Below are 72089 nucleotides of genomic sequence, written 5' to 3'. Positions count from 1 at the left end.
AAAAAACACTACCCACTCTCTGGAGAGGAAGAGAATGGATGCAACGGATCGATCGATGACGACCGATTTAAACGAAATTAATTAGCACCAAATTTTGGTTCTAGATCATCGTAGCTAGTGAAACAAAAGAGATTTAACAAAAATACAAAAGGATAATTGAAATTTTATGATTATTTTGATTAGAAGGATTATTTTTTCTATAAAACTCACACATATTTATATATTTGAATTTACAGAGAATATTTTGTACTGTCCTACTGTGACATCAAAATTAACAATAAAAAAAAATGCATAAAATATTAATTATTGCCAGAAGTAGTGTTTCAGAAGTTTGGCAAGAAGATGCATGCATGAGACATTAAATTCCGGTTTATATTGAAACGGCCGGGACCAATTAAATTCCGGTTTTGTTTGCTATATATATATATATCTGATAATCTGATATGATATCCCTGATCTCTTCCCTTTTTCCAACCCCACCCTGAGCGTGCGCATCTATTAATTATATATATATATATATATATTTAATCTGTTTTCTTTTCTGGTTGGAAAAGAATTAATATATAATTAAGAAAATAATTATAGCGAAAAAGGTAAATTGACTTGTATGGATCGAAATTTCAGTAACATTTCAATGAATGAATTGCAACGTACCAAATCGACAGTAAATTTCTTGGTCTGACAACCAACCAATAACGTTAACAAATTAATTAAGGAGACAATCCTTGTGAGTTGTGAGGAGTGAGGACCAATTAATAAAGAAATAAATGAAGTACACGAATTAAATTAAAGATTAATTTAAAAAGCAAAACCCAAGGCACTTCCACTAAGCTTGTGTGACCCGAGACGATCGAGGAAACGCTAGCTAGCAGCTAGCAGAGCTCATGCTCATCCCCTCCACAAATGATTCCATACAAATACAAATACAAAGCAAAGGAGGAATCAAGGCACCTTGGTTTCGGGAATTCCCCACCCTAGCTAGCTAATTAAATTGCATTGCAATTTCATTTCTAATTTATAACTGCAAATCTTAATTAGCTTGCACCCAGTTTAGTTCATATATATATAGTTCATACCTAGCTATTGTCGCTTCATGACTCAAACATACAAATTAATATATATTCACTACTACTTAATTGTGTTCTAAACTTTACTTTTAGCTACATTAATTGATACAAGTACACGCCATTTTAATGTAATTAATACATGATCGATTTAATTAGCTATACATATATATATAATTAAATTTTATATGTATCACTAACTAACGGGGGTTCTAACGGGGGCTACATTACAAAAACCTTGGTTTAAAAATTTGAGCAGCATAGCCGAGGAGAGAGAGAGCTTGGTCTTAAGTTGGAATATTGCTTTAAAAGGATGCGAAGCACTAGAAACAGCATCCACGTTCTCCTCACCTCTTCTCTCTTTTTTTTTTCGTTTTTTTTTGTCCTCTCTCTTGCTCTTCCAAACCAATGTTTTCTATCTTTGCAAAATTTTAGACTTTTTGTTAGCTTTATGAGCCTATATATAATCTAGTAGTTAAATGAACCTCTGACTTGTAGCAAGTAGCAACCCTCTCCATAAATACACTCCAACAGAGCGCTCTATCTTTCTCTCTTCCTCTTTGCAATTAATATCAGAGTTGAATTGCTATTATCATGGTAAGAATCATTTCTCTTTTTACCTGATCTAGTACTTAGGTTACCTTTTTCTCTGAGTCTGAGTTGATATGTTACTGTGCTAGCTATCTATAGCTGCATACCAGTTCAATTATATATCTGCATCTCTCTAATTAACTATATATATTAATTAATTACCAGCAATTGCACCAATCTCAGTATCTCACTAGCTAGCTGTGACATAATTAAAAACCTCTCTTAATTAATTTCTTCTTTATGCTTAATGAGATGTTGAGCAAAATATGTTGATTAATTTTCTTATATTAATTAATTATCTTGTTGATGATAGGCGGAATGGAAGCCAACATGGTTAGAGGCCCTAAACACGCAGAGATTTTTCATACCTTGCTCTTATCATGAGAATTCAAGAAAAAATGAGAAAAACATTTGCTGCATAGATTGTTGCACCAGTATTTGCCCACACTGCGTTACTTCACACCGAACCCATCGTCTTCTTCAGGTGCGACGATATGTCTACCATGATGTTGTCAGACTTGAAGATCTCGAAAAACTCATTAACTGCTCCAATGTTCAGGTCAGTGAAAGCATATATATATATATCACTGTATTTTTTGCACCTCCTATATATATATTTAGCATAAGTTGTAGCTATACAAACATCAAACAATATTCAGGCCTGTTACTTTCGTCAATGAAAATTTTGGCTAGCTCTGCTAATATATATATAGTTTCATCTAGTTAATTATATATATATATCCAATAATTGAGTAAAATGAACTCATAATAAAAAAAATTGAGTGCCTTACTTTAATTAATTCTGGAAACAGATAATTTTCATTAACTAGCTAGCCTAATATTAATTAATTTAAATTTCTTGTAGTCATACACAATAAATAGCTCGAAGGTAGTATTTCTAAAGAAGAGGCCCCAAAATAGGCAATTCAAGGGGTCCGGCAACATATGCACCTCATGTGATAGGTGCCTTCAAGAGCCTTATATCCATTGCTCCCTTGGTTGTAAGGTACGTCGTAATTCATTAATGAATGCCATACATGCATATATGCAACTTCAAAATTCAAACTGCATGTAGGTAGATTATATATTATATATGTTTCTGACCATGCATGCATTTAATTTTGATGTTTATATATAGGTAGATTATATTCTGCGGTATCAGAAAGACCTGTCGCCGTATTTAAAACCATGCAAGACACTTCAATTGAGCCCTGATTTCTTCATCCCTCATGACAGTACCGATGAAGAAGCATATGAAACCACCCATTCCACACTCATTGAAGGTGAAGGTGAAGGTGAAGGTGAAGGTGAAGGTGAAGGTGAAGGTGAAGGTGAAGAGTCGATGACCTCGTCAGACTCAGATAACCTTAGCATGCCACCTATGGAATTTGCAAAAAAGAAAAGGAGCGGTCTATACATTTGCGGGAGGTCAGCTAGTAGCCGATTCTCCCATGAAGTCGACATAATGAGTTCAACCATGAGCAAAAGGAAAGGCACCCCTAGAAGATCTCCCCTCTGCTAAATTTCAACTTTAATTAATTTCCCTCCAAGAGCTAGCTTCTAGCTTTTGATCGATCATGATTAATTTATTAATTAATTAGGAGTTCCTCGATCATGTACGTATATCTATAATTAAAGGATTTTACTATTAGCAATCCGTCTTAATTGATGTGGCATGAAGTTTTAATTAATTAGATGCTTTTAATTAGTTGTATTATATATCTAATAAAAATTCTTCAGTCGATCCAACCTTAAACTAAATACATAAATAAATAAATAGTCTATTATATTATAATGTTATCATGCATGATAGAATAATAGATATATAATTAAGAACGTCATGTGTAATGGACGCCACTATCAAAGTTTTTGGAGCATCAATTAATATTACATGCTTTCAACCAAGGCAAGGACCAAATTAAGTTTTTCATAAATTAATTAGCTAGCTAGTTAGTGTCATCAAAAACTAGGTCGAGAGTTAGTATAATATTAATTGTACAGACACAGAAGACTCAAAATTGATTATAAGGGGCTATGAAACATCTTGAGCATCAAAATCAATTAATATAATTTTTTTTTCTTTGTTTTTACATAAGTTTCCTATCTCTAGTCTTAAACCATTATATAAAGTAACAAGACTGGGTACAGATAATACATTGTTTTTTTCCCTTTTGAAAGGAATTATGTATCATACCTGAATGTTGTATTTTGTATTCCTAGATAAGACTCAAATTAGAAACAATATTGTTTCTAATAAACTGAATTTAGGTTATTAATAACCTGAATTCTCATGGAAATAAATTAAATCGAAGGGCTTTATGACTGACACTACAACAAAGTAGACACTTTTTGCGAGAAAAAAAGCGCATTTATGACGGTTATCCGTCGAAAAAAGAAAAAGCTGAACAATGAGAGTAGTCTGTCGCAAAAAATCACTTTTTTATCCTCGCAAAAAGTGTCTCATTCTTGTTGTGTGACCTCGGATTCAAATTGGGGCCAATTTTTAATAATGTTAAATTATGAAGCGTCATATATATATATACAGCATTAGTTTTTTTTTTTGAAGGTTAGCGACTTTAATGCCTACTAACTATTCGATTGATAAAAAACGTATTTACAACGAGTCAAGCAACTCTAATTCTTGATAAGCCGAAATTGTATCTATTGAAACCTAGAGTTTGTTATGTAAATTAAGCCAAGTTTTGATTAAATTAGGTTTGATTAGGTTAGAAATGTCCAAAAGTTCAAGTTACTTCCCTAGTTATGTTTATTTTGCAGGTAATTAAGTGCTTGGAGCTTAACGGAGCAAAACGGGTGATCTGTAGCAAGTCAACACGAAATTTGGAGCATCTTTCACATTTATTGCGGACCAAAATAAAGTTATTGCGGGTCGCAACATTATCAGACAGAGCCAGCTTCCAGACAGCATTTTCTGAACTTTTATTGCGGCCCACAAGGACTTTTATTGCGGCCCGCAAGGACCTTTATTGCGGCCCACAATGACCTCTCCAGATTTTTCTGCGCAGTCTGTTAACTGCCTCCATTCATTGCGGCCCGCAATGAATGTATTGCGGCCCGCAATAAGGCGGTTCAGAGCCCGAATGTACTATTTTTAGTTAGTTATTTCTAGGTTTTAGAGAGGGGTATAAAAGGGGACCTGTAGAACAGATTAATGACGGTTTTTTAGGCAGAGTTTCTAGTTTTGAACAAGGAAAAGCAAGGAAAAGCAAGAGAGAAGAAGGAAGGAGAGAACATCATTGATCAACCGGTTTTATTAATTTATTTTCTTTGGAACTCTTTTATTATTTTGATTTCATTTGTGCTTTAGTCATGACTGGCTAAAGGCTTTTCTAAGGTTGATTAGGGTTGTACTTGAAACTTTTGTTATGATTTAGTTGGTTTTATTTTATATATTCTTGTTCTTTGTTATGATCTATTCTTTATTTTAATTGATTGTGAAGACTTAATCGAAATCACATGAAACCCTAGGATTTGGTATTTGTAATTGAGAAATTGAATATTAGGTCCAGACTATAAGGAATAGAGTATTTGATAGGCTAAGTACCGAGAGGTGACGCTTGTCTTATATGGGCTTTACCTAATAGTTTAGAAAATTGTGCCAAGTACCGAGAGGTGAAAGATAGTTTTCTAGATCAATTGGGACAGTAAGAACTTAATGACTTTAGATTAGAGTAGCCAAGTACCGAGAGGTGACGTTTATTCTAATTGAAAAATGGTATTAATATAGAGATATCACTTTGTACCTACAACATCCAACTGTGCCTTCATAAATATAAGAACAAAATCTATAAACCAATTAGTCATGACATTAGTGGAGAGGAACCCTAAGAAACCCTAATTTCTCATTCTTGTTAAAAACCGAATTTCGCCTTAAGACTTTAGTTTAGTTTAGTTTGATCACTATCAAACAAACCACTTGAACAAACACATAACCTTTTTATTTCGCTTTTACTAAATTAAATTGTTAGGTTAGAGTTAATATTCCAACTTGTCCCTGTGGAGACGATCCCTAAGTACTACTTGACAATGTTGTACACTTGCAACCGAATTGAGTATCAACTAGGATTTATTACTTGTATTGTAATAATCACATCAATTCCTAAATCTATTCCTTTATTCTCACGAAATCCTCCAAATTACTTAAAATTACTCAAAATTACTCTAATCGCCCTGAATCACCCTCTAAATTCTTATATCTACTTTTTAATTAGATCTACTATTCTAATCTTACATATATAGACTCATGAATTGAAATCTGCTGCAATCCTTGGCTCGTGAACAATATTTCTGAAATCCCTGAAATTCTAAATCCACCTGTTCAATTTTTCCTCTGCACATATCTCAAAAGAGCTAAATTTTCTATGCACGCATCTCAAAATAGTTTAACGGCTGGATTCGAAAAAATAGAGATTTCAAGAACACTGTTCACAGGCCAGAATTTCAACAGATTTGTTTTCATACACTCATAATCACTCTAATACCTTAATTTTCATCTCGCTCCACGACCGGATCCACTCCGACAAGTGGATCTACTCATCATCGTGCTCCGATCTAGATGAGACTCTACGTGTTGAGCTCCGATGATACAGCACTTTCGGCTCCACTCGGCTTCAATTCCTCCCCTCTCTCTCATTCTCCTCTCTGCTCGAGAAGATAGTATCGAGAAAGAGGGAAGGTGTTGTATTGAGAATGAAGTCTATAAGGAATGAAAATGATGAAGTTAAAAGGAGTTGAGAAGAGAGAAAACAGAGCGGCTGGCTGTCAAACCCTAAGTTTGTGGATCGCCCAAAATTTCTCTCTCTACAGCATTAGTTGCATTATATATCTTAATTTGTTATCCTTTATCTAATAATAGAGGGCCGTTATCTGTTTGAATTTCATAGCACGTTATAAATCTAATTAGGTTAATTACATCAGTTTGTAAGTACGTCTATATATACCAATAGTAGTATGTTTAGAACCTTATCCACCTCTGCCACTTCAAACTAAATTAAGGCATAAAATAAACTACATCAGGTAGATGATAAATAAATAAATAATAATGATAGCAATAACCACAAAAAGAAAATTAAAAAATAATAAATACTAATATAAAAAGATTGATCAGGTGGTGTCTAGCTAGAGATATAAAATACATTTCTTCAACAGAGGTACCATGCATCAAATTAACATGGTTTTGACAAAACTTAACCTTTGTAAATTAGCTGTAGCAAATTAAAAACTTCTGAAGAATTTGGCTATTAATAACTTGATAATTTCGTAAAAAGAACTAAAGTTAATTACTTAAGTCATGTGTTGATCAGCTTAAATTTGAAATATATATATTTTGTCCACGTACAATGCAATTAATGTTAAAATAAAAAATCCCATCACAAATTAATAAATGAGTTCATCGATCAGCTTAATTTCCTTCTACAAACATGGATCACTTATATATATTTTGACGTCAACCTTTAAGTAATTTGATGAAAACTTACAACTGAATAATCAGAAAGTTGAAGGACTGAAATGAAAATTGCAAAGTCGATCCGGTAACAAGAGCTAGCAGTGAAAATATATATATAATGCTTAGCAAAACAAGTGTGAATTGAATTAAGTCCTTGGAAGATTCAAAAACAAAGCCCTAGGAGAGACCAATGAAATATTAATCAAAAGAGGTCTTGTTGGTTTTTGTCTGACTTGATCATGCAGCAATGCAAGGGGAAGCGTAAAGTGTAGCTAGTGAATTAAGGCCTCACACCTCTACTGGCCAGTTTAAAACAAAAATAATTAATACTACTTAATTAATGACACAGATCTAGAGAGCATTAGATTATGCCATCCATGTTATATATTCTAGTTTAATTTGATTGATAAAATTGCTCTGAGTTAATTAGCTACCTATTCTGACATTAATTAATTATGATCCCTCTAAAATTAAAAACAGACAGGCTTAATTAATATCTTAATTAATCATGAGTAATTATATATACTTTAGAATCCATATATAATCTACTGTTAATTAACTGAAAAATATCTCAAATAAATCATTTATCTCATTCTAGCTAGCTAATCGACTATTTAGCTAGCTAGATTAAAGACAATTATACAATTGGAATATTAATTGGGTAGGGATAAATGAGAACATTGCATAATAAGGGCAATTAAACAGCTAGCTAGTGGTGCATGCTTTACAAATTAAACTATAATTTAATTTAATAGGGTTAATTAAGAACAACTCTGCACTTGGAAGTAGAATTTTGTAATAATTAATTAATGGAGACTCGCAACCATTGGTAATTGTGTGACATCTCAGACCAGATGTGTAATTAATATTTTCATAAGAGAGATCGATTGTAATTTGTGAGTGATCTAGCTGAGTGGAGATTGCCAAAAAAAAATTGTTGTTTAATTAATTAGTCTCGACTCGAGATCTGGTTTCAATAAAAAAATTCTAGTAAGTTCCTCAAATGAACTTTAGATCATATAATTTAATTTACTTAATTACAGGTCGATCGGTATATATGATTAACCTTTGATACCAAGTTTCTACTATGAGGCCAAAATTAAGCTTCAATTTTAAAAGTAGCTACCTATATATATATATATATATAGGTTGATCATCAATTTATGTATGCAACTAATATTTTTTCCCACTTTGAGTAAAATATATCCTTAATTTGATTCAACTGATAGATAACACAAAATACATAACAAATAAATTAAATTTTACACTAGCTAGCATCCCCTACGTACCTAGCTAATTTAAATTGCAGATTTCATTGTTTCAGATAATGAACACTATATATTGGGGGGAAAAAAAGTACATGCATTTTTTAGTTCAGTTGTATAATTTGTAGGCGAACGATACAATTAAAGAATCTTTTAAATGCAAGGGTCTCTTTGCTATAGCACGGTCTAAGTAACTTAATTTTAAAAAAAAAAATAACCTTCACAATTGAAACATTATGGCTTTATATATATATATATAATCTAATAAATTACATTGCAATTGATAACTATATATGCAAGGGTTTTAGGTTTGTGATTTCCATACTAGCTAGAAGAATTAATATATATATAATATATGGAGTTGTCCAAACATTTTAGAGTTCCTAGCTAGCCAATAACCATATATACCCAGCCTAACTCTATATATATATATATATAACGTTCTTATTCATTAATTCTCATATATATAAGATATTTTATATGCATTAATTAGACTTCTTGACTGCAAGTTAATTGATTAAAAATTACCATATATGCTTATAATTTAAGCAAATTAATAAACATAACAATTAATTAATTATAAAATTATGATTTAGAGTTGGGACCACATGCACAAGTATCCTATATATACAGAATTAATTATTATATTAATTATATTGGTGCATATATCTCATATATGGTAATATATATATAGAATATACATATACCTTAATTTCACTGATCGATGTTTTATTATTGGTGGCTTTATGCCTATTAATTAGAATCCAAGTTTTATCTCATATATATAATATATATTTACCATATGCAATAAAATATTACATAATTAATAATAAAGTAATATATATATATATAGAATATACATAACATTTAAGTTTAATTTTACCCTTGCGCTAGCTGCGTTTCTAGCTAGCTAGTCACTCCGAAATGATCAATTGATGCAAATAATGGCCAGTTTTCAGTTTTCAGTAGTTACACTGATTTCACCAAATTTCTGTACAATAGTATAGTACTCGTTCAATTAATCTGATTTAATATATCTTCATACTATGTTTTAATATATCTTAATTTTCAAAGTATAAACAATCAATATGAACTGTTTAACATAATCTCGATCTATATGAAAATGTATTTGTAGATCATATATATATATATATTAGATTTTCTTTTTTTTACTACTTGTTTAATAGGTAGAAAATCAGTTGATCGAAAAATTATAGACCATTAAAAAAAAATAAACTTTTACCTATCTAAGAAGATACTAAAAAGGTACTTAAAAACTATAAAATTTAGTTTGCAAGTACATTTTCATATGAGTTTATGTTAAATGGTTCATATTGACTATTTAAAGTTTGAAAACAAAACAGACAGGTTCATAATATAGACCAATATACAAGCTTTGCATAGTACCATAACCTCACTCCATATATTTACTTCTCTCTTGTAAAACTTAAATCTATATTTATAGGTGCAAAGGAGATGCTGATACAATTAATTTAACCATTATTTGACACGGTGGTTTAGAAAAAGTGAGATCCAATTAAACAAGTATATATATATGTTACTATGAAGGTGCAAATCTACGAGAAAATTTTTAGACTAAACTGCGCAGTATATATATATAGAGAGAGATGGGCTATGGTGCATTGCAATGCATGAACCCCCTTATGCATTGCACTATAATCATGGATTTAAAGTCCAAACGACCGATCCGAACCGTTAGATGTTTAATCCATATTGAAATGTGCTTGGAGACCAAATTTTGCATTTTTTGGAATTTTTTTACTATTTATTAAGCATTTTTGAAAATTGCTGTTTTGCTGTGAACAGTAAAAAACAGTAAAATTTTCTGAACCATCAGATCAGCGACTTTCAAAATTGCTTAATAAATAGTAAAAAAATTCCAAAAAATGTAAAATTTGGTCCCCAAGTACATATTAATATGAAGAACAAGATAAACGGTTCGGATTGGTCGTTTGGACTTTAAATCCATAATTAATAGTGCAATGCATAAGAGGGTTCATGCATTGCAATGCACCATAGCCCATCTCTATATATATATATATATATATAGTTTTATATTTTAAACTTTACAAGTCCAATAATTATGCTAAAGACCTTAATTTGCAAAACCATGTGTAGATCTAAAGGTTTAATAAAACCCGGGTCGGGTATACCCGACCATACCCGCCCGTGCCCGCCGCCCGGGGTACCCGTGCCCAAGCCCGGGTATGGGTCGGGTACTCGGGTACGGGCAAAAAATGGACCAGACGGGGTTTTTTGGACCCATACCCGACCATACCCTACCCGACCATACCCGTACCCGACCTTACCCGTACCCAACTTTACCCTACCCGGATACCCGTCTACCCTTACCCGTACCCGTACCCTTATACCTGACCCACTTTAATTCAAATTCAAACCCAAAATTTGATTTTCCCCCCACCCGGTTAAAAAAAAAAATAAAAAATACAGAAAAAAAAGAAAAAAAAATAACAGAAAAAAAAATAACAGAAAAAAAAACAGAAAAAAAAAAGAAAAAAAAAAAAAACAGGAAAAAAAAAATAAAATACTCATACCCGCCCTACCCGTACCCGTACCCGCCTTACCCGTCAAGGGTACACGGGTACGGGTATAGGACGGGTAGGGTATGGTTTTTGAAAAATATACCCGTCATACCCGTACCCGTATACCCTTGTACCCGTCCTACCCGTACCCGAGACGTACCCGTACCCGTCCCGGGTATACCCGGGGTACCCGTACCCGCCCTTGTATTAATACCCTATGTAGATCTGGTGAGATGATTCGGGTCGGGTCGGGGAATAGCTGGATAGCTCGGGAAGAGCACTCGTGCGGGTCATAGGCTAAGATTTTAATTAATTAATTAATTATATGTTAGGCGTAATCCTTAGCTGTAGGCTGTGTGTATTAAACTCTTAAATAAATCTTTGTCACCCTCCCATGATCCCACATTTATTATTTGGGATTAATTAGCTACCCTTTTAACTTTGACTGGAACCAGCTCCGTTTTTTTTTTCTTTTTTCTTTTTTTCTTTCCGCGTGATAGCCATTTGATTTGTGATAAAATGAACAACTTTTGACTGTTAAAGTAGGCTTTCTAACTACTTATTAATACGGTTTTTATTGCTTCCGTATAATTGACTTGTCTTGTATACATTTTTTGATGTAGTATATTGTAAACGTATCTTTTTTGTATATGTCTGTACATATTGTTCTATTTATTTATTTTTTGGATAATTTCATCTGTAACTTTCAAAAATCTCAAAATTACATATGTTTTCTTTCTAAAATTTATAATATTATATTTTCTCTTTTAAATTTCAAAACTCGCAAATTGTAATCAATTTATTGTCTTTCATGTTAAATTCATTTTAAAATTTTATAAGGTTTCATTTTACTCTTTATTAAATATATATATATATATATATATATATATATATAGAGAGAGAGAGAGAGAGAGAGAGAGAGAGAGAGATGGACTTGGGTGAGACGCAGAGCACCACACGTTTGTACTTCACGCTATATTTTCATTTTGAAAGTTCAAACAACCGATCCGAACCGTTAGATGTGATCTCCATATTGAAATGTGCTTGGAGACCAAATTTTTACATTTTTTGGAATTTTTTTACTATTTATTAAGCCACTTTGAAAATCTGAAAATCCGGATGAACAGTAAAAACAGTAAAAATTTCTGGACCACCAGATCAGCAATTTTCAAAGTGGCTTAATAAATAGTAAAAAAATTTCAAAAAATATAAAATTTGGTCTCCAAGCACATTTCAATATGGAGATCGTGTTGAGCGGTTCGGATCGGTTGTTTGGATTTTCAAAATGGCTAAAATGTACCATGGAGCACCAAACGCGTATACTCCGCGTCTCACCCAAGCCCATCTCTCTCTCTCTCTCTCTCTCTCTCTCTCTCTCTATTTATATATATATAGGTTTGCTAAGCTCAAAACGGTTTTTCATTTCTCTACTAATGGCGCTCACTAATGTATGTCTAAATGACTAAATGTCACTGTGTATGTGTCGCAAGAAGAAAAATTAATCATTTATTCTCACAAACTTGTCAATTAGAAAATTGAATATTTCTCCTACACAAGCTTTATATTTTTATTTTTTAACAAAGGGTAAAATAATAAGTTTATAAATTTAAAATGAGTTTTAATAGAAATAGCAATAAATTGGTTAAAATTATGAGTTTTTTAAATTTAGAATGTTAAATATGATATTATGAATTTTCGAATGAGAAATCGTAATTTCAAATTTTCTGAAGGATATATATGAAATTCTAGTGTATCCATTCGATGTTAGATGTGGAATATTTAGTATTAACCTTTTATGTAGCTATGTACAAAGTAGCGAAAATATGGATATCTAGCCAAATCAGCACATTTAGATTTGCTAGAGCTGAAATGGTACCAAAAATTTAAAATGGCAAATCTCTGGTACAAACTAGGTTTTCAGAAATCCAGCTTGCAACTAATTAAGTCACCTAAATGAGATGAGCTCCTTTTTAACTGTACAAGATTCACTAATGACCCTAGCTAGGCAGATCTTAGTCATCTATATATGGTAGTTATTGGCATCTTCTATTAAATAAAACTTAATTGCACAAACATTTAAAAGATTAACAACTCAAGGGTTTTACCACAATTAACTTTTTGTTGGATTTCAACATCTCAAAAAATAAAAAAATAAAAAATAAAAAAACAAACGACTGGAGTTCTCAAAGTTACACCAACATTATTTTCTTTCTTTTGTTTCATGTGTGCCCCCTGAAATCTAACTTTATATCAGGATATGCCAGAGAATTCAAATTTGGCATTTCATATTTTTCAGACAAAATTACATTGATAAAATATTTCTCAAATTATATTTAACCAATTAAATTAATTTCATAGTATATAGTGGAGTGGTCCTGTTGTTAGACATCACATGAATATGGTATAGGTTCCCCTCCCATTAATTTACAAGTAGGTAAAATGGTACATATGAAAATTTCATTTTCAGAATTATAATCAACATCTGTAATACATCGATCTCTACAGATGTCTTTCACTGTTTTAATTTTCTAACTATTAGGGAAAATATGACAAAGGAATAGTGGATTTGGGATGCTACTGGAATTTGCTCGAGACGAACATGTACTGTAGGAATAGTCAATCAACCATGTTCAGACAATGGTAAAAGAAGAAATATCTTATTAGAAACATGTAGAATGCTAATACTTTGATTGTGTAATTGAGGTAATTACTTGCAGATGTTCTGACATACCAGAGATCCACAGACACATTTTGAATGAACTGAATTAGTGAGAGGAACTGATTTCGTGAAAGGCTGGGTCACTAGTTGCCAGTAGCCACATAACTTGAACAATGATGTCATGTATTTACCGGTTTTTGTTTTATTTCAATATCTGATGTATTAGATCTGTTACCAGCCCTAATTAATAGTCATTTCATTCAGATCATAAAATGCACTAACATTCATTTGACTTTTTGTTTCCAAACCAAAATGTATCAATTTAAGTTTGTATATAACAAATGTTAAGTGTCAAAATACATTTTTTTAAATTATATGTTAGTATATTAATAAAAATTATTGGCATCTTAAACCTTACAAGAAAAACTAAACTGTGCAAATTCATCACAAAAGAATAGCTTTGCGGGCTCAGGCTTTTGCCTTAAATAAAAGAATAGCTTTGTGAACCCATTCAACCTTTATCATTTCTTAACAGCCGAGTCAGTGGATCTTTATTTCTTTTTCATTACAACCAATTGCTGCTTTGATTTCAAGAATTTCTCGTAAAGAGAAAGTCAACCAGATAGTCAGCTACTTGCCTGAGATGTGAATACCGATGTTTAAAATGTTCTTTTTCAATCATGTAAAGTCAAAGCTTATTAACAAATGAGAGGGAAGAAGTGGAATTTATACTACAAGAACCATTATTTCTATAAAGCAAATATTATTTGTATAAACATAATAAATGCAATAACTACATTACAGCTAATGCTGTTGAAATAAACTCAGATTTTGTTTGTACATATGAGTAAAAGGCTTTAGTAGGCCTACTAAAGGGCTTGTGAGCAGAGAACATGATGAAGGCCTGTTGAACTTTACTCGAATAATTGATTAAACCGCATGATTTGCATAGATCCTCTATCTCTGCTCCATATCACACCAGGCCCAGGGGCTGGGGGGCTACCGACCTACGTACCGTAAATAAAAGGCAATTAGAGTTGTACAATTTGAGCTGACCAATTTGAGCTGAGGGCTGAGGGACCTGCCCAGATCAGGCACGATCAATCTAACCAACAAATTTTGATATATCAATCAACCCAAAATCCAATCCAACAAAACCCGACTAAAAACCAATTGAACTAAGAGGAACTTGTGGTCTACTGGTCTACTGGTCTACTGGTCTACTGGTCTGGTCCTCAACTTTTGTTACTATGTTTAATTATATAGTGATATTTTCTTACTTTTTAGCAATTCGTTAACAAATTTTATCCGGCAACAAACTTTTAATTAAATAAATTGCTCATAATTATTCAATTTGTAAAAACACATTAAAGCAGTTTTGACAATAATAAAATGAAAGTAATAAATATTAATAATACATCTAAAGCGGCCATTTTTATTAATATCCTTAAAAAAAATCAAAATTTTAAAAATGCCTTGACCGCCTGGGCCCAGGGCGGCCCATAGCACAAGTGAGGCGCCAGCCCCCAGGGCGCCTCATGTGTGTGTGTGTGTTTTTTTTTTTTTTTTTTTTTAGAGAAATCTTAGTATTTTGATTTGAATAATTTTGTGAAAAAAGTTTAGGGTTTATGTATACATGTATGTGTATGTGTATGTCAAAAAATAAAATATTATGTGTATGGCTACCGGAAGCATTTCGGCCGAGGTGCTTCCGGGGTTATATTTTAGTGTGTATCAAACAACAAATCTAAACCGTTAGATGTTCAATCTATTATAAAATATGCTTGGAGACCAAATTTTACATTTTTTGGAATTTTTTTACTATTTATTAAGATGGTTTGAAAATCGCTGTTTTTATTAAAATTCTGCACCATTAAAGCTTATATTCAACATAATGCGCGCCAATGTAATACAGCAGTCCCATAGTAAAAATACTACAGTCAGAAATATATTACAATAAACAAAAAAGTTCACACAAGCAAAATAGCAAGTTTATCTGCCCCTACCCGAATTGTCATAACCTGAAGGTCCGGCCCTCGTTCGGGGAACCCTCTTCGAATATATGTCCATTACCGGGACCCCACAAGCTACAAATTGAGTATACACAACTCTCCACAAATTGGCATATGTTATTGGAAACTTAACAAAGTAAGGTCTACCCCCCCCCCCGCGCGTGAGTTGTCAATCCGTGTAGCTAATTCTATTTCATACCTGTTGGGGTTTACAGATGTCTTTTCGTATATTAGCTGCTTCAGTTCCTCAAATGTGGTATTTTCATTAATCTCGAAGCCAAATGCGACTTCTTTCGTGTAATGCACGCCATCTTCATCCCTTTCTAGCTTGCCGCCGACATACAGTGCAACTAACATCTCTTCTTTAACAAACTACATTTAAAAAAAAAATTTACAAGTATTACATGACATAATAATGGGTACAGTAATAAATGACTAACTGAAAAATAATTAAAAAAAAATTTAAAAAAATTACAATTTTGCTACAGTACGATACAGTAATTACAACAGTCAGATACAGTAAATGTACAGTGCGCTACAGTAAATGTACAGTGCGCTACAGTAAATGTACGATACGCTACAGTAAATGTACAGTACGCTGCAGTAATTACAACAGTCAAAATTAACTACAGTAATGACTAATTATTATAATTAAAAAACATACCTATTCACTCAGTTTCTCGCCTCGAGCGAAATTCTCAAATCGGGAAGTGACAGAGGCAGAAAACGAAGGGTTTAAATCAGATTAAATATGGGGCGCCCGGCTGTGTGGCGCCTCACTTGGCTTATGGGCCGCCCCAAGGGCTGGCGCCTCACATGGTTTTTGGGCCGCCCTGGGCCCAAGCGGTCAGGGCATTTTTAAAAAAAAAATGAGAAACAGGGTTATTTTTAAAATTTCTATTTTTTTTAGGGATATTAATAAAAATGGCCGCATCTAAAGCGAGTATTTCTCATCTTAAATTATACGCTTGTTTATGCCTATAAGAATATGGTCAGTTTATTCCACAATAAATAAAATATAAAAAAAAAATCATAAAATTTTATAGGTTTTAATTTGCAATATCATTCTTTTCCAATCATTGTATTGTGAAGTACAAAATTTAATGGAGAAGCTAATAAATATATTAGCTGATGTCAAAATAATTAGAAATTATAATTTTCAGTTTACCATTTTCCGAAAGAGAACAAAATGCATGTAAAAATTGAAAACAATACAAAGACTATTTATTCGTTTAGCGTTACGTGGGCTTGTTACGACAACAAAACAAACAAACAAAAAAATCGCAGTTATAACCGGATTCTTTGACGAATCCAGCAGGATTCCCTCTTCCCCATCCTTTTATTTTGTTCTTGTAGTTCGATTCGGATTACCTCCAAGGGTGGGAAATCGAAAGCGAACTATGGAGCTGTACACAATCTTTCGACCAACCACTTCAGATTCGTCTCGCCTTCTGTTACCTATAAGATGTAGGTATCATCGATCTTCAATTGTATCAAGGGATAAACAGTCAAGGTTGTTTCGAGTTTTAAATGCAGCTTCTGGAGCCGTTTCTGTTTCCCCAAAAAAATTAATTCCATTGGAAAAGAGAGGCAAAAACACATCAAATGGATCTTCCAGTAGTGCACTGGAACAGCTCGACATTGAACGTGGCGTTTGTATCCCGTTTCGGAAGTATAGCCCCCAGATGGTAATATTTCACTTCTTTTCTTTTAAGGATAACTTTTGTCATACATAAAGATAATATATTTTACTTTGTTATGAGACTTTGAGAAAAATGATATCGTGTTAGTTATCAACCAGTTGTTTTATCAATCCAAATATAAAATTACAAGTTATAACAGCTAAAGATGATTCTAATGTTTACTGTAAAGGTGTAAATGATATAAGTGGTTATGACAGTCTTTGTCGCGATATGGTTTACCAGTAATGGAATCATACTTGCTCATTTCTTTTAATTATGAATTATGATTATGATTAGGTGAGGAACAAAGTGCTGGAGTCAAGAGGGTCAATACTGGGCCTTATGGGTCGAGGAGTGGAGATTATTTGGAAGTTGGGACTTTATTGGTCAGCTCTTATGTACGATTGTTTGGTTGGGAGAGATAAAGAGGTGGTACCTTATCGAGCCCGCCAGCTCCGAAACCTTTTATGTGATTTGGGACCATCCTTTATAAAGGCTGGTCAGGTTAGTAGTTAGCACTCATCACTGGTCCTTTTTATATATGACGAATTTAGGATAGTAATATCAATCATACTCTTGCAAAATGAGAAAGATATAATTTGCATGTTCAATCATGTAATGATGAAAATATCACCTATCCCATATCCTAATTTCTCTAAATGCCAAACTTTACCCTTCTCCTCATTATGTGTAGATACTAGATAGTAATGGAGGGGGTGAATTGGGCATCTTCTAAAGTAAATGGGGATCTATGGATATGGACAATAGCAACAGAGGATATCTTCTCATGATTGTTGGGGCATTGTGATAACTGTTTATATTAGTATCTATCATGTTTCTTATTTCCGAGGGTTATACATCATATTTTGACAGTTTTCAGGGGTACACCTGGAATTGCCACTTTTTTCTAATATACTAGTGCAAAATTTATTAATTTTGTGAAGCTATCATCTGCATTCTCCTGAATGAGTTCTATTGCTTACTTTGCAAATATATAAATTCAAAAGAGGAAAGGGAATAATCATATTTCATTTCTCTAAAGAAACTTGGTTCTACTTTTTTTTTTTTTTTTTTGGCTTTTAAGGTTTTAGCAAATAGACCTGACATAATCAGAGAAGACTACATGAATGAGCTATGTATTCTCCAAGACGATGTTCCTTCTTTTCCTAATAAGGTGTTTACTGGTAAACTAATAACTAATTACCAAAAATGATCTTCCTTCAAAAAGATTATTGCAAAGAGTTTATATGCACTGTGCATCTTGTTTACTTGACCTGCTTTCTCTTTTAGGTGGCATTTGCAATAATGGAAGATGAACTTGGGCAACCTCTGGAGCAGGTATTCAGTAGAATTTCATCACAAACAATAGCTGCTGCTAGTCTAGGCCAGGTGTACTGTGCCACTTTGAGGGACACTGGAGAGGATGTTGCCATAAAGGTGTTCATCAACTAGTTTTGATGCAATTTTCTTTTTTATTGCTCAATTTGTAGTCAGCTAATTAAATTTTGTGACTATGAATCAAATTTTAATGGAATTCAGTAGTATGAATTATGAGATCTCCAAGTTTCTAGTGAATATGGCATAAAAATCATGAACAGTCCCCCAAATTGATTTTCTAAAGATAAAATTAATTTTTCACATTTTTGACTATTCTTGAGAACTTAAATGAAAACTACCAAATTTAGGTATGTTGTGCTTCTTGCTTTGACCGGCAAATTCAATATTTTGTTGTCTTTTTTTATACTCTTTGATGAATGCTGATTTGTGCAGGTACTAAGACCAGGAATAGAGCCAATAATATACCGAGATCTATTCCTTTTTCGTACCTTGGCATCATTTCTAAATGGAATCAGCTTACAAAAATTGGGATGCAATGCTGAACTTATTGTTGATGAATTTGGTGAGAAGCTCTTGGAGGAGCTGGATTACACTCTTGTAAGCCTTCTCAATTTTTCCTTTTATTTAATTTCGGGCATTCTGGATAACCAAAAAGGTGTATTTAACCCTTATCTTAAATTGAACTTTGTGTTACATCCTGAAATTTTACACTTACTGACACAGCATTTCTGTAAATGTACCTGAATCATTGGAACTTTTTTTTTTTGTTTTTAAATACTAAACACTCTTCCTAGCTTAAATTGTTAACTTTATAACTTCTGGAGTAATGTTGAGATCTTTCGTATTTCAATGATAAAGGAAAACTAGTTATCTAATTGATTGCTCATGGAAGCTAAAGTATCAGTCATCTCAATTAAATTATATTCTTACTCAACATTCAAGGACAACGGAAGAACTTTATTCCTTGTTTACTCACTTTTAGTTAACCCATGAAAAAACTGGCAGGAAGCTCGAAATATTGAGGACTTCTTGGAAAATTTCAAGGATGATCCAACTGTGAAAATTCCAAGAGTTTATAAGAAATTATCGGGTTCACGGGTTCTTGCTATGGAATGGATTGATGGAATCAGGTGCACTGATCCTCAGGTTAGCAACTTTATGGTATACTTGTATAAGATCATAAATAATTATATTTTATATGATTCAGAAGTAGCATAAATCAAACTAAAATAATGTAAACAAAGGTAACAAGGTAGATCTGCAGAATGGAACCCCTGCCATTTATTGTATAGATCTTGATTGATAGATTTCTTAGGCAGGCCATAAAAGATGCTGGAATTGATGTAAATGGTTTTCTGACGGTTGGTGTAAGTGCTGCCTTGCGACAGCTGCTTGAATTTGGGTTATTTCATGGGGACCCGCATCCTGGAAATATTTTTGCCATGCGAGATGGCCGTATTGCTTATGTTGACTTTGGAAATGTAGCTGTTCTAAGCCAGGTACTTTCTTTTGGATTTGTTGATGCATGTCTCCCTAATGTTTGATATATGCTTAGTACTCTAATGAATTACATCTCCAATAGGGATCTATGATTTTGGTTAGATTATGATATCAGGCTATTGCTAGCTTATTCTTTCTTTTTTTTGAGGGAAGTAGTATAATATTGTTTGCTTACTCTTGAACTTTGTCGAAAATTAAGACAAAAGTTATATTCCAATCTGCAACTAATCAATTTCAAGTTCAATGTACAACACACATTATGTTACGGAGTCCCTCAGCATAGTTCATAAGATTTCTGGGTTGTTTGAGATGACCAGTTTGAGTTAATGCTTTCATACCTGAATGACTCACGCCTTTTTTTTTTTTTTTTTAAAAATAAAAAAAGAAGTTGAACATGTTGCTCTTTGTAGAATTTGGTCTGGTAAAGGTTTGGATTTTATTTTCCTGTATCTGATTTCTGACTACTTGTCGTTAATGATTTTTTCTTTGAGAGCCGTGCAGGAGCTGCACAGTGATTGTCGTTAATGATTTTAATGCTGAGTTTACTGCTTTCGATGAACTTTTTTTTGTTTTGGGAATTTCAGCAAAATAAGCAGATCTTGATTGATGCTGTGGTGCATGCTGTAAATGAAGATTATGCTGAGATGGCAAATGACTTCACAAGACTTGGCTTTCTGGCAAGTGACACCGACGTTGCTCCTATAATTCCTGCTTTAGAAGCTATTTGGCAGAATTCAGCTGGAAAAGGACTGGCAGACTTCAATTTCCGAAGTGTTACTGGTAAGTCTTGCCGACTAATTTTTCTATAGCATTGGTTGTGCCTTGTGCCCATTTCAATATATTCTGTTTATTTTATTTTATTGGCTGCTCTCATTTTGTGCTTAATTGCACACCTGGAGATAAACAAGGTGATATTTGCACAGTTTAGGGGTAGTTGTTTAGTAATGCAATTGGGGATTTACTTGCAAATTTGAATCTTAACTGCAGCCAAAACAAATTATGCCTTGTTAGTTTGCGTATTATCTTTCTTATTTATTTCCGGGTATTATCTTTCTTATTTATTTCTGGGTTAATTTTCGGACAAAATGTGACAATGCATTGAAAGAACGAAAATTGCATGCTTTACTCATGCATGTTGCCATTTGAAGCATACTGAAACATGTTTCATTTCCGAACTTTCTTATCCATTTCATAATATGCCTTATTGAAATTATGTAACAGGGAAGTTTAACCAGCTTGTGTACAACTTCCCGATTCGCATCCCCGAGAGGTTCTCTCTTGTCATCCGATCTTTATTGACTCAAGAAGGAATTTGCTTTACACTTGAGCCAGACTTCAAGTTTCTTGAGGTTTGACTATATTAGAAAATTGCTACTTGCAGCCTTTCTTGTAGGGGTGCAAACAGGCTGGATATTATCCATCCGTATCTGATCTGTATCCAAGAATTAGATACGGAATATCCGTACGGATATGGATATGGTTTTGAATTTTAATTATCTGTATCTGAATAGTAAATATATACCATATAGTTTAATATAATTATGAAAATATTTATGTATATATCTTCGGATATCCGATATCGGATCCGCATCCGTATCCGATCCGTTTGCACCCCTACTTTCTCGACTTTACTTTTGTTGAATAAGTTTGTAATGTTTTCTGAGTTATCTCCAATATCTCCTTTTCGTTCCTTTTTCAGGTTGCTTATCCTTATATAGCTAAGCGACTTCTGACAGACCCAAATCCTGCCCTGCGTGAACGCTTAATTCAGGTAAGTACTTTTGTTGAGATGCCATGGAACTTGTAGCTATTCAAAAATAATGTATACAAAACAGGTGGGGCAGTGGTTAGATGGCCTCTGAATATTAGCACACCAATGTAATGTAGTGAAAACAAATGACACTAATAGTTTCTTGTTGTGTAGGTGCTCTTTAAAGATGGAGTGTTCCAGTGGAAGAGGCTTGAGAACCTAATTATTCTTGCGAAGGAAAATGTGAATAAAATGAGCCAAAATCCTGCATTGCAAGTAAAAAACACGTAAGCTATTTTACAACTTGTTGATTTTAAACTACCAATTGCACTTATCCATTAATCAGTGTAATAAAAAATCAAAACCTAGTAGCTGGCAAATTCTGACTTTTATCCAAAATGTAATCCTGCCCAAATTTTAGTACAAAAAGCCAATGATCTGAGGCTGAAACTTAAAATGCATAATTTGTGGTTAGTGGGATTTGAACCGTAGACTCCACAATCACGAAATAGAGTTATAACCACTAGACTACATGACATCTAGCATTTCATGAGGGGGGCTGAACTATATAAAAAACTTATAAAAATGAAATATCCAATTAAATCATGGGGTGGCTTATCCACCCCTGGGCAAAGTGTAGATCTGGCCCTGATCCTTAACTAGATTTCTGTAGATTGCTGCTGGTGCTGTCTGCTTGTGAGATTAGACTGTCATAGGAATATTGGGCTAAGAGGGCTATAATGAATGCTCCTTTAGATGCTTATAATTGTTCCTACGTGAAAACAGGCAAACTGATAGAAACCGGCAGTTTGAGAAGAAACTAGATCTGACAGAGACAATAAAGGATGGGGCCCGCACGTTTCTGATTGATGCAGGTATCAGAAGACAGCTTATCATGGCCTTAACAGAAGATTCCAAGCTTCATATTGAAGAGGTATGTAACAATTAAAAATCAATAAATTAATTATCTGATTCTTATTGATCTAATATTTATGAAAATTTTCAACTTTGCAGCTGCTAGATGTATATAGGTTGATCGAAGATCAAATAGACATGCCATCAGTTGCTTTTGAGGTCCTACAAGGTGAGTACAATACCTTTCTATAGTCTTTGTATTTTTCATAGTCTTAGAAATTAATGCATTGCCTTTGATGGCCGTTAGGCACAAATAAGGCTGAGTGACCTCATATATTTGCAAAATGTTGCAAAATAGTGAGGCAGCAATGAGACCTTATCCTCAGAGGAATTTCTATATTTTGGAGTTTTTTTCTTTGATAGCTCTATATCGTTATCTCGTAAAGAGCGTAGGTGTTTTGTTTCATGTTTATTGTTTAATGAATCAGGTAGCTATATAGCTACTTTTTCTCAAAAAAAAGTAGCTATATAGCTACTTTTCGATAAAGATTATTGCAAAGTAGCATTGGAGAGTTAACCACCGTGGGGCCTTATTCACATGGCCTATCAGAAAAACATTGCTTTCATCTATATCTAATAAGAATAATCTTCCTTCCAATGCAGATCTACCTTCAGTTACTCGAGATTTTATGCTTTCGTGGAGTGAGTCTGTACTATCTGATCGCCGATAACTTTTAGGGCTAATATAAGTAACACAGTAACATAGGCAATTTTTGTATACGTTAGTTAAGCATGTATAGCGTGAAAGTAATACAAAACAAATTTTGTAAATTCCCACTCATTTGAAACTATTATATGTAAATTGTACATCTACAAGATTTAAAAATGAGCATTTTAATACTAGTCGCTTTTTGATGCTTAAGTTTATGTCAGGTTTTTCTTTTGTTTTTTTTAAAATATCTGTTAGGTTGTCCAAGATTAAAGTTCAGACTTTTAAAGCTTCATAAATGATGTGTACGGAGGTTATGAAAGTAAAGCAGGAGAAAAAAAATTGTACATTGACATGGCTTGCCTAAGAAGTAAGAAGTAAGAAGTAAGAATAGAAGAATAACTTGTGCCAGGGCGGTAAATTGATAGCTAATTGGACCTGTTCCTAACTTCTTTCTGTAGAGTCGATTTGTCCTTTTTTTTTGTCACCCATATATTTAACTGTGAAGAAAATTATGGTATTGGTATTTCCAAGCAAAAGGTGAGTACCGATTTATAGGGCGTTTCATTTTAATACAGAGTGTTAATTATATATTATTCACATTTATTAAAAATTAGAAAAATAGTTGCATAGTTGTATAAAACAAAAAAATTGGAGAAGAAATTCTCAGAAACATTTATATATTGAGGAACAATATCAATTGATCAATAAAATGTGTGCTAGGATCTAATTTAGAACAACAAGAGAGAAGACAATCGAATAGCACTTTTCTTCAATTTAGCTACAAAAATCTAGTAAAACTTTTACAAAATTTAGATTTAGATATCCACTCAATCAACGGCCTGAGATAGGAACGAGTCATAATCAAACAGCAGGAAGCGCTGCCACGTGGCTACCGAGTCGGCTACTAACCGTATAGAGCAGGACACGGCGGAGGGGCAATGCGGAGAGAGAATCGACGGAGCACGGTGTGGATCTCGTGTGTACGGCGGTCAGAGCGTGAGGGAGATGGGGGCGGTAGTGGTCACCTTAATCTCCTCCGCTATCTGAGAGAGACCAATAAATTTTTTTTTTTAGATTTCTTTTTGTAGATTAATTCATTGAAGAAGAGACTGATCAGTTTTGTAAATTATTTTTATTTATTTTTAAATAAAAAGTTAGTTTGAGAGAACAGTTAAAAGTAGTTTGAAAAGCAAACTAGATAAGATTATGGACAAAATATGTACAGTAGATCGTGGATAAAAATCTTTTCTCAAATATTAATAATAAGATACATGATAATTTATTAGTATAAAGTTTTATCATATAATAATTAAAATCATGTGTATCAAAATGGGGGATATAGCTCAAATGCTCGCTTTGCATGCGAGAGGCATGGGGTTCGATCCCCCGCATCTCCACGTTTTATAAGGGCCTTTTATGTTTTCTCTTCTCCCGATCTTCTTGTAACCAAACGAAAACATGTGGCTGGAAGTTAATTGAAAAGTAAAATTTATTCTTTACAAGAAATTGTTTATCTTTTTTTTTTGGAAAACTTTCGCAAAAGCTGCGAAGTCATGAAAAGAAATCGAACTCTCGACTTTTGGGTACAACAACTCTATGACTTTTTCCTAACCAATTGTGTTACTTCCCCTTTCTCCAAGAAATTGTTTATCAGCAACCCAAATACCCAATCAGGTAAATGGCGGTCTCGATAAATCTTCCTCCCTCCCAACCTCATTTTCCTTCAGTCTGTTTTTTTTTTTTGAGAAAGATATTGCCAGTGGCTACCATTTTCCTTCAGTAAACACTACAGTGACCTAGTGTTTTGCAAACAGACAGGGCTGGTCGGGGCGGGCAAAATCTGGGGCGGGCCACGGGTAGAACGGGCACGGGGGAAATGGGTACACAGGTATTACGGGTCAGGTATTACGGGTTTAATTTTGAAAACCCTTGTCCTGCCCATTTCAAACCCGTGGGTAGCTCGGGTTCGGGGGCAGGGTGGTCCGGGTAGGGGGCGATCCGGTCCGGTCCAAGTTCACGGGTAGGCCGGGTTTTTTTTTTCTTTGTAAACCAATAAATTATAAATTAAAATTCATTTGACATGGTTGATTAATTTTAAGTGATCAAAATTTATTTATTTTAAGTGATCACTTTCCAGTTTGATTAATTATCCTTGCTCGTATCTTTTTATTTTTTTTATGAACATAAATACTTCACAATTTTCAATATTAATTTTCAAATAATAATATTTTCTTATTTCATATTTTTTTTGTAGTTCATTTACGTTTAAATTTAAAAATAGTTATATCCATTTTAATTGCTTATGTAATTATATTTTTTCTATAAAAATAAATAATACATATATACAAAACGAAATAAGAAAATCAAAAGATAAAAATTTCATTTGTTGTGAATTAAAGTCATAAATGTCCAATTTTTGAAAGTAAAAAACTAATTGAGATAAATGAAGGGAAAATAACATTGAAGTAAAGGAAATTACAACTAGCAACTGATAGCTCGCGTTTGAAAGTAAAAATAATACAACGTCGAGATAATCCTAATCGGAATAAGAGTTCCACTGCATCTTTCGTTTTCCCTTTTGCCTGCTTCGCTTAGGTGCAGGATGGGCATATAAAATGCTTGAACCTTATATCCTCCCTTGTGCGTGCCGGGTAGGCGCTAATGCAAGAAGGGTGGAAAGCTTGCAAACATTCCTCGCAACAGAACATCTCACTCCTCTTCCCATATTGGTGACAGTGATTGCAAAATTTCACATTTTCTTTGTTTGTACGTTGTTGGAACTTTTCATGAAGGTTCTCGGGGTTTTCTTCTTTCATAAGTTCCTCGAGATGTCTTGAGCAGAAATAGGGGAGGGCTCGAGTATGAGATTCCGCTGAGGGCTCGCATACGAGATTCCGCTATGTTGGCACTCATTCTTAATAGAATAAATTCGATTAGAATTAATTAATGAATAAACTAATGAATATAAATTCGGTTAGAATTAATAATGTTAATAGGTCTGTTTGCATAAATCTGAATTCTTCTTTAAAATGAATATTTATATTAGCAATTCTTCATTAGTAATTCTTCTTTAAAATGAATATTTTTTGGAAAATCCATGGCCATTCCAATACATCACCAAAACAATTTCAGTATAGACTCTTTTGTACGTGCATCTCTTGGGTCGGTCTTCTGATACCAACTGTTTTGGTTGTTGTACTAAGGGGCACCTCTAATTGCTCAAAAACTGAAATTTAAATAGCAATTGAAAGTAAAGAGAAGAGTTTAGAGAAATTTGACACGCGGGATGTTAACGGAGTTCGGCAAAACAAAGGCCTACGTCTCCGGGGCTTCGCAACCTTGAGTGGTGCGCCTTTCTATTACCCAATACGAAAGGATTATAACTTGTGAACCGTTGAGCCCTTACACACCAAGCGGGAAGTCAAACGGCCAACTCAAAGAGATGAGAACAAGGTCTCTTAGTTCAAGCTACTCAAGAGAAACACTCAATAGATCACTCTAACCTAATCTAAGTTGAGATTAGTGAAGTGGGTTTGAGGTTGTTTGAGGGATTTTGAAGTTTTAAGCTCTCACAACAATGGAGTTGGCTAAGCTCTCAGAAAATCAATTTTGAATTAATTAGGGTCGGCTCAGATGAGTGAGAAAGAAACCTCACTGTTCTATTTATAGAGACAGCTCAAAACTGAGCAAATTGAGCTAAAACGTTACAACATTTTCCAAAAACGTTACAACGTTTTAGCTTATAATGCGATTTTAGGTTTACACTTTTCTGACAGCTCAGCTAACTTATCCAAAACGTTACAACGTTTATAAAACGTTACATAACGTTTTGCTCTGTAAAATCTTGATCAAAAACAGGAATTGTTTGAAGCTCAGATTTAATTAAAACATTACAACGTTTTAACTTTAATATTGATATAGACAATCATAAAACGTTATAACGTTTTGTAAAAACGTTACAACGTTTTAGGTTGTTCAGTAAGCCTGTGCTTTAGCATGTTTACCATTCCTAAAACGTTATAACGTTTTAGGTTATTTTTGAGTTTGATCAACCTTTTACTTCAGCGTTTTTGACAGATTTAAAATGTTACAAACGTTTTACTTCTGTAACAACAGCCTCAAACTTACTTTACCAAGCTTCTGATTTTACAATTTATAGTCTTGATAAAGGTCTTCATGATTTCTTCTGTCCAAACATATTACATTGCAATTCCAACTCTTCTTGAACCTACATAATCTTAAAATAGAAGAAATCGTAAAATTCAATAATTGTATGTTTTTGCAAATTAGTCAAATAGACGAAAATGATTATTGTACGAACAACATTGGTGATGTACCAGAATTGCCGTGGATTCTCTTTGCCGAGTAGGCACCGTAGACTATCTTGAGCTGTTTATGTTGCCCTCCAAATCTACAAGGATATGTTTAATTAGTTTGAGAATAGGCTATTTAAAAATAAATCTAACATTTTCAAAAATAAATCTAACATATCCAAAAATAAATCTAACATTTTTAAAATAAATATAACTTATTAAAAACTGAATCTAACATTTAAAATCAAAATAAATCCGAATTTAAAAATAAATCTAACATATTCAAAAATAAATACCAATTTTAAAAATAAAATCTAACATATTCAAAAATAAATCCGAATCTGAAAAATAAAATCTAACCTATTCAAAAATAAATGTAGTTACTTAACATATTCAAAAAATAAATCTAACCTATTTATTTAACCTATTCAAAATAAATCCGAATTTAAAAAATAAAATCTAACATATTAAAAAATAAATCTAATTAACATATTCAAAAAATAAATCTAACATTTTTAGCAATTCACTAACATTTAATTAATCTAACATAAACTAAATCTAGCATTCAATTTAAATTCTCCTCGCTAGCTCATGTTGATCAGCAGTGGCGGAGCCACAGTGTTCCAGGGGTAGGCAGCTGCCTACCCCTAGAATTTTTTTTTCTTTTTTTGACTAGATTTTTCAATGGGTTTTGTTTACTTCTGAATTTGATTTTGTCTATCTCTGAATTCAATTCGGAGTAGCAATTGTCAGTTCAGACTTCAGAGATGGTTTGTGAGTCGTTTAATCTAACTAAAAAAGAAAGATATTTTTAAATCTTGGTTCAATTCGGAGTAGTGATTTCCCTCCGCTCAATTAATACCAATTGTTTTATAAATTACAAGTAATTGTTTTAGTAGTTTTGGTATTTTATTTTTTTTGAGAAAGTGGATGAATACCCACCGATTTTATTACGAAACCAACATGTTCAAATACTGAGTAGCTCCAAACAACTAGAGCTTTTCAGCATATGCAAAAGATACTAGCAAAAAACCAGCATCAGCATAGCCAAAAGAAAGTATATAAGAAGAGCAAGCCTAAAACAGATAAGGCAGATAATAAGTCAACAATAGCATGCAAGAAAAACTAAAAAACTATCTTATTACATCCAAAGCAACTATTAAGCTAAGTAGGCGGGGTTGACCCAAGTATAAGGGTTGTATCGGGCTGTCCCAGTGGGGTAGATACCCCTACCTCTTCTTGGACCCCTTCCTCCTCTATTGTAATTCCCTCTTCCTCTGATAGTAAAGGAATCAATTCCTGAGTATGCAAATCATTAGTATCTAAAGGTAAGATTAAAGATAAATGAAGCAAAGAACCAGAGAGTAGAGTTTTGCACCAAAAACTAACAAGAGAGATGATCTTGGAGCCCACAGATTTTAAAGATGGAACACAAGTGTTTTGAAAACACATCTTGTTTCTTTCCAACCAAACACACCAGAGAAACAGCTCCTCTAACTACTTCAACTAAAGGAGCATTTTTTAGAGGTATAGAAGCATTAAGAAACCATATGTCATCCATACAAGAGCCTTGAAAAGTAAAATTATTTATGTAAAGCTGTCCATTGCCAAATAGAATTTATGAAACTGCATTGTACAAATAAGTGATCAGTAGTTTCAAATCCCCCACAAAAATGACAAGATGTATCTCCTTGCCAGCCTTTCTTTAAAAGATTACTTTTAGTCAATAATTTATTTCTTTTCAGAAGATAGAGGAAAATTTTGATCTTAAGGGGCATTTTAGACAACCAAATAGTAGTATAAGTAGAATTTTTTATGCCTCCATATTCTAACCATAAATAGAAAGAATGGACTGAAAATGTTCCAATATTAGACCATCTCCATGAAAGGGTATCAGAAATAGAAGGATTAGGGGTACAATTAATCAGCTTAGTGTGGAGAGAATGCCACTCAGTGAGCAAAATGCCTGTTAACTGTCTTGTAAAATGCAATTGTAAAGAAGAATGCTCAAAAGCTTCTACAACTAACAGATCAGGGTCAGAGGAATGTTGAAAGAGATTTGGGTATAAGAGAGACAAAGGATGTTCCGAACACCATCGATATGTCCAAAACTTAATTGTAGAACCATTACCAAGGTGTCTAGTAAGACCCAACTCAACTACAGCTGTACCTTTAAGGATACCAGCCCAAAATGAGGAACAAGTAGAAGAATAGCCGGACTGACCATATTTGGCTAAAAGGATGGTTTTCCACATGCCAGAAATGGATGGATCTTGAAACCTAATCCACCATTTGGCTAATAAGGCTTGGTTAAGCCTTTTAAGATCAATAATCCCTAATCCACCTTGAGATTTAGATTTACAAACAGTTTCCCAAAAAACTTAATAGTATTTTTTCTTTACTGCATGTCCTCCATACCAAAGGAATCGTTTTCTCAATTGGTCAATTATGTGCCTCACTTTAGAAGGCATTTTAAATACTGAGAGCCAGTATATAGGGATAGAAGAAAGGACAGAATTGAGTAAAATCAGTCTACCCCCATAGGACAATAATTTTCCTTTCCAGCCTTGTATTCTAGAGGTAATCTTGTCAATGACAACCTGCCAATCCTTGATTGAGGGTTTCTTGAAATGAAGAGGGAGACCCAAATAATTTAAGGGAAACTTAGCTGTTTTACAACAAAAAATAGAGGCCAATACCTCTCCCTCAGCTGGATTTAGGTTGAGGGGAATCATTTCGGACTTATCATAGTTAATTTTCATGCCTGAGAGGTTTTCAAAGGCAATTAGGTGTAGTTTGAGGGCTTCAATCATTTTAGGCTCAGCTTTTAGAAACAACAAAGTGTCGTCGGCAAATTGCAAATTTAAAACTGGACCTAAAGTGCCAAAATTACCTAAACCAGATAGTATACCAGTTGATTGAAGTTTATGTAATGATTTATTTAGTGCATCTGCCACTAAATTGAATAAAAGAGGGGACAAGGGATCGCCTTGTCGTAACCCTCTTTTGCATTTAAAGTAAGGACCATTAACCTCATTGAAATTGATACAAGTTTGACCACTATGAAGAATAGAGTCAATCCAAGTAATGAATAGGTTACCAAACCCTCTGGCTTTGAGATGCAATTTGTAATTTATTAAAAATTACAACTGATTCAATAGGCAGAGATGCAATTTGGTAGGCGGGTGGAGGCGGGAAGAGAATTATCGAGGCGATTCAAATTCGAACCCGTTAAGAAAAAATACCCGAACCCGATTGCTACCCACCCCTGACTCAAATCCTGGCTACGCCACTATTGATCAGTCGATGGAAACAAAGAATTGTGGTGATGCTTATAGGAATACTAGTAATTCATGTACTTGGTTAGTTCCAACTGTCAACTACCTACGAAAAACCCATTGTCAGTACAAAAGAATTGTCTTAAAAGAAGAAAAGAAAAGAAAAGAAAAAGGAAAGCTACGAAAAATCTCGGAGTTATATATATATATATTGCAAGTCGTATATTTGACCGTTAAGTTAATATATATATTGTGTTTATTGTTTGATACTTTATTAGGTCTGAGATTGAGATTGAGATGACACGAACATATTAGAAATCTATCTGCAGGAGTGCAGGTTAACCGAGAGATGAGATGAGCCCATCAATCATCATGCCGTGCTGTTGCTGTTGAGATTTGGACTTGGTCCTTCCTCCTCCGCCTTCCCCTCTTTGTGCTTTCATTTCATTTCATTTCATTTCATTTCATTTCATTTCATTTCATTTCATTTCATTCACCTGTCATACTGTTGTCAATATCAGCCCAGCCCAATAACACCGGCTATCAAAGTCTCAATGGCCCATCTTTACATGATGTATCCGCTAAATTTTGACAGGCATGCTCAAAAATCAATTTTAAACAAATTATCAACATTCATGTACAGTACAGTACAGTACAGTAATTGCAAACAAATTATCAAAATGTAGAAGAGCGTAAATATCTATTAAGTGAAAAGGAACACCAGTCAAAAGCTATAAATGGAGGGAAAAGCGGTAAATTCGTAAAAATAAGGCGTGCTGTAACGGATTCATACTTTTGCAGGGAAAAGCATTTCTTCAGAAAATCTAAAAAGAAAGAAATAGTGCATGTATCTGTCTAAATTGATGGTTAAGGTGTTAAAGATGAGGCTATGAACTGACAACCTCTAAGCAGGTAATTTAGTCTTCCGAGAAATTCATGTGAAAATTAATTTAACATATGATCATAAAATAACCTAAGCCAATCAACGTAACGATCTTTTAGTCTTTTAAAAACAATAAATCAATAAATAAATTTGCCAGGAGATCTGCGCCGTTAGTAGGAGGACCATAAATTATATTTATGTGTACAACTCCAAAAATCATCTAGTATGATTATGATATGAAGAAGCAAGAATTAATGTGGTAATCTCGGGAGATGGATACCATTTCTGTTTTAATATATATTATTCCTAGAATCAATCGGATCTATGAAACTAATTTAAAAATCAGTGCCGACATCTGGCCTTCAATTTAATTTGTATTAGTAAGGTACTAAATTGAATTTATTTATATAACGCTCCCTGCCACAGCCATAAATTTATTTATATTACGTAAATTGTTCACTACCTAGTTGACTGGTGTTTAGAGTTAAGAGAACATAACTTACAGTACGTAAACTGTATGTATCACACCGCATGAGCTGCGAATGAGCGAAAAATTGTACCAATTTCTGTTAAATGTTCATGTCTGTCTTCAGAGCCAGATTTAAAATTTCAGTCAGAGATATATATAAAATACTGACAAATATATATATATATATATATATTGTGGCTAATTTGCTGCCGGCAACATTTCTGCCGACGGTGCTGCCACTGTTTCTTCTATTTTTTGATGTTCAAGTGACAAATATAAATCGTTAGATGTTTAATCTATATTATAATCTACTTGGAGACCAAATTTTACATTTTTTTTGGAATTTTTTTACTATTTATTAAAATGGTTTGAAAATCACTATTTTTTTACTATTAATTAAGATGCATAATTTTAATAAAAACAGCGATTTTCAAACCATCTTAATAAATAGTAAAAAAATTTCAAAAAATGTAAAATTTAGTCTCCAAGCACATTTGAATATAGATTAAACATCTAACGGTTTGGATCGGTTATTTGGACTTCGAAACTAGAGATATGAGCGCGAATTAAAACAACCCGTTTAATTCGCGAAGTAGCGTAGCCTTACTCTCTCTCTCTCTCTATATATATATATATCTCTCTCTATATATATAGAGAGAGAGATGGGCTATGGTGCATTGCAATGCATGGAGGGGTTTGTGCATTGGACCATAAATCTAAAATTCATAATCCAAATGATCGATCCAAACCGTTCATCTTGTTCTCCATATTAATATGTGCTTGGAGACCAAATTTTACATTTTTCTGAACTTTTTTACTATTTATTAAGTATTTTACAAAATTGTTGATCCAACGGTGGCTTAACAAAACAGTAAAATCAGCAGCCACCGTTGGATCAACAATTTTGTAAAATACTTAATAAATAGTAAAAAAATTCAGAAAAATGTAAAATTTGGTCTCCAAGCACATATTAATATGGAGAACAAGATGAACGGTTTGGATCGGCCATTTGGATTTTAAATTTTAGATTTATGGTCCAATGCACAAACCCCTCCATGCATTGCAATGCACCATAGCCCATCTCTCTCTCTCTATATATATATATATATATATAGAGAGAGAGAGAGAGAGAGAGAGAGATGGGCTATGGTGAGTTGCGAAGTAAAGCGACTATTTTACTTCACACTCATATTTTGCGATTTTAAAGTTAAAAACATCGATCCAAATTGCTCAACATGATCTCCATATTGAAATGTGCTTGGAGACCAAATTTTACATTTTTTGAAATTTTTTTACTATTTATTATGCCACTTTGAAAATCGCTGATCCGATGGTCAATAATTTTTTACTGTTTTGTTCACCCGTATTTTCAGATTTTCAAAGTGGCTTAATAAATAGTAAAAAAAATTCCAAAAAATGTAAAATTTAGTTTCCAAGCATATTTTATTATGAAGAACATGTTGGAAGGTTCGAATCGGCTATTTGAACTTTGAAAATGAAGATATTGCGTGAAGTATAAACGTGTTTTACTTTGCAACTCACCGTAGCCCATCTCATATATATATATATATATATATATATATATATATATATATATATATATATATATATATATTGTTGATAAGTTGGAACGAAGTAACACATAGGGAACTAAAAAAGTCATGCCACGACACAACGCGTGTAGTGGTTACATGCTATGAGTCATGTGTTTCGTATCGTGGTCATTCATGTAACTTGACCATCTTTCAAAAATTTTGGTCACGACACAACATACTGTCATGTGAGTCATGTGTTATTAGGATCGTTAGATCTTAATCGAACGGTGAATCTTGAATAAATTATCCTAAATTATTTAAAAAATAGTTAAACGTGACCAAATGTGACCAGTCACATTTGGACACGTCAAGTGTGGTACAATATGCCTTGGTCATAGCGTGACTAACGTATTGTGACCACTCACGTGTCATAACCATCCTTATAAATTTGGTCATGACACGACACGGAACATATAAATTTGACCTGGTCACGGCACGACACATGATCCAAGCCACGTCACGATACATATTTAGATTTCTGGTAACATGCCTCTTTTTTCTCCTGGTAAATCAACAATTATTCTAAGTGGAGTAGCAAATTAGACTGCGTCTTTTTCTTTATTTCTTTCTTTCTTTTACGTGAATCAATCTGGACTGACTTTCTTTTTCGTGTAATTTTCTTCTACTGGGTTATGAATTAAATCCAAGAGTAGGCATTGTTTACATCCAGGGGTAAACACAAATATCACTGGGTCTAAAAAAAAAAAAATCGAATCCGGGGGTAGGCACATGCATAACCTTGACCCTGCTTAGGTCCGCCAATGTCTGCCTCTCTGAGAAAATGAAGGTTGTATATTTAGGGGTGGACCCATGTGTGGTAAATGGGATCAATTTACCCTATTAATTTTTAATTTTTTTTATTTATATATAATTTTCTATATAGTTTAGAGTATAATACTACATGTATTGCAAAATTGATCTCCCATTCAGCACAAAAAATTTTATATGATTGACTCTCATTCTGTATTTAATTCCCATAACTTAAAAGTTTGGTGTCATTCGGCTGTAAGACTGTAAATATAATGCAGGAGCAGGCTTCGGCTAGAACTAGAACTAGAACTAGAACTAGAAGAGGTTCGTGGAGAAGCGTGTAAAGTGAAAGTCAAAAATGAAATAAAAATGATAAGCCTCCCCCTCCCTCTCCAATGAAAATGCCGGAGAAAACACCAACATACCAATCGCTTCAACGGACACATCACATCTTTCCATTTCTCTTTTGTGCTTGCTTGTATTTGTATTTGTATTTGTATTTGTGTGGCGAGTCGCTTTAATTACCACAAAGTCAAAGAGAGGCCAACTATAAAACATGTTTTAAACTCGATTGCTTCGGGTAAGTTGCCAAAAGAAAAGAAACAGAGTACTGTACTTACGCTTACATCACGTGTGCCAACAAGGCCGGTTATCAGTTATCATACCCAATAAATCCCACGAATTAGTTATCATGTGAACTCGCGCAAACTGAGGAAAAGAGAAATTGGTTTACACTTCGCTCCGTCCCAACTCCCGGATCCAATCCCAACCTTTTTTACTAACTCCGTCACCCCGTGATTTTTACGAATTTATATTTTGAACGCTTTTGTTTAATCGATCAACAAAGTTCAATTTGAATAAATTGTGATGAAATTGATTCTATTAATTCTGTTATCGGACTCTAGTTCAATACAAGTTCAAATCACAAAAAAATAAAAAATAAAAAATAAAAAAAAAATACAATTATAGATGTGAGGAAATTTGCCATCAAATAAGTTAGCTTGAAATTTAATCAAGTGCGCGTGAAAATAAATAGATCATAGCGACCGTTCGTACTTAGGTAGAAAGGAACAGACGAATTCCACATCATATGATATTTCTGACGTGGCACTCCAAGACCGTCTAAAAAACAGTTAAAAATATTGGTATGTATCTCCTCCATTCCCATATTTAACCTGAGACTACCAAATCCCACTTTCCCACCTCGACTCCCAATTTCACGAAATTACTGGAGAATTCCCAGTAACTGAAAATGGAGATAAAAAAATCTAGAATCCAGAAAATAACCATTTCTTTATTTAGAGTGAACAGTAAAGCAGCCTTCCTTCCCTCTTTGTAAAAAATAAAAACTTCCTTTCATCTCTCTCTTCACACAAAACCCCTTCTCCCCCGCCCCCCCCACTCCATATAAAATGGCGACTTCCGGTGGCGGCGCCACCACCTCTGACGGCGGTGACTCGCGACCAATGAAGCTTTTGTGCAGTTTAGGCGGCCGCATTCTCCCTCGTCCGAGCGATGGCGCGTTGAGGTACGCTGGAGGCGACACGCGGATTATCTCTCTTCCTCGCAACTCGCCGCTCTCTCTCCTTCTCTCCAAACTGGCAGATGCATACTCTCTCTCTTCTCACTATTTGTTGAGGTACCAATTGCCAGACGAGGGCTTGGATTCTCTGATCTCTGTTTCTACACAAGAAGATTTGGAGAATATGATGGAGGAATACGATAAGCTGACGGGTCCCTCCCCCAAATTGCGCGTGTTTTTGTTTCTTTTATCGGATCCGGGTTCTGGTGCTGAGGCTATCGACCGTACTGATTCGGACTTCAGTCTCAGGTATTGTCTTGATCGGATTTTGAGTATATTTGATAACTACATATTGTATAAAACTTATTTTTGGGGCGTAATTAGGTGGTTTTAATAAGGTGCATGATCTATTTATTTTTTATTGGCAGTTTGACACTGTACCTGTTTCAAAACCAATTTGCTTGTTTGGAAATATATATTTATTTTTCTTTGTTCATATTTTTGCCAGATTTATCCAAAATGTACATACAGGCTGAGCAAACTGCCTTTAAGCATGCATTCTTTTTTCCTTGTGATAAGTGTTCAGTACTCTAGGATGTATATTAATGTTCTAATCACAAGGAAAAAGGATGTATATCAATGTAGAGTTTGGCTAATATAACATCAGTGTTATTTTAGCCTATATAACACCAACTCTAAAACCTATCAAATCGACTTCGAACGATTAATCCAAACCGATTTACATTATGAGTGATGCGTTTACATACAAATTTTTTATATTTTCGAGTTATTTTAGTATCAAATCAAGCGGTAAAAATATTGAAAAAATGAATGTATTAAAATTAACTTAAAAACTCACATATTTGACCGTTTGACTTAATACTAAATAAATTCGAAAAGTTATAAATTTTGCATGAAAACGCACAACTAATGAAGTAGATTGGTTTGAATGGTTTGGATTCACCGTTTGAAGTCGATTCGATAGGTTTTAGAGTTGGTGTTATATAAGTTGAAATGACACTGATGTTATACTAGCCAAACTCATCAATGTAATATACATAAAATGTGTTCTAGTAAAATAAAAGACATTTTAATTTTTAACAACCCATTGCCTTTAAGCATGCATTCTTCTATATCTGGTCCATTGCATTTTCATTTATGACCATCACCATCACCACTGGCACTGTGCCAGTACCAATGCTATGCGAGATATTTTGTTGGGATCAGAATCCATGCATGCCACTGTTCCTTTCTTCTTGGTTTCACCTAATCTCAAACAGAGGAACTTGTTCTAAACTGGTTAATAACTGTAACAACTGTTATAGCCATCAAATAATTTATTTTTGTTCCTTCTCAGATATCTCGAGGCGGTAAATGGACTCAATAGGAAAGATAGTCTAGCCAGCCTGGCTAGCGTCAGTGTCTCTCCGAATTCCTCTATGTCAAATGATGCCACAAGATCTGCATTTATTACAGCTCCTCTAATAGATGTAGACACTGAAAAGGGAAATTCAAACCCCAGCCCTAATTTGCTAGAGTTCTCAAACGAAGGAAAGGAGTCGGCCAAGTACAGACAACCTCTCTCACAATTGCCACCTTTACCCCCTGCATTTTTAATTAACTCTAATAACAATTATAGTGACAATAGAGAGAGGGAAGGGGAGAATTTAGGGTATTTTGACGATTGTAATCTTTGTCAGAGGCAATTACCACATGCACACTCAGATACTCTGGTAGGAGAATTGTCAAATGGAAAGGTTGGTTTTGCCCCGGAGCCAGTGCCAGTCTTTCACAGCCTACGTCCAGAGGACATCTCAAGAATCATGGCACAACCAGTACCTAATTATGGATATGGCCAATATATACCTGTTTCAGAGAACACACACGAAGTGCTGCAGTATCCCGTTAATACACAAAATGAATATCCACTTGATGCAGGGTTTATTAAGCCAGTGCATGTAAACCAGCTTGACCCTCTTGGTGTCGTGGAGCCAGTCAAACCGGTCATATCTGACCCACATTTGGCTGCACCTGTTAGCCCCGCAACATATTCCTCGTTTGCCCCTGTTCATTACCAGAGCATACAAGGCCAAAATATGTCACATTTTCCGATGATGAATGGGGCTTATATGTACCATGTCGAATCTGGTCCAGTACCGAATTATGGCATGAACCCAGTCTATGCTAACAGTGCTGTTAATGCCAACCTGCTAAACGAACGAATGGATGCGTGCATGAGCGGTATTGTTAATTGCAACATGGTCAGCGAACAGAAGGATGTGCCTCTCACAAGTCAGCCGATAGAACATCACATTGTTGAACAAATAGTTATACCTATTAGTGGGAATGCTGCAAATGGGTCGGCTGGAAGTGTTGAACAAATGCAAGACACTGTTTTTCTGGATTCAAAGCTGCAAGGTACGGCTCATGCATTGCCACCTAGGCCTAAGCGGGTTGCGAGCAAAGAATCTATTAGCCCGAAAGAACCCCTTATTAACAAGGGGTTGGATTTAAATGTGCCTGTAGAGGAGAGCGGGTTACAGAACTTTTCCGATGGTTTAAAGGAGCCGGTATTTGAGCAAATCCATTATGTCAAAGGTAATATAAATGTGGGACTCTTTTCAGATCAATCCTTTGTTTATCTTTTCTTTTGAAGGTAATTTGTTTCAGTTCTGGCTGCAGATGAGTTTTTGAGCCAAGATTTACAAAAGATGGAAGGAGGGTTAGTCATGTCTCACATTTTGTCAGAAAATCAAACAGATAACTCTGTTGCTAAAGAAATAATAGACCTCAATGGAGGTGGCAGCAAAATATTAGGAGAAAACCCTAGCACTGAGGTAAGATTGTTTGGGTTTTTAGGGTGATTATGTACATGGTTGTATTATCCCTCTTTAAATTATTATATACTCAGTTATATTGTTACATGTGTTTCAGACTGCAAAGAGCAAACAAGTGGGCTTGATAAATTTTGGCTTGCCTAATACTGAGGACCTTGGCCGGCTTCAGGTTACTTACCTCCCCCTTGCCTTCCTGTTATAAGTATTCATGCTACCCTCTTGTATCATTTTTGCTAAACTTATTCTACACCTTGCAGATAATAAGAAATACTGATCTTGAAGAATTGACCGAGCTTGGTTCTGGTACATTTGGTACTGTTTACCATGGAAAATGGAGAGGATCTGATGTGGCCATAAAACGCATTAATGACCGTTGTTTTGCTGGTAAACCATCTGAACAAGACAAAATGGTACGTACATATCAAATTCATTGCAATTTCTTGTTGTCGTTTGCATGAACCAGGTTGGGATGGATGGATCCATGTCCTTTATTTGGTTTGCATTTTATGGTGAATCTAAATATATTAAATTTGGAACAGATAGTAGGGATTATTTAATATATTTTATAAATTATGTAGCAACTCTCCAGGATGGGAAAGGGGCTGTCTTGGCCCCTGGGTTATGTAAGAAGTTACATCCCAAATCTGATTTTGAATAGTGTTTCATTAATTTTTTTGCACAGAGAGCTGATTTTTGGAACGAGGCATCAAAGCTAGCAGATTTACACCACCCAAATGTGGTGGCGTTTTATGGTGTGGTATTAGATGGGCCTGGTGGATCCATCGCTACTGTGACAGAGTTCATGGTCAATGGTTCCTTGAGACATGCACTGCAAAGAAATGACAAGTATGAATGTATTATGAACTTTTATCTAGCCTCGATAGTAACTCTGTTCTGGCTCAAGCAAAAGTTCAATTGCTTAGCTATGTCTTCACTAACTGAAGTTTAGTCTAAGTTTTTCCTTATGAAGCAATGAATTTAGAAGTGAAAATAACCATAGAAGTGCCATTAGATGGTTCCTGTGAAATAATAGACTACTTGTACCCCTTTGCATAGTACTCAATTAATTATGACCTAGGGTAAGTTTAAATTAGAAGAATTTTTGGTTGAGATTTACTTATTTTTGTAATATTTGTTTTCTTCCAATATTTTCTTTTTTCGGAAAGGTCGCTGGATCGGCGCAAGAGATTGATAATAGCGATGGATGCGGCCTTTGGGATGGAATATTTGCACAGCAAGAATATTGTCCACTTTGATTTGAAGAGTGACAACTTGCTTGTCAACTTGCGGGACTCACACCGCCCTATTTGCAAGGTATATGATAGTACAGAGGTTCCAAATAATGTATATAGGTCTATAGTTGATGGGGCTTAATTTAATGTTTAGCTTTGTAGCATGATAAAGCGGGTATGCAACCGTAACCAACTAACTATGATACTGGCATAATTTTCAAATTAAATCTTTCAAGTTTTACACTTCCCAAATCATTAATAACAAATTTCTAAGCATAGAGACATATCATTATGTCAATTCTATTATTATAAATTCATCTATAGTGTAACAAGATATACCCCATAGTCTGTCCTACATATGATAGAGTAGAAAATATATATTAGCATGGTTCAATTACTATACCAAGTTAAAATTGAACAAGTTACCATGGTCCAAAATGTACAGTTTGATTACATTGCACAAGTACTGGCATACTCAAATACTGAAAATGCTCTCATTTCAGATTTAGTGAACATTAAATTAATCTAAATTTAACTTCTATATGGGCACTATGTCTGTCTTGTTGTCAAAATATGCTAAATTGCAAATTTTATCGTAATTTAGCATCGGTTCCCTTAAAACATCTAAGACTGCTATGCCACCTTTATTTTGAAGCTTGGGCATTACCTTTAACTATCATTCTAAATACAGAATTGTACAAACTTCTCATGATTCGGTTTACAGGTGGGTGATTTGGGTCTGTCAAAAGTGAAATGCCAAACCCTTATCTCTGGTGGCGTTAGAGGAACCTTACCTTGGATGGCTCCCGAGCTCCTAAATGGCAGCAGTAGTTTGGTATCAGAGAAGGTACACCTTAATGATTTAATAATTCTTATTATGTCTTTAGGGAAATTTTGTACGTTCCCTGAAATACCAAATTTATGCTGAGGGTGAAAAATAGGAATTTGCTTACAATATGTATGAAATATACCACTTATTCCCGCCACAAGATAAAGGAACATCCCCTCTTTCTCCCACCCACCCTCATTTCTTTCACTAGATGCCCACAATTATATTTGCTGATAATCTCTAGATTAATGAGAAAGAAATAAAGTCGGATGAGGTGAGTGTTTGTGATGAAATTAGGATACTTGTTATGTTTTATAAGGCATGTGGATATTTTCAGTTTGCCAGGGTTCATGATAATTTTATTTTTGTGAGGAAAATTGTGAAATTATTCTTCCCTTTTTTCGGGAAATATTGGATGACAAGTGGTATGACGGTATCACAGTTTCGTTGAACCAAACTCTTTCAACTTTTTATTTATTATTCTGTGCTTATTATTCATTTTGATCTGCATATACTTTTTTTCTTGTTGGCTTCTTGTAATTTGAGCTCGTGTTTTTTGCCAGGTTGATGTGTTTTCTTTTGGGATTGTGCTATGGGAGCTTCTTACTGGAGAGGAGCCATATGCTGATTTGCATTATGGAGTTATCATAGGTAACTCCTCTAGTATTCTTGCCTTCTTAAGACTCAAAGACTCAAGAGAAATTGTATGTATAGCCACACAAAACCTCACTGTACATTTCATGCTTCAAATAAAGCGTGTTTTGTATTACTCATCACCTTATTTGCCCTTTCACTTTTCATGAATGATTTAGAAAGGAGTAGCACTTTGTACTTTCCGAAATAATTGTTTCCTTAATCTTCCTTTTGCTGCTGTTTCATTCTTTGATTGTTTTCCTTTTAGGTGGTATTGTGAGTAATACATTGAGACCTCAAGTGCCAGAGTCGTGCGACCCTGAGTGGAGATCTTTAATGGAACAGTGCTGGTCTTCGGAGCCTTCTGACAGACCCAGCTTTACTGAAGTTGTCACTCGGTTGCGATCCATGGCCACCTCCCCTCAAAAGACATCATAAGGGCATTTTGGGTAATCGGTGATAAGAAAAAGCTTTTTTTGTGTTAATATTATAGTTAAAATTGTTTCATATTGTTTCGGGTAAACAGTTGAGGCCAGGGTTGTGACTTTCAGTTTAATTCATTCGTTTAGACTAGGCTAGTGGGCCAGTTTAATAAGTAGTGTCTTCTATAATAGCATGTGCATGTTATTTTTTCCTTTTTTTGCTATTTTTTTGTTAGTATATTATTATAGCAATGCATGTAGATTTTAGCTTTAGGTTTTGTACTGATCGATGTATGAATGCTAGTAAGAATTCTATGTTATCTTGTCTAATATAATGATATATTCTATTTGAATTAATGTTTCAAAAGCGAGATTTGTTTTCTGATAGAATAACCATGTCAAATTGTCCTCCTCTCCTCTCCCCAATCCAATCCAATCCCCATGCCATGGTCAAATTGTCCAACACTAGAATTAATACTGAAAAGACTTTAGACTTTTAGGAAGTTGAGTTGAATCACATGCAGGATTTCCAATCACTCAGATTGCAACCAAATATTATTATTATGAAAGGGATTAAGATAGCGCGGGAGGCTCGTGCTAAAGGGGCGACATTGAGATTAAAACAGCATTGATAGTCAACATTTTATTTGGCCATATATAAAAGATAAGGTATTAATTTACAAGGGAAAATCTGATAAGCAAAAGGAATGCAATGAAAGGGCAGGTGCCTTAATTTTGTGTAACAACTGTCCTTTGCCCATATATACTCAGTGCCAGTGGCCAGTGGGTACGTGTTTGGCATGCGCTGCAACTGCAAGTCAATCTAAATGACTACATACATGATACACCCCACCTACACAGCTACACAGCTACACAGCTACACTAGGGGTCTGGAGCACCTCAGAACAAACACAACTGTCCTTTCAATTCAACTGTTTGTTTCATAAATTTTCAGTCCAAAGTTGAAGCCTGATAGATATTCAATTAAATTCTTATTTTTCTGTCAAACAGCTGACAGGACAGGCCCACTTCCTTTTCTCTTTACTTTTTATTTCATTCACATTTCCGCTGCAAACGGCCCAGCCCAACTCCATCTCGGATTTGATGACCTGTACCAACAAGTCATCGCTTCAATTTAAAACCAAGGCAATGGTACCAATGTTGAAAAGAGGTTAAACAAGCAACAACGCATATACACGGGGCTGTTTGGTCTCCGAGGAGACCGCCCGTGGGCCAGGCAGTTAGGTTATTTTTGAAAAAAAAATAAGATGCGGGATTATTTTTAAAATTAACTTTTTATTTTGGGGTATTAATAAAAATGGCCGCAAGAATATGCACAAAGATGGATTCAGCAAATCTTGCCTTGAGATAGTGGTTTGCAAACAGACCGGGCAAAACCCGGGCACAGGCACGGGTAGACACGGTCGCAGATGTCACAGACACACGGGTACAACGGGCCGGGCATCACAGATTTTTTTTGCAAAAACCCTGCCCTGCTCGTTTAATACTCGTGCCCGTCACGGGTTCGGAGGCAGGGCGGTCCGGGTAGGGGGGCTGGGCGGTTCGGTCCGGGTCCGGTTTTTTTTTTCTTTTTTTTTCTTTTTTTTTTCTTTTTTTTTCTTTTTTTTCTTTTTTTTTCTTTGAAAACCAATAAATTATAAATCCAAATTCATACCTATTAAAATTCATTTGACATGGTTGTATATTTGAACTCAATAATTTTTGTTATAATAAAATATAAATAAAAAATTTCTTAAATCAATTACTTTAAAAATAATTAAGCTCTTATTTTAAAACAATAGATTAAAAAATAAAAGTTACCCTCCTCCTTTATTCTGGGTTTGGGACCGGCTATGTAAAATAACATAGGCAGAGTTCTAACTTTTCTTTTTTTGTTAGTAATTCTTCTTTAAAATGAATAATTAAAAAACTAATTGAAATGTTTAGAAATTTATAATTTAAAAAATAACCATAAAGATTAAAAGATGTTAGAAATTTATGCCGACACTACCTATCTAGAAGTTCGCATTCCTATACCATTGTTCGCTCTCTTCCGCACCGTCTGAATCCGAATTAGCATTGTCCTTGTGCCGCGCCTCGGTACCGCTTTCTTCAGTGTCGACTTCGGGTGATGATGCTTGTTAAGGTAGATGTTGCTTGTGCTCTTCAGCATCAATCCAATCTTTCAAGAACACAAGTCTCTCAAAGACATGTGCACCCAACTTACTGCGTTTATCGGAGATGATCCTGTTCGCCAAACTAAATCAACTTTCGGAAGGGACGATTGACACGGGGACGGCAAATACATCGCGGGCCATCATCGCCAGAGTTGGATAGATCCTTGCATGCCTCCTCCACCACACAATGATGTCAACATCTTCATTTTCGTTGAGTATCGACATATAGCTCAATAACTCGTTTGTGGATGTGTGCGGTTGGCTCTCCGACTAGAAATCTGCTAACAATCCACCACTGCTAGTGCTCCTAGAAGTGAAACTATTAAAAAATAAAAAAAATTAGCGGACAAATAATGTAGATATTATAAATAATAAAGATTAAAAACACATGTATATTTATATTCATACCTAGGGCCGGCACAGAACGAAGACGGGTTCTGGTTGCCACTCATTCTTGAGTTGTATATGTTAAACATCTCATCGAACTTCGAATTCACGTATGCCTCCACCCCGGTTTTGTCTAAATGTATATTATCTTTGTACCTTTCAACTACTTTGATCGTGTAATACTTCTTGTATGCCGGGTTGAGGAAGTTTGCGATAATAGCCAAGAGGGGTACATCTTCCCAATATTTTATAAATTTTTGTTTCATGGCATCTACGATCGGCATGAGAGATTTATCGTGGGTTTCAGCTTGTTCCAATTCACTATATACCTTGGAGATGTTATAGAGATGTTTGAGCAACTCAAATAACGTCAGTGAGTACGAGTAGGATAGTTGGACGATTGCTGTAAAAAAGGTTCCTAGGAACTCTTTAACCCTTTCTAGTTGCTCTCATTCTCCGTTGGTGAGTTCCAATGCCAATCCCTCGAGGATGGAGCCTCTCAAAGCCTCCCCTATGACAGCTTTGTAAGGAAGGCATCGGTTTAACATCCTATAGGTAGAGTTCCAACGGGTATCTATATTCCAAAGTACTTTCAACTTGCTCAATCCATAATGGACACATAATCTCGCAAACCGTTGTTTTCTTTCTTGGCTCGAAACAATGTGGTTGAGAGCATCTTTAAATTTAATTATCAATAGGTTTACGACTTCTGTTTTAAGACCCGCCTTCACGACAAGGTTAAGTATACGGCAAGCACACTTTTGGTGAAACATTTCATCATTCATAATCAGGTTTAGTGACCGTTTAAAAATCCCAATGGAAGCTAGGTTGTTGCTAGCATTATTGAATGAGATATTAAATATACGGCAAGCACACTTTTGGTGAAACATTTCATCATTCATAATCGGGTTTAGTGACCGTTTAAAAATCCCAATGGAAGCTAGGTTGTTGCTAGCGTTATTGAATGATATAGAAAAAAATCTTGTTATCCATATTCCTCTTAAGGTTATACTCATCTAAAACCTCAATAATTGATTTGAAAATTACATTTGCAGTGTGCGGGGATTCCAACACTCAAAAACTTAATACCCTTTTTTGTAATACCCAATTATCATCCATCCAATGCCCGGTAATACAAGAGTACCCGAGTCCATGTTTACCGGCAGTTCATATATCGGAGGTAATTGAGACCTTATTGTTTTGGTATGCAAATGTAGCTTGCAGCTCATTTTTTATGTTGGCAAACTGTTTTTTTATTTCACTAACCATCTTTTTATGATGGATCATCTTGTACATTGGTTGACCACACCCTCGAATGACCAACCGGGCAAAACTCAGGCAACCATCCATACTTATTAGTTGTTCTTTATGGGTAATGTACCGGGCCAATTCCCTAAGCATTTTTTATTCATCGAATTTTGGGTTGGTTCTGGTACCATCCGCATTCACAAGGGTTTAGATTTGTCTCGGTCCAGCATTTTCACTTGGTTCTTGACCCTTTTTTTCGTGCATTTTGGCATGTCTCTTAAAGCTAGTCATACCAATATGTTTTTTATACTCAAAATTCGGTTTCTTGTAATTTTTTACCTTACATTGTAGATATTGCATAGTGCCCTCCCCATTTCTTGTCCAATAGGGCCATCTTTTAGCCTTTTTTCCTGCTGGTTCTTGTGGGGGGACACTTGTCGAAGGAGGGACATTTTCTTCTTGAATTTCAGGGACACTTGTCGAAGGAGTACCTTCTATAGGGGCAGTGTCCGTGAATTGACTTGATGCTACAGAAGAAGTACCTCCATATGCATACGGTGGTGTCGGTTGATGTGTTTCTTGTGGAATATACATGTTTGGATCGTTTGAAGTATAATACGGTGCACTCATTTGGGGGATTGTTGATAATTTAAATCTAGCATTTGGTCTCTTCTTTGATAATTTTGTGGATAATTAGGTGGTGGCATTTGGGAGGAACTATCAGGATAATTGGATTGATAACTTTGTGGATAATTAGGTGGTGGCATATTGGGGCCAAAAATATCGGTCGAATATCTCACGATTTGTTCTTCCACCGATTCGTGATGAGGAGTTATCATTTTCTAAACCTATTCAAAAAAATAAATGTAAATTACTTAACATATTCAAAAAATAAATCTAACATATTTATTTAACCTATTAAAAATAAATCCGAATTTAAAAAAAATGAAATCTAACGTATTAAAAAATAAATCTAATTACTTAACATAAATCTAACATATTGCATTTGAATTCGGATAAAATTAACATATGAAAAAATAAATCTAACATAAATCTACCATATTGAAAACTAAATCCGAATTTAAACATAAAATCTAACATATTTTTTTAACCTATTAAAAATAAATTCGAATTTAAAAAACAGAAATTAAAAACAGAAAAAAATATGCTGTTTCAGCCTCTGTTCCTGGCCGGAACAAGTTGTTTTGGCCTTTGCAGAAAAGCTGTATTTTCTGCAAAGGCTGAAACAGCCTGTTCTGGCCAGGAACAGAGGCAGAAACAGTATATATTTTTTTACTTCTATTTTTTAAAAATAAATCTAATATTTTAAAATAAATCTACCATTTTCAAAAATAAATCTAACTTATTCAAAATAAATCTAACATTTTTAAAAATAAATCTAACCTATTCAAAATAAATCTAACATTTTTAAAAGGAATCTAACGTCTTTTTTTAAACTATTAAAAATAAATCCGAATTAAAAAAAAATCTAACCTATTCAAAACAAATCTAATTACTTCACATATTGACAAAAAATAAATCTAACCTATTTATTTTACCTATTAAAAATAAATCCGAATTGAAAAAAATGAAATCTAACATATTCAAAAATTAATCTAATTACTTAACATAAATCTAACATATTACATTTGAATTCGGATAAAATTAACATATGAAAAAATAAATCTAACATAAATCTACCATATGGAAAAATAAATCTGAATTTAAACATAAAATCTAACCTATTTTTTTAACATATTAAAAATAAATCCGAATTGAAAAAACAGAAAAGAAATATGTTGTTTCGGCCTTTGTTTCGGCCTTTGCAGAAAAGCTGTATTTTCTACAAAGGTCGAAACAGCCTGTTCTGGCCAGGAACAGAGGCCAAAACAGTATATTTTTTCTTTTTTTATTTCTATTTTTATTTCTGTTTTTTTTTTTAAATAAATCTAACCTATTAAAAAATAAATCTAACCTATTCAAAATAAATCTAACATTTTTAAAATAAATGTAACCTATTTAAAAATAAATCTAACATGTAAAATCAAAATAAATCCGAATTAAAAAAAAATCTAACATTTTCAAAAATAAATCTAACCTGTTAAAAATAAATCTAACATTTTTAAAAGGAATCTAACATCTTTTTTTAACCTATTAAAAATAAATCCGAATTTCAAAAATAAAATCTAACCTATTCAAAACAAATCTAATTACTTCACATATTCACAAAAAATAAATCTAACCTATTTATTTAACCTATTACAAATCAATCCGAATTTCAAAAATAAAATCTAACATATTCAAAACAAATCAAATTACTTCACATATTCAAAAAAATAAATCTAACATCTTTTTTTAACCTATTAAAAATAAATCCGAATTTCAAAAATACAATCTAACCTATTCAAAACAAATCTAATTACTTAACATATTCACAAAAAATAAATCTATCCTATTTATTTATCCTATTAAAAATAAATCCAAATTTCAAAAATAAAATCTAACATATTCAAAACAAATCAAATAACTTCACATATTTAAAAAAATAAATCTAACATTTTTTTTAACCTATTAAAAATAAATCCGAATTTAAAAAATAAAATCTAACCTATTCGAAACAAATCTAATTACTTCACATCTAACAAATCTAACATAAACTAAATAAATCTAGCATATTCAATAAATCTAATAAGTCTAACAAATCTAATTACTTAACAAATCTAACATAAAATAAATCTAACAAATCTAATTACTTAACATTCAATAAATCTAGCATAAACTAAATTTACTCTACAAAAATAAAAAAAAACCTGATAGAATTCCTTTTCCTCCTCTTCTCTTCTTCTCACACCCGGAGCCTTCTGAAACCCACAACGGCAAAATAAATGAAGACCCCCACAACGCCATCACCAGCCTTAATAGATGAAAACCCACGAGTCTACAGTGTATCCACGGGCAGGCCACGCGTCCACACCCCAGTACAGGCCCCTCCACGCGCCAAAAAAAAAATAGTAACTTTTCGGTGCTCTGTTAATCGAACAAATACCCGGTTAGCCATCAACCGAACAAATTCTAACTTTTTGATTAGCCATCAACCGGACAATTTCAAAAATCCGGTTACCCGTTAACCGGTACTTTTCACCAATTCCGGTTATCCAATAATCGGTTTGGATATTATTCAAATTTCAACCATAATTTGGTTACTTTTTTAAATTTAATTTAATTTTTGGATATAAATAAAAAAAACGGTTAATCTAACATGAAATAAATGTAACCTTTAAATCTCGAGGAAAAATCTTGCGAGAGGTGCCGAAACTTCGTAATTTCGATACCTTCGTAATTCCATTTGCGTATTTGTAGAATGAATTAAATTTACAACTATATTTTTTTTAAACAATAAATTTAAAAATTGAGAATATTAAAATTTGATACTGATAGAATGTGAAAAAATTGAGTAGAAAAGGGGGATATTTAAAGAGTTTTGATTGGAGAGTGAATAAAATTTGAAATTTAATAAATAAATAAAAAACCAGGGGCAGCACGGGTCCGACCGGTCCGGGTCCAATTTGATTTGATCGGTCCGGTGGGAGGGAAATTTTGAAATTTAAAATATAAACGGGTACGGGTACACGGATATAGGGTACACGGGCACGGGCTCACGGGCACAGGTTAACGAGCACTACGGTCCGGGTATGCACGGGTTTTTTTTCCGAAAAACCGGGTCCGGTCCATTTAATACCCGTGCCCGTGTACCCGTGTACTTGTGAATACCCATGACACGAGCACGGTCCGGTCCGGACACGGACGGACCGGACCGGGTTTAGCCCGCCCGGATTTTATCCAATGTCTATCTTGAGAACATGCTTTCAGTTAAAAAATTTCAAGGTCGCCATTATTAACGGTCTCCACCTCAGCTCAAAAAGGAAAAGAAAGAGGAGAGAGCAAATACTAATAGAATAGAATAGTTGCTCAACTTATAATAAAGCCAGATAGATCGATGGCTTATCTTACTTACATCAGTCAACAGCAAATACGTACGTACGTACATATGCATCGATTTAACAAGATGGACAAAAGTCAAAAACCCTAACTCGATCGGGAAGAATAGAATGAAGCGTGGGCCCAACATGTCAGGTAGGTATAGTGAACTCAGATTCCAAGGAGATCTAGTAGGAGCTGTTGAGACCGATTTTTTTTAAAATACCCAAAAAAAATATTTTATTAAAAATAACCCGGTTTTGAGTGCAATTTTAAAAATACCGAGGTCGCAGATTTTTTCTGCGCTCCGGAATTTTTATTCCGGGCCGCGGAAAAAATTTGCACCCCGAATTTTTTTTTTTAGATTTTTTTTATTCCGAGCGCAGATTTTTCTGCGGTCCGGATTTTTTATTTTTTAGAGTTTGGAGAAAGAAAATATCCATGGTTTGATTTTTTTTTAATAATATATGTGTATGTATATATAATATAATATATGTATATCTCTCCTCCTTATTAAGGAGCTTAATGTCTAGATCCTGCAAGGGTCTTGATTTACTGTTTTTTTTCGAAATGATGTTCAGCCGTTGAATATCAAGATCGCACATAGATTAATTTTCCAAATTATGAGCTTCAACACTTAAGTATGCATTGGTCGCGCCGCATATGATCCCAGTGCCCGTGGACCGCGTGCCGCACCTGTGGACCGCGCCTCTGAACCACACACGGCACTTGCGGACCGAGCCTGTGCACCGCGCACCCTTTTTCTTTTTTTCTGCTGAAGGCGGGATTCGAACCCAATTGGGTTCTATTGGTGCCAAAATTATTACTACTACACTAGAGTTCACATGTGTTATCTTGTAGATAAATATAGTATTTAACTATTTTTCTCTACAAATTTGATTTAAATTATCTCTCCTCCTTATTAAGGAACTTAATGTTTTCTACTACATAATTTGCTCCCGTTGCTATGCACGGGCACGATTACTAGTATATGTATATGTAGATATAATATATGTATATGTATATATAATATTATATGTATATATAATATTATATGTATATATAATATATGTATATGTATATAGAGTTAGGCTGGGGTGCTATGGATAGCATAGTGGCCTCTATGCTACGGCTCAATATTCGAGTTTTCAAAATCCAAACGGTCGATCCGAACCGTTCATCTTATTCTCCATATTAATATCTGCTTGGAGACCAAATTTTACATTTTTATGAATTTTTTTACTATTTATTAAGTATTTTACAAAATTGTTGATCCAACGGTGGCTGCACAAAACAGTAAAACCGTTGGATTAGCGATTTTCAAAGTGGCTTAATAAATAGTAAAAAAATTCAGAAAATTATATAAAAGCATGGATAATTTCTAGACATTGATTTTTCAACTTATTAATTCATATAAAAGCAAAATCAAAATGTGATAATTTTTTATGGGCACATAGAGAAAATAACATAGATTACATCTAACGGTTTTATTTTGACGTTTAAGTTTTAAACTTTGAGTTATTTAAGTTTTTAAAAATGGAGGCATGATGGAGGCACAAAAAATGGAGGCATTAGAAAAAAATCTGCGACCCGGGTATTTTTAAAATTCCACTCAAAACCTGGTTATTTTTAATAAAATAATTTTTTTGGGGGGTATTTTAAAAAAAAATCGGCTGTTGAGATAACATGATCTTCATTTTTTAAATATTGGAAATTGGAACTTGTTCATTTTTATAGATTAATTAGATGTTATTAAATTTTAGACATGTTGAATATTTTAGTACTTGTATATATATATTCATTTCTTTAATTAAAATTAAAATGAAGATTTATATTTCCTCGCCATGGCCAAGAGAAGGCGAGAATATATTTTGATCCGATACCAATCCGAGTCAGCCCTCAGGTGCTATGAATTCCTATTAATTTCCTAATGGTATTGGTGGAGACTGGGGAGTGGGGACCAATTAAGGAGGAGATAAATAACCTGTAATGTAATGTAACTGTAAGCGTGGGACCCTGAACCTGAAGAAGAGAAAGCAGACTAAACTTGTTGGAAAAGGTTACAAATCGCTTATATTATATTATATTATATTATATTATATTATATGTTACGTACGGTGGACGATAATTAAACACGTTAATTCGATCGGTATTCGACCAATTCCACTCAAGAAAATTTTCAATTTCAATTTCAATTTCAACTTTTGACCCGTTGAATACATATATATATATCATTATCACACTCGTGCATAAACCTATTCGTGCTAAATCAATCAGATACATCAATAATTATATATGAAGAATTCTCTGCCGGAAATGCATTTAAAGAGTATATATATATCGTGACTGTTTGTTCATATTTTTAATCAATTTTTACCACATTTATTATCTTGATTATAAAAATTTGTAAATATGTCTTCGTTGTACCCTAATTAACACGTGGATAAATTTATTTGTGCCAAGATGGATCAACACAAAAATATATATATATATATATATATGCATATTTTTTAATGAAAAAAATATTTACAGTGCATTTCCGTGTCTATTCGCATTGTTATCAAAATTATGCGATATTTTTTGTCCTGAGTTACCAAAATTATCAGATAATATCTAAATAATATCATTAACACAAGCACAAATCAAACTTATATATCAAATTGCATTTGTATTGTGTTGTGTGTGACTGCTAATATTTATTCACTCATGGATGGAGGTAGTATGCAACGGGAATAGGTAGATGCATACTCTAGAAATCAAAATTTTAATTGGATCCAGTTCTAAAACGGACTTTAATTTGTCTACTTCTAAAATTAATTTTGCCTACTCCTGAGCTCTGATTAGCCCAATACTTGATATATTTATTTCGGTCCAAATTCTTATATTTTCGTTATATATATATATATATATAGGGTCTGTCTAAATTGCTGCTGGCAGCATTTCAGCAGAGCTGCTGCCGGGGCTATATTTAGCCGTGTGATGTCCAAACAACAAATCCAAACCGTTAGATGTTTAATCTATATTATAACCTACTTGGAGACCAAATTTTACATTTTTTGGAATTTTTTTACTATATATTAAGCTGGATTGAAAACCGCTGATTTCAGTAAATTTCTGCAGCATTGAAATCAGCGGTTTTCAAACCAGCTTAATATATAGTAAAAAAATTCCAAAAAATGTAAAATTTGGTCTCCAAGTAGATTATAATATAGATTAAACATCTAACGGTTTATATTTGTCGTTTGAACAACAAAAAATAGAAAAAACAGTGGCAGCACCGCCGACAGAAATGCTGCCGGCAGCAAATTAGCCACAGCCTATATATATATATATATAGTGTGGCTAATTTGCTACCGGAAGCACTTCGGCCGAAGTGTTTCCGCAGTTATATTTTAGTGTGTGATGATCAAACAACAAATCTAAACCGTTAGATGTTCAATCTATTATAAAATCTGCTTGGATACCAAATTTTACATTTTTTTGAATTTTTTTACTATTTATTAAGATGGTTTGAAAATCGTTGTTTTTATTAAAATTCTGCACCATTAAAAAACAGCGATTTCAAACCATCTTAATAAATAGTAAAAAAATTCCAAAAAATGTAAAATTTGGTCTCCAAGCAGATTTTATAATATATTGAACATCTAATAGTTTAGATTTGTTGTTTGATCATCACACACTAAAATATAACCCCGGAAGCACCTCGGCCGAAGTGCTTCCGGTAGCAAATTAGCCACACTATATATATATATATATATATATATATATATATATATATATATAGTAAGGCTGGGATGCTATGGATAGCATAGAGGGCTACGGTGCTACGGCTCAATATTCAAGTTTTTAAAATCAGAACGGTCGATTCGAACCGTTCATCTTGTTCTCCATATTAATATGTGTTCGGAGACCAAATTTTACATTTTTTGGATATTTTTTACTATTTTTTTAGATAGGTAGAAAATCAAATATCTGAATGATGCATAATTTTTTAGATCAAGCGATTTTCTACCTATCTAAAAAAATAGTAAAATTTTTTTTCAAAAAATATAAAATTTGGTCTCCAAACACATATTAATATGAAGAACAAGATGAACGGTTCGGATCGACCGTTAGAATTTTGAAAACTCGAATATTGAGCCGTAACACCGTAACCCTCTATGCTATCCATACCACCCAAGCCTTGTTATATATATATATATATATTCATTACCTTTCTATGTCCAAAACCACTAACTATCATTTTGTGAAAAAGAATCGCGGAGATACCGAGATAGAAATCTTAGACGATTAATTAGGCGATTGTTGAGGAGAAAAAGTAGCGTGCACGAAGAGATCGCCTGAGGAGATTGGAGGAGAAAATGGAGCGTGCGAAGGAGATTGCATCTCCACTTTACTACTAATTAATCGCCGACACCATGACTGATACTGCCTCCGGCTCTTCTATTTGTTCTTAACTCTAAGCCTCTAATCCTAATTTTTTTTTTTGGAAATTTATTCTTCTTCGTCACTGATTGAACAGCTAGAGGTTCAATTAATCGTTAAATTTAACAAAACTTGTTTTGCTCAGACACTTAATATAGCTATTTTGTTCTCAACCTGTTTCTTGAACTATTGATTTAATTAATTAATGGATAACAGTCCCATATTTCTTATTTTTCCGTTAGTTCATGTTTCAACCAGAATTCTTCATTTATTTCTCTTATAATTTGCTTGGTTAAATTAATTGTGCATTTATGCAGAAGCAAGTTTCCAACTGAAAGCCTGAAACAAGTGTCCACTGGTTTGATTTTAAATTTTAATATGCAAGCATAACTAATCAACTATTAGGCGCAATTGTGCAAATATGTAATAGTTTTTGAGGCAATTGGCAAAAATCTAAAATAGAGCTGATGATTTGAAATGAAATTACAAGAATATGTTAATAGTTTCATAAATATCTAAGTAGTAATTAGTTGTACTAGAAAGATTTTTGCTACTCCTAACAAAAATTCAGACTACGCCACTACATCCACTCTGCATTGTATGAGACTGTTGAATAAAACTAACAAATAATTAATGTCAAAGTATATATTATACTCAAAATTCTCCTAGAATACTGTTTTTATAATAAATTATATATGTGTTTGTTTGAATTTTAAGTCAATTTTTATAATATTCTTTACTATTATATACTCAAATTTGACTACTAATATTACGTCGTCACTTGTGTATAAATTTGTTCGAAAACAGATGCAAAAGAAATATTATGCAAAAATATATTTACAAACCCCAATTGTAATTCCTATGTTAATTAAATTCAGGTCAAATTTATAATCTTAAACTCACAAAAAACTGTGAAATAATGTTTAAATTTGCGTCCCTTTACAAACAGAGATTTATCTATCTAAAATCTAAAATCTAAAATTGAACAAATACTTGGAATATTATACATAAAAGTTTCATTAAATGCATTCGTTTTGCGTTATGTCATGTGTATGCATTAATACATTTAATTAATGTCTCATTTAATTTAATATATTATAATTATTAACATTGAGAGGCAATTTTTACGTCATGTCTTCTAAATTCATATAATGATTTTATTTAAAATAGAAGGATGGACAGTCCACCTCGTCTCCAGTCTCCACTCGACTCTCACGAGAACCCATGCAGGGAGGGGACCAGGGGTATGCCCCACAATTTTAGAACAAATGGAGATAAAAAATACTCTCGTGACAAATTCCAAATTATTGCGTTTAACTGGATTGATCCAGTACTAATAAAACCAAACGGAGAGAAGCTTAGGCACACCAGTACCCCACCCTGGGCAGCTTCATACCTTGCGACCTACGCTTCGGAAATGACAAAGATATCCTGGAAAGGAATTCCGCTTACACTAGTTGAGCTGGGGCTATTTTAGTCTTTCACTTGCAACTATCACACGATCAGTTAAGAAACGGTCCCACACCAGCGTCGCGTCCTAGAAAATTGAAACAGATAGACGTGGTCTACAGTCAAAATTTACCTATGTCTATGTCGTTGGCTTCGTAAACCGATTTTTTTATTTATATCCAAAAATAAATAAAATTTAAAAAAACATTCAAACCCCGACGGTATTTTCAAAACTATTCAAATCGGAATTTTTTTTTGCAGCAACCGTTGGATCAACAATTTTGTAAAATACTTAATAAATAGTAAAAAAAATTCAGAAAAAATGTAAGATTTGGTCTCCAAGCACATATTAATATGGAGAACAAGATGAACGGTTTAGATCGATTGTTTGGATTTTGAAAAGTCAAATTTGAATCGTATGTATTTCAGCCCATATACATTCGAATGCACATTAGTCACTCTCTGTATATATAATATAATACATCTCTATATATAAGCCACTTTGAAAAGTCAAATTTTTACTATTTTATTAAGCCACTTTGAAAATCGCCGATCCGGTAGTCCAGAATTTTTTACTGTTTACCCAGATTTTCAGATTTTCAGATTTTCAAAGTGGCTTAATAAATAGTAAAAAAATTCCAAAAAATGTAAAATTTGGTCTCAAAGCACATATTAATATGGAGAACAAGATGAACGGTTTGGATCTGTCATTTGGACATTGAATCGGTGATTTATAGTCTAATGCACAAGGGTGCCCATGCATTGCAATGCACCATAGCCCATCTCTCTCTCTCTCTCTCTCTATATATATATATAGAGAGAGAGAGAGAGATGAGCTACGCTACTCCATGGAGTAAAACGCGTTGGTACGCCACGCCGTATTTTCATATTGAAAGTCCAAATGATCGATCCGAACCGCTCAACTTTTAATCCATATTGAAATGTACTTGGAGACCAAATTTTACATTTTTTGGAATTTTTGTACTATTTATTAAGCATTTTTTAAATTTGATGTTTTGGTGTGAACAGTAAAAAACAGTAAAATTTTCTGGACCATCGGATCAGCAATTTTCAAAAATGCTTAATAAATAGTAAACAAATTCCAAAAAATGTAAAATTTGGTCTCCAAGCACATATTAATATGGAGAACAAGATGAACGGTTCGGATCGGTCGTTTGGATTTTCAAAATAAAAATATAGCGGCGTGGAGCACCAACGTGTTTTACTTCATGGAGTAGCGTAGCTCATCTCTCTCTCTCTCTCTATATATATAAATATGTATATGTATATATGTAAATGAGTTTATAAAAAATTGAGAAATTCCATTTCCGGAATTTTTTTTTTCGATTTTGGGATCAAAACCCTGAAAAAATATTTCCGGAATTGGAGACCGGAAATTTTTTTTTCCAATTTTGGGATAGAGTTTCCGGAATTTTTTTTCCGGCTATTTATGTTGAATCCGAAATTTTTTTTTCGGTTTGGATAGTTTTGAAAATACTGTCGGGGTTTGGATATTTTTTAAATTTTATTTATTTTTTGGATATAATAAAAAAATCGGTTCATAAAACATTAAAAACAAATTTAGACCGGATTACTCATTAATTAAAAGTGCCTATACTTTTAATATTTTTAACTTTAAACATTAACATAACATGTGACCACCGAGAATACTCATTGTTAAAACTCATTATTATAACTCATTGTTATATATTATATTCAATAATAAGCTGGCCACCGAGAATACTCGTCGCCAACAATAAAAGAAATAAATAAAAAAAAAACAATTTATTCATATTGATATAACAATGATTAGTATACTAATGAAACTTTCAAGTATTCTCTATTACAGTTATGATAACTTCTAAAATCAAATTAGACACGATCTTTTTAATATAATAATGACAGTATGAGACCAAATAATTTTTCTCAAGGAATTGCAAAAGCGATGGTAGTGATTGGTGCACCAGGTTGACGTGAGAATTTCACATGATAAGCAGCAGAGGCGGTCCCACCTCAGCGTTGCTATAGCCTATAGGAGTGGGTCGGTCTCTTTTCCTATTATTATTATTATTATTATTATTATTATTATTATTATTATTATTTTATCATCCATTATTTACCATTATTTCCAAATAATGGTTTTGATGTCACGAAAGTAAACAACTGATTATTAGAGACTTTCGATATAAAAAAAGACATCTATTACTATTTGTATTTGTAAGGATAAAAATAAAAGTAAGTAAAAGTAATAAGTCGTTAACCACCGCGGGTGACCAATGCATTTATCTTGAAACAGATCTTCGATTTGCTTTCATAAAAGAGCTTTCAGGTCTCCGAGAATTCTTTCTCATCTCCAAGATGGCACCCAAGATTTGAAATAATGAAAAGAATGCATGATTTTTCTTTAAGATGCTAAACTAATATTAATATAGTTTGAAGTTTGAACTGAAGAAAACAATGATAAGTTTATTTTAATCTAATCTTCGTTATTGATTTTCAATTCCGTAATTGGAATGCTTGAAAGGGAAAATTAGTAATTCACGAAATAAGAAAAATTATCTGGACAGATCTGATGCTATTGCAGAGTTGCAGTAAAAGTAGCAGAAGCTTGTGGCTATGCACATCTCACCGGGGTGATAATTGATAAATATATACTTTCTAATTAAGGTACTGCGCATCATCGCTGCAACTCGACGGAAGCTGGTGCATTTTGGGGATGGGAAACAAAACACGCTCTTAAATAATTTTTTTGCATCTTTTATTCCCTCCTTTAAAACCCCCGGCGCCACGCCAATCCTTCTGTTTCCCTTTCTCTCTTTCTCACGCCTTCTCTCTCTCTCTCTCTCTCTCTCTCTCTCTCTCTGCCTTTCCACCCCTCGTCCCCTCCATCTCATTCTCACCTTCCCTCTAGGGTTTCTCTCTACTCATCTTTATCTCCATGTTCAACAAAGGCGCCACCTCATCTGGACCTTCAGAGGCCGCTGACGCGACCGCAGCAGAGATACTATTGGAACTATCTCGGGCTAATCTGTCGGCGCGTCCTCCTCCGACTCTCGTCGCGGGGCTCACGTGGCCATCGGCCTTGAAAGGAAAGCGTTCACGCCGGGATGCGAGCGTCAAAGAGATTACGATGCGATTGAGTCCCAGCTCCCCATTCGACCTGAGTGGCGGCTCCGGCACCTCGACGAGCGGATCGAGTTCACCGGAGGATCTTCGCCGTTTTGCCTCCGCATCCGGACGGATCTCCCGTCCCACCTCTGCTTCTTCTTCAAAGGTACTAGATTTGAAGTGTTTCTTTCTTATTTTGTTCTTTTTTTTATTTCTTTTTCCGGTTATCTTTTTCGCGCTCATGGGCGCATTTCCTGAGACAAATTTCATGGTCTCAACATCGGTACATATACTGGCTGTTTTGCGTTTGTCTTTATATTCCCCTCTCCTGATCGATTTTTTACCTGCAAAAAGTTGCTTGAATAATGTTGAACTTAGATCTGCGTTTATTTAGTTAGTTCCTATCGTAATTCTTTTTTGTTCTCCTTTTAGGTACCTTTAACTAGCGTCTTGTTCTTTTTCCTTTTTCTTTAAATGGTTTTGACCACTTTGCCCTCGAGTTAAGCAACTTTTTTTGTCTTTCAATTTCGTTCATACTATATTACTTATTTTTGTTCTTTATATTAATTTCCTAAATGAAAAAAAAAACTGTATTATTTTTTAAATTTCGCAAAAAGGAAAGATAGTGCTTTAATGAACAGCGTCGGTTTTATCACGAGGATATCTCATCTCCGTGACAAAGATAGCTAAAAATATATACGGATACGGGCCAGGCAATTCTGTAAAATAATTTTTGGTAATTGCTTGGAGAATTGTTTTTGGCTAGCTGGTTAGGTAGGTTGACTACTTCCTCTGGAGGGTAATATTGTAAAAGGTTGTACACTGGTGGATTGGGCTGAAAGTCTTCCACTATCTTCCTTCTTTCTAGGTTCGCGGTTTTCTCCAGTGTTAATTACTAATGATTTCTTTTCTCATTTTCGCTTCGGTCGTTTCCTTCTTTTTTTTATTTTTTTTATCCCAAGGCGAACGAATAGTCTTTGGTACGCATGATGAGTCGGAATAATGGGTCCCAGTCTCTGACAACAGTCAGCGGGTCTGGAGGCAGGAATTGACAAATTCTAGGCGATTCAGGACTTCTTTTCTCGTAAAATATAAAAAGGTCTTCCTTCTTTACTCCACCAAGAGAGGTTGTTTATTTTTATTATTTCTATTTCCTATTTTCATTCATTATCCATGACGTGTCAATCGCCTCGATTTGAACGGAACTGGCGACCCCCCTTCTTTCAATTTTTGAACCGTGGTTTTCATTTTTTTTATCTGAGAACTGGAGAGCAATCCAACTGATGGATCGGTGCGGGCCAACGTGTCAGATAATATCCCTTAAATAAGAAGATAAGAAACGAGGGGAGCGGACCTCTCCGGTTTTTATAGATAGCGAAAGTTAGAAGAATCTACTGCGGGCGTCCAGTTTTCCTTGGAAGGTCTGTAATTGCTGGGAATGTTACTTTTAGCCAATGAGAAGTTGCCACGTATCTGTACATTCGTAAAACAAATCATTTTTCTTTTTGGAATTCATACAGAAATATTCTTCTCTGTCTGTTCAAGCAGGCGCGTTTGTCATTGTTGGCTTTTTTTTTCTTCTGATTTCTCGCCCCCATCGCCTCTTATTGTTGCACTATTTTTTTTGTACACATCTCCACCTCTTATTGTTTTCCAATTTAAAATTACTTATTATATATATATCGCGCATTTCAACTTTTCTGTTTGACTTTTACTTGGAAGATAATTTAGGCATCAAGTCCACAACTTCTTTTTCCGTGGCGCTCATCTTTTAGCGCTATTATCCAATTTTGTGTGAAAGGGGAGAAATGAAGCTAGAATGCTAGATCCAATGTTTAAGGGTTTTTCTAGTCGCTTCATCTTTGTGTTGTTAAAAAATGCCACATTTGATTGGGCCGAACGCTGGATGCAATTTTGGTCAAAAAGCATGCGTTGCATGTGCAGGGTGGATGTATCCATCCATTCGGCTTATGACACGTGACGTTTCTGATTCGCTTTTCCTTTTACTTTTGTCTTCCTTTTGGGATTGTAGGCGGAATACAATGCGCGACCGCCGTTGAGTTTGCGAGTCCAGGCTCCCAGATCCAACGGTACTCAGCGTCCCAGGAAGAAAATGGTAACATCAAACTCTCTCTCTCTCTCTCCCCCTTTTTCTACTTTTTCTCTCTCAAGTTTGTTTACAATTTGAGATGGTACCTTCACCTTGTGTGTTTTCGAAATTATTTTAATTGCACAATAAAGTTAAAATCTCGGAGGAAGATTGTGGTTTCTATTTACTGACAGATGAATTTAGAAATTTGGTTTCTATTTTTGAAGAACAATCAGTCAATCACGCTCTTGGAGGGCGTTCATATTTTGGTGGAGAACAACCATATCTTTGAAAATATTGCATTGAATGTAGTTTGCTTCCCCGAAAAGTCTGTTTCCTGTGATTTCGTGCCCTCCTGTGAGCAATAATTTTTCCTTAGGCCTGTTGTTTTATGGACCGACGCATTAATACCTCTCGGTCCACAATGGACTAACACTGACTGATGGAGGCAGTTGGGAAAATAATAAACACCCAGTATACATGCCTTTTGTTTGGTCGGAAGGTGTGAATGCATATACGCTCTTTTAACCTTTTGGCCCCCATCCCACACCAAACCTGACATACGAGTTACAGTCTTTAGTGGTGTAAACAGAGAAAGAATAAATAATGTTTATATCTTTGATTGCATCTAAATTCATGTTTGAATAATTGGCTGTCTTAGTTTTAATCAAGCGAATTCTAATTTTTATGCAGAGGCTTCCAGAGATGCAAGAGGAGGTCCGGTCCCTTGAGCAGGAAAATAAGTTGCTTCTGAAGGTATTCTCAAGACTTCTTATATAATATAGTTTATTATTAGGATGTTTTCTCTTTTGTAAGGAACAAATTAGTTATTAATATAGTTGGTATATATTCCTCAGGAGGCAGAGCAGCTGCAAACAGCTTGTATTGTTCTTTCAAAGGAGAATCATTCTATGGAGGTAACTTAAATTATTTTATTCATACGGTACCCTTGTTGAGATATTATTAGCTTAACTTAAATTATTATCATTTAAAAGGGAGGGCAGTTTGGCACGTGAGACTGAGCCTGACTTCTGGCTTGTGATTCAAGTTGTTGTATTAGAATGCATCCATAGAGCATGCACCCTCCTAACTCTTAACTATGTTCACTAAGATTCAGTTAATGTAATTAATTAATGTACCAATAGACTGTATTCATTGAACATGCACCCTCCAAACAATGTTTATCATTATTAATCTAGTATTTTTCTCAATTTTTTTTATTAATCTAGTATTTGTTGACCTGAGTTAAGTCTGGTAATCCAAACCCTAATATCTGATATTAAGATAAAATAATTAAAATTTGATATGATACCCACCTAATAAATCCTTTTTGTTGGTTGTTGCATTGTTGTTACACCCAACTAATTTTTCTGTACACATGTCACCATAATATATATATATTTCAGCTCTGCGTTAATGATTTTGTAATTGCTATAGAACAGCTGCTTTTGTAACGTGTCATAATTATATTAGCTTAAACTAAGATACTCGTATCTTTCATCTTTTAACCATTATGTTATAAAAATTAGTCTAAACATTCTTATTTGCTGTAACTTATTGACTTAAGCAAACTATCTAAATTTATCCAGGCAAGATTGGATACAACAGAAGCTGGACCATCAAATGAAAAAAATCTAGATCAAACTTCTCAAAACCAAGGAGCAGAGGATGGTTTCAACTTACCAGATCTCAACTTGCCACCACCAGTAGATTTTTTATGAGACTATTAGTTGCTAACAAAGAGAACTGTAAATATAATTAAAGCAAGGATAGTGGTCTAGAATTTTAGATTATTCTAAAATAATCTTTGCTTTCCAGAAATGAACTAATATTACTTTGAGATGCGTTAGTTGTTTCTTTTGTTGGATTTTTGTGGGTTTACATGGATTCAAGATGTGCTATAGTTAATTTAAAGAAAAGGAAACGAATTCTCCTTTGTTTTATTTGGAAAAGTAAAACCTGTAGCCTGTCCGATTCTTTGCGTTTAATATATAATTTGTTGTTTTCCTGGAATTTTTGATGTTGTATTAGCGCTAAAGGATTCTATCTTTCGTTTTTAGTTTTTTTATCAGCTATAAGTTTGTAAGATGCAGCTTGCTTGCATAATTACTGAAGCTTTATTAAAATCTACCCAAGTATTATTGGCACGAGTCCATATCTTTTCCCAAAACCGGATCTATCTGATTTAGAATTAGGATACTGTTGTATATATAAAATTATAAATTGATCGCTTCGTTTTCAATCCTATGACGTAATTTGAAACAGTAGAGCTCTAACGTACATACAAGTAGAAATGGCTGCCCATTGGCATCAGAAATTTTACCTTAACTGACTAAATGGATTTTTCTTGCCGTTTCTTCTCCGATGATCCTCTTTAAGCACCTTGCTGCTTGCCCCTTTTTACCTTTCTCCTTCACCATTACTCCCCTTCTTCTCAGCTATTATTCCCGTCATGTCTACCCCCTACCCAAACTCGAATCAACTAGGCTAGACATCCTGCATTGGTTTCCATCACCATAGGAGGAACACGAGAGGATAATGGTGGATCTCAACTACACTATCCTCTTCATGGCCATCGATGGACACATGCCACCACCTCAACGACTGTTTACGAACCACCTATATGCCAGGTACGATGGCTCCCAGGCAGATTGGTCCCCGATATCGGTTAATGGACAACGCAGGATGACCTAGAAGGAGATTCCTCTTACTGGGAAACTCATCTCTCACTCACCATTCTGCCCTGGCAAACTCAAACTAGGCCAGACCCCCTTCCACTTTGCAACCGGGTCCTCCTGACTCCTTATTTTAGGAAAGCGATCTCCGACATAAGTATACTGGTTAGTGTCTCCCAGAATGGATTAAGGGGCTCAACTAAGACCACTCTCTATCTCATGATCGATTGTTATCATCTGAGCCTTATTCCAAGAGTGCTCCGAGTTGGCCATGGGGGCAGGTGGTCTGACTGCCTCATAGAGCGACATGATAACCAAGGCATCCTGCCAGGGAGTCCCCCACTGACCGAGTGGGGGGGGGGGTTGAACCTAGATTCTCCCAGTCTGGTTAGGTCCATAACTGGGGCGACGGCGAGCATTACTAGTTGTCTTTTATCTTTTTCTGGTTGTTGTTCATCTTCTTCTGGTTGTCTTTCATCTTTGTTCTAGTTATTTTTTATCCTTTTCAAGTTGTCTTTCATGTTTTACTATTTGTCTTTCCTGATGTACTAGTTATCTTCCATCTTCTTCTAGTAGTCTTTCATCTTATCTTAGTTTTGTTTCATGTTCCACTGTTGGCTTGTGTTATAATCTACTTGTCTGTTTGACTAGATTTGCAAAACATACATAAATTGCATTTTACAGTTTTTCTTCTTAAGACATTGTGCAGGTTCATGACAATTGAAGATTCAATAAATACACATCAATGATGAATTAATGAACTGCAATATAACATCAAGGATGTAGTCATGCAGCACAAGATATTGGACAACAAAAGAATTAACTCAAGATTAAGGACAATTTATTTGTAAAATTGGTAAAATAAGGTTGAGACTGACCTAAGTGAGGCCTACCGTTGCAACGGAATAAATAAATTCTCACCTGAGTTTGTGACGGTTTAAATCGATCAGAACCGTCACCTGACGGTCAGCATTCCAGAGGACTTCCGTTGTGAGGACCGTTGCAATGGTCATCTACCGTTGCCGAACCATTGCAGTGGAATCCTAACGTTGGGCACCGTAATGTACCTTTATGGGTCCATAATCCAAACCTGTTCAAATTAACCTACCGTTGTAATAGTCCCTGTACCGTTGCAATGGTCAACACCACTTAATTTTTTTTTCTTAGCTCTCTATAAATAGAAACCATACCAAGGTTTGGAATTCACCTCTAGCTGCCCCCAACTTCAATATTTCGTATTTTCAGATCTAGAGAAAGCCGTTGTTGCTTGTGCACTTAAACTTCAATACTCACAATCAATCTCAAGCTTATTCAATCAATACAACAACTCCTAGAGTGATCCTATGCGATCAAATCAACTACCACCTTGAGCCTTGTGCTCACCTTGCAATCCTTGAACTATTTGTTGTTCGGATTATTTTCTTTGAGCCTTTAGTGCTCATGCTCGGGCCGTGTTACTTTCCAGAAGATTGTAAGGGCTCACCGGTTCCACCTTGTATTCCTTTCTCATTGGGTAAAGAAAGACGCGCCATCTCAAAGGTCGCGGGTCCCGGAGATGTAGGCGTTAGTGCCGAACTCTGTAAACAACTCTCGTGTCAAGTGTCTCTAAACTCTAATATTTAATTTATTTATTTTATATTTTAGTTTAGAATAAAGTTATTCTAGTTTCCGCTAATAATAACTATAAGACACACTAGGGATTTATAACTTAAATTAAAAGTAAAAAAAAAACCTATTCACCCCCCTCTAAGTGTCTTTGGGACCAACATCCACATGTTGTCTTTCATTTACTACCAGTTGTCTTCCATCAACTACTGGTTGTTTTTCATTTTCTTCTAGTTGTCTTGCATTTTCTTATAGTTATCTTTCATATTATTCTAGTTGTCTTTCATCATTAACTAGTTGTTTTTCATCTTCTTGTTGTTGTCTTTCATGTTCTACTGGCTATCTTTCATCCTTTACTAGTCGTGTTTCATATTCTTCTAGTTGTCTTTTATCTTCTTCTAGTTGTCTTTCATCTTCCACTAATTGTCATTCATCTTCTACTAGTCGTGTTTCATATTCTTCTAGTTGTCTTTCGTCTTATACTAGCTGTATTTCATATTTTACTAGTTGTCTTTCATCTACTACTGGTTGTATTTCATCTTCTTCTAGTTGTATTTTTTTTCTTTTTCAAGTTGTCTTTCATCATCTATTAGTTGTTTTTCATGTTCTACTTGTAGTTTTTCATCTTCAACTAGATGTGATTCATCTTCTTCTAGCTGTCTTTCATCTTGTACTGGTTGTCTTTCATGTTCTTCTAGTTGGCTTTCATCTTGTACTGATTGTGTTTCATACTCTACTGATGTCTTCTCCTCTCTTGGTTATAAAAGTAACTAACAGGATTGTTCTCGACAATTTGTTCTCTGAGTCCATGTCAAAAGCTTGGAATATGGACCATCACACTGTGTTCTGCTAGGTTTCCCAGAATTGCTATATGGTGGAGTTCACCAACCAGGTGGATATGGACACGGTGCTCTTGTTTGGGCTCTGGACTTTTCGTGGCAACCTTGCAGCAGCACGTCAGGTAAATTCCCACTCTAACCTTCGAGTGGAGCACATTGAGTATGACCAAGTCTGGCTTCAAATATTCAATGTCCCAGTCAACTGGCTAACTGAAGAAGGGGTGAAGATCCTGACTCAAGACATTGGTACGCCCATCTCACTCTTCAATCAGGTGTTTGTGAATAGAAGAAGATTCATAAAGCAAAAAGTGCTAGTTAAGCTGGACCAATCACTCAAAAACACTCTAACAATGTAGCATCATTTCCTTAGATTGGTGATTGTGCATTGTCACTATGAGAAGGTCGCTAGAATATGTTTCTTCTGTGGGAAATTAGGGCATGAAATGTCTGGCTGTAATGACCATGCGAGGTTGACTATGTTGCTACAGAGGCCAGGACAAGTGGGCAAATACAATATAGCCCAGGTGCTCGGGCCTTTACACATGCAGTGCCTGCAAATAATAAAAGATCATATGGAGTATCTAATCCGAGGTTTGATGGGAGCTCGAATTCTTTTTTTGGTGGTTAGATGGAAAACGAACTTCCAAACCCTACTTCATACTCTCTGTCACTACATTTGGATGGAGAGCATGTCAAAAGGCCAAGAGCAGCAGGACAAAATTTGCCGGCATTATCTATATGAGTTTCTTCTCATGGAATTGTCAGGGCAGCAGAGGCTCCACAATGTCCACGTTAAATAGATGTCTTCGCTCTACTAGAGCTATAGTTGTGTTCATTTCAGAAACACGGTGTAATGAGAAGACAACCCTTTGAAGAATTCAAAATTTGTCATTATCAAATCCAGTTGTAGTCCCATCAATGGGGGTGCTAAGGAGGCATGTGGCTGCTGTGGGGAGACGATGTGCAGGTTAGAGTGATTAAGTCAACAAGGTTTTACATTATGGCCGAGGTGAAACTTAATGATGGTAATGAAGCATGGGGCTTAGCGGGTATATATGGAGACCCTTAGAGGGTTCTAAATCAGGCAATATGGGAGGAAGCATGGGGCTTAGCGCATAAGATGGAGGCTTTGAACGCAGAACCACCTCAACATACAGGATGGAAATAAAAGAGTTTGAACAATGAACACCAGCAGATACTGCACTTGGAAGAAAGTACTAGCACCAGCAGCCAAGGGTTGACTGGGCTATTTTTGGGGACGACAACACCCATTTTTCCATGCAATGGTGGTGACTAGGAAGCGCAAAAACACCATTCATGCTATTTAGTTGGAATATGGAAGTTGGGAATCGGATGCGCAGAGAAAAATGGGCTTTTTGTCAGCCATTTTCGAAGAATATACACTAAGGTAAATGTTAGTGTAATAATCTAGAAGTCAATAATACGATAATTTATCATAAAGCTTTGTTCATGAATTGGATGATTAATATCATTTTGTTGCCTTGAGTATTATTGCATTTATGGATCATTTCGAGTTCATGACTGAAATTGTGAAACTCCATAATATAGATGATATATACTCTTAAAAGGTCACTGACCAAGGTAATTAGCAGGAACACTAATTACCGCTGTAAGGTTAGTATGTGGATTAAATGATGGTCAAATTTTACAGACCATAGACAAGGAGTTGTCATTTTAATCCAAGGTTCTAAATAGCGATTATAGCGGCATAGCGGGGAGACCAAAAATAAAAGCTATTGCGAATAGCGTAGCTATAGCGGAAGCTATCACACATAGCGATTTTTTCTTTTCAAACTTTATATTCTATATTTCTACTAATTATCAACATAATCAATATTAGAGAATTGATGTAACAATTAAATGATAACTAATCTAAGTCTATACTTTTTATCAATTACGCAAATAAGAAGGAAAAAAAATCTAAAAAGTAACATTATTTAATAGTTTATACTTCATGGTATTACATATTATAATAGACAAAGAACAATTAATTTTATAAGGTAAATGAAGTCAATATACATATTTAAACATTTTATAATTATAATAATAATCAAAATCAGCTTTCAATTGAAACGAACGATAATAATTTTACAAATGAATGCTATAAAAAGAGTAATCAAAATGAAGAATTAGTATTTGAATATTTCTCGATATAGAATGATAGAATAAATCACAAATAAAAATAGAAGCATATAGTTTGGTTTGGTATACTTATCGTAGAAGACCATGTAGCATAGCGGTAGCTATAGCGTGTCTCATATAGCGGTAATAGCGGTCAGCTATTATAGCTATAGCGGCCGTAGCTGAGTTAGCGCAATTTTATCTCATAGCTTAGCGTTTATGGTTCGGAAAAGCTATAGCGTAGCTATAGCGCCGCTATAGCTAGCTATTTAGAACCCTGTTTTAATCACATAGATATATGTTCCAGGAACATGATATCTGACAGACCCCGAATGAAACATTATACGGAATTGTGTTCGTGTCATTAATGCTTTCATTCAGTGTTAAGTTCTAAAGTATGAGGTATTCATCTTTCCTACTAAGAAATGTATATGTGTGATTGTTATCAAACGCTGTCGGTAAAATGCAGTTATAACGGTAGCTCTTCGGTATACATGGCTTAGCTGAGGTAGTGATGGTTTACCAAAAGTACTATTGCCCCTCGTATCTCTATACTAGCTATAGCATCACTGGGCCCCTTGATAGAGTAAGATTATCAGCGCGCGGTATGATTACAAGAGTAATCATATTTGACAATCTGCTCAAGATCAAGAAAAAATTAAGTTTACAAATATGACACACACCTACCTTGAAACTAATCTGATAGCTATGTGACAAAAGAACTGACACAAGTAAATTGTTTACTGGATCGTGATATTGTACTGTACAGCATCATCTGTGTAATTGGATGGTCATGATGTGTTGCCAGATGCCGCTCATGATTATAGAAGTTAAAACAGTTTTAACTCTATTTACCAACATAACACAGATCCTATTGGGTCACACCATATAAGAGTTAATCGGAGAATCTTATTGTGATTGATTATAAATTGGTTATGATCAATAGTAAGATGATTATAATTAATTATACGTGTTATAATTAAATTATAAATGTTATGTAAAAATAACAAGCAAAAACATTGGTTAATTTATAAACGTGTGTGACACGTTGTATAAAAGTTAACCGGTTAATTTATAAATGTGCAGGACACGTTGTATAAATTACCGAAACAACAACCGCAAGAAATATATATATAATTGTTCAGAATAATTATACGAATATTATTTGTATTCGGGCCGAGGGCATTCGGGTCTTTTCAGATTCGTCTTATCCGCATGACATGTCATCGATCCTATCCAGATGACACGTCATCGATACCGAAACAAACAACCGTAGAAAAATATATATAATTGTTCAGAATAATTATACCAACATTATTTGTGTTCTGGCCGAGGGCATTCGGGTCTTTTCAGATTCGTGCTTATTCGCATGACGTGTCATCGATCCTATCCAGATGACACGTCATCGATCTTATCCACATGTCATCATCCTTATCCATTCGATGGCATATCTTGTAAATAGGTCGAACTTGGAGGGCATTTTGGTCATTTGGCAACTGACCCTAAACTCTATAAATAGGGGTGGAGGGGTAGAGAGAAAAATCGCTAATTCACTCATATCGTTTCGTGCAGAATCGAATCGGTATTTTCTCTCTTTCTCGGTTTCTCTCCCAAATAGTGTTTCGGTTGATAAAAGAAAGTTATACGTAGTTGACGTATAATCTTGCGGGTTGTTGTGGAGAATATTTACGGAATTGATGAATAGTGTTTTACCGAATTTCGCGGTATGTCAGTTTTGCTCATTTGATGAAACTGAGTAATCGAAAATTCGTGTTTACGGGTTTTCGTCTTTTTCCTCGTGAATAGTGTTTTTGCAGAATTCCGCGGTTTATAGTATTTCTGGCAAAAGAAATAAACCGCTCTCTGGTTAGTCCTGGTGGATAACCGATAGAGGTATCACACGTGTGATACTCCGAGTCGATTCCTTCCCTGGTGAGGCTCTACTCGCTCGGTTTGCATTCCAACTGTGATTTGGAAACAAGGTATAAATATGTTATATTAATCTATTTAATTGGTAAGTAGATTAAAGTTTTAGAAATCAATCATGGAGTAGATCTGTAAAATGATTAAATTGGGTTTTGATGCCAAATGAATACTGAAGGTGGACCACCTTGGAAAGTTTCCTGACATACCCCGTTTAATCCTGAGCTTAAGTTGGCTGTAGAAATTTTTGTTCTACGGTCATTCCGCACCTTAAGCCTAAACGGGTTTTGGTTACAGCACCGCCGAAACCCCAACAGTAAACTCTCAGTCTGTTTTAAAAATTTACGCTGACATGGTTTTTCAAGGAATTGAGGGAATCCCGCAGGCCGTATCTTCACCTGGATGCTCATCCAACAGAGCCAGAGGAGTACAAGACCCTTATGATGTTGGGGGATACTAGACTGAATATTTGAAACTAAGGATTTACCTGAATTTGAATTTCAACGATCTTAATCAATGTCGAAAGAATGAAGAGATTGTTACACTTAGGGGCACCTCTAATTGCTCAAAAACTGAAATTAAATTGCAATTGAAAGTAAAGAGATGAGTTTAGAGAAATTTGACACGCGGGGTGATAACGGAGTTCGGCAAAACAAAGGCCTAAGTCTCCGGGGCTTCGCAACCTTGTGAGGTGCGCCTTCCTATTACCCAATACGAAAGGATTACAACTTGTGAACCGTTGAGCCCTTACACACCAAGCGGGAAGTCAAACGGCCAACTCAAAGAGATGAGAACAAGGTCTCGATTGTCTAGGAACACCAGAGAAACACTCAATAGATCACTCTAACCTAATCTATAACAAGATTAGTGAAGTAGGTTTGAGGTTGCTTGAGGGATTTTGAAGTTTTAAGCTCTCACAACAATGGAGTATGCTAAGCTCTCAGAAAATCGCTTTTAGAATAATTAGGGTCGGCTGAGATGTTTTGAAAGTGATCCCTTCAGTCTATTTATAGTGGCAGCTCAAAAATGAGCTGTTTGACATAAAACGTTACCAACGTTTTATTCAAATGCGATTTAGGGTTTTAATTCTTTGACAGCTTAGTAAAACGTTACTTAACGTTTTATAAACGTTACAACGTTTTATGAACGTTATAACGTTTTATAAACGTTACAACGTTTCTAGTTTGTACTGAACAGCTGTACTTCAGTTGTTCTGTATCTGTTAAACGTTACAACGTTTGTCAACCGTTATGACGTTTGTAAAACGTCACAACGGTTGTATAACGTTATAACTTGATTCTTCTTTTGATAATTTTGAAGCTTCTGATCATTATAAAACGTTACCAACGTTTTGAAAATGTTCCTAACGTTTTATCTCAATTTAATCAACCTCATACATACTTTACCAAGCTTTTGATTTTACAATTAGTGTTCTTGATAAAAGTCTTCGTGATTTCTTCAGTCCAAGCTTATTATATCGCAGTTCTTACTCTTCTTGGACCTATATGTTCTCAAAATAGAAGAAATCGTAAAATTCAATAATTGTATGTTTTTGCAAATTAGTCAAATAGACGTAAAAGATTATTTTACGAAAAACAATCTCCCCCTTTTGGCGATTTGCAAAAACATACAATGTGAGTAAGTGCATAAATCGAAAATTTTCAAAAATTAGTTAATCCAATTTTGATTTTGCATTTCAATCCATTTGTACCAATTTCTCCCCCTTTTGGAAATCGACGAAAGGATGAAAAATTAGCACTAATTTAAAGTGCTCCCCCTCAAATTATGCACTCCCCCTTAATTTAGTAATATAGCAACAATA

At 34.5% G+C, this 72089-nt stretch overlaps 4 protein-coding genes across 6 annotated transcripts; all 4 read left to right on the top strand.

Moving 5' to 3' along the window:
- The first annotated feature begins 1398 nt into the window (after positions 1-1398).
- On the top strand, positions 1399-3411 carry LOC144557868 (PLATZ transcription factor family protein). Its single transcript, XM_078306492.1, has 5 exons — positions 1399-1661; positions 1969-2214; positions 2521-2661; positions 2794-2944; positions 2993-3411. Exons 1-5 carry the CDS (start codon positions 1659-1661, stop codon positions 3175-3177), a joined length of 726 nt encoding a protein of 241 aa, XP_078162618.1. The 5' UTR covers positions 1399-1658; the 3' UTR covers positions 3178-3411.
- A 13594-nt stretch (positions 3412-17005) lies between these two features.
- Positions 17006-23665, top strand: LOC144558176 (protein ACTIVITY OF BC1 COMPLEX KINASE 1, chloroplastic-like). Its single transcript, XM_078306945.1, has 14 exons — positions 17006-17310; positions 17602-17808; positions 18389-18478; positions 18595-18741; positions 19075-19239; positions 19648-19788; positions 19962-20141; positions 20727-20922; positions 21364-21491; positions 21842-21913; positions 22067-22179; positions 22679-22826; positions 22907-22976; positions 23411-23665. Exons 1-14 carry the CDS (start codon positions 17023-17025, stop codon positions 23476-23478), a joined length of 2013 nt encoding a protein of 670 aa, XP_078163071.1. The 5' UTR covers positions 17006-17022; the 3' UTR covers positions 23479-23665.
- A 12407-nt stretch (positions 23666-36072) lies between these two features.
- Positions 36073-42576, top strand: LOC144558150 (RAF-like serine/threonine-protein kinase 20). Its single transcript, XM_078306895.1, has 10 exons — positions 36073-36578; positions 37627-38867; positions 38952-39106; positions 39204-39275; positions 39364-39516; positions 39789-39952; positions 40273-40420; positions 41063-41185; positions 41731-41818; positions 42069-42576. The coding sequence occupies exons 1-10, from the start codon at positions 36160-36162 to the stop codon at positions 42236-42238; spliced, it is 2733 nt and encodes a 910-aa protein (XP_078163021.1). The 5' UTR covers positions 36073-36159; the 3' UTR covers positions 42239-42576.
- A 16248-nt stretch (positions 42577-58824) lies between these two features.
- On the top strand, positions 58825-63096 carry LOC144558322 (uncharacterized). Of its 3 annotated transcripts, none has more exons than XM_078307140.1 (5): positions 58825-59160; positions 61027-61110; positions 61777-61839; positions 61941-62000; positions 62673-63096. In XM_078307140.1, the coding sequence occupies exons 1-5, from the start codon at positions 58825-58827 to the stop codon at positions 62802-62804; spliced, it is 675 nt and encodes a 224-aa protein (XP_078163266.1). In that variant the 3' UTR covers positions 62805-63096. The 3 variants fall into 3 exon arrangements, with proteins under 3 accessions (XP_078163266.1, XP_078163265.1, XP_078163267.1); XM_078307139.1 differs by having other exon boundaries at positions 61774-61839; XM_078307141.1 differs by lacking the exon at positions 61027-61110.
- The last annotated feature ends 8993 nt before the right edge of the window (positions 63097-72089 follow it).

This window comes from Carex rostrata, chromosome 8 (genome assembly GCF_964058835.1).
Source record: "Carex rostrata chromosome 8, lpCarRost1.2, whole genome shotgun sequence".
Lineage (NCBI taxonomy): Eukaryota > Viridiplantae > Streptophyta > Magnoliopsida > Poales > Cyperaceae > Carex > Carex rostrata.
The sequence above is the reverse complement of the archived record's forward strand: the minus strand, read 5'-3'. Positions and strand labels throughout refer to the sequence as shown.

Bases quoted from the DNA above. Each gene is read 5' to 3' on its own strand.
- LOC144558322 (XM_078307139.1), top strand. From the start codon at position 58,825: ATGTTCAACAAAGGCGCCACCTCATCTGGACCTTCAGAGGCCGCTGAC. The intron at 61,111-61,773 runs GTAACATCAAAC...CTAATTTTTATG, and splicing joins AGCGTCCCAGGAAGAAAATG to CAGAGGCTTCCAGAGATGCA. The intron at 61,840-61,940 runs GTATTCTCAAGA...TATATTCCTCAG, and splicing joins AAAATAAGTTGCTTCTGAAG to GAGGCAGAGCAGCTGCAAAC.
- LOC144558150 (XM_078306895.1), top strand. From the start codon at position 36,160: ATGGCGACTTCCGGTGGCGGCGCCACCACCTCTGACGGCGGTGACTCG. The intron at 36,579-37,626 runs GTATTGTCTTGA...GTTCCTTCTCAG, and splicing joins GATTCGGACTTCAGTCTCAG to ATATCTCGAGGCGGTAAATG. The intron at 38,868-38,951 runs GTAATATAAATG...TTCTGGCTGCAG, and splicing joins GCAAATCCATTATGTCAAAG to ATGAGTTTTTGAGCCAAGAT.
- LOC144558176 (XM_078306945.1), top strand. From the start codon at position 17,023: ATGGAGCTGTACACAATCTTTCGACCAACCACTTCAGATTCGTCTCGC. The intron at 18,479-18,594 runs GTGTTTACTGGT...TTTCTCTTTTAG, and splicing joins TTCCTTCTTTTCCTAATAAG to GTGGCATTTGCAATAATGGA. The intron at 20,923-21,363 runs GTAAGTCTTGCC...ATTATGTAACAG, and splicing joins CAATTTCCGAAGTGTTACTG to GGAAGTTTAACCAGCTTGTG.
- LOC144557868 (XM_078306492.1), top strand. The intron at 2,662-2,793 runs GTACGTCGTAAT...GTTTATATATAG, and splicing joins ATTGCTCCCTTGGTTGTAAG to GTAGATTATATTCTGCGGTA. The intron at 2,945-2,992 runs GTGAAGGTGAAG...GTGAAGGTGAAG, and splicing joins CACACTCATTGAAGGTGAAG to AGTCGATGACCTCGTCAGAC.